The sequence below is a fragment of the Chrysoperla carnea genome, chromosome X (genome assembly GCF_905475395.1).
Source record: "Chrysoperla carnea chromosome X, inChrCarn1.1, whole genome shotgun sequence".
In the NCBI taxonomy this organism is placed as follows: Eukaryota; Metazoa; Arthropoda; class Insecta; order Neuroptera; family Chrysopidae; genus Chrysoperla; species Chrysoperla carnea.
Window position 1 is genome coordinate 15,131,254 of NC_058342.1, and position 72,089 is coordinate 15,203,342.

A 72,089-nucleotide genomic window follows, 5' to 3' on the forward strand; every position below is an offset into this window, starting at 1 on the left:
AAAACAAAATTGCAACTTGTTTCTTATCTAAACATTTTGATTAAAAAGGATTTGGCTCAAAATCTTCTAGGCTTAATATTTTTAAACTAGTCATTATTTAATATATGATAATACATATCATATGATCTTTTAATATTATTAAAACGAGATCTTATTGTTAATAACGGTTATGCAACACCAGATAAATTTAATACTTCCTGTATTGAATTAATAAAAAAATCTAAAAATGAAACGTGTTAAGTGAATCATACATGGAACATAAGTCACATTAGTTCAACTTTTTTTTTTAAATTATTATTTATAATAATCATTGTTTATTTAAAAAAAATTATACTTTACTATAAAATTATCACATTTGTGAGTCATGATCATGTAATTTGGCATTTAAAATTGTAGTAAAATCTCTTTTTAATGGTTGTTACTCTGATTTAGCTACAGGTTCTGTTTAATTTGTATCGACCAGGTAATTCTTATTTTCTCATTAATCTTATTTGAGATCAATTGAATCTATGTATTGTTTAAAAAAGAATGAATAAATTGAATTAAATTGAGGTTCATAACAGGTTGGCTGATAAGTCCCCGGTCTGACACATAAATGGCGTCGCTAGTATTAAATGCATATTATTTTTATATAGTACCAACCTTCAAATGATTCGTGTCAAAATTTGACGTCTGTAAGTCAATTAGTTTGTGAGATAGAGCGTCTTTTGTGAAACTTTTGTTATTGTGAAAAAAATGGAAAAAATGGAATTTCGTGTTTTGATAAAATACTGTTTTCTGAAGGGAAAAAATACAGAGTCCGGAAACTCATTATCAAGCCAAGTTTTTGCTTCCACTGTATTTTTTCCCTTCAAAAAACAGTATTTTATCAAAACACGAAATTCCTTTTTTTCCATTTTTTTCACAATAACAAAAGTTGCTTCACAAAAGACGCTCTATCTCACAAACTAATTGACTTACAGACGTCAAATTTTGACACGAATCATTTGAAGGTTGGTACTATATAAAAATAATATGCATTTAATACTAGCGACGCCATTTATGTGTCAGACCGGGGACTTATCAGCCAACCTATTAAATATAATCTCAAAATTATCCATGTTTTTTTATAAAAGCCAACGTAATTTTAATTTATATGTTATTTTGTTATTTTGATTATGAATAAAATAAAATTTTTTACATTAATTAATATTTGATAGCATTTAATCATTATAAATTTCATAAATGCATTATAATCTAAGGAATTTTTTACAATTCAAATTTTGCCGCGCAATTCCTTTAAGTTCTTACGATTAACAATAGAAACAGAAACCATGAAATTATGACCATAAAAATTAAATTAAATCAAAACTAAATAAATCGTTTAATTTTTTATTCAGTGTGCGTTTGAAACATTGTTCTATCTATTGGAAGTATCAACTGTGCCATTATTTTACGAACCATGTATTTCCGATTTTCGGCGTTATTGAACAGAGATACTCATTGGGGCCCATGTAAATTTGCAAAATTTTAATTAATTATATCTCTTAACCAATTGATTCAGTCAAATTATACATTGAAAAGGGGTGAACCTTGCATCAAATCAGATATTTTTGTTCATTTGAGGTTGTTTGCAAAGTCAATGTTAAATCCAAGTTTTCAACCTCGTCAAACGACCGGATCATTGCCTTATTCATTTTTAAAGCAGGTTAAATTTGCAACAATTTGAGACCGTATTTTATAGGACCGATAGTATCGAAGATGCAGCTTTTCAAAGTTTGTCTATTTTGTCAAGTTACACGATTTAACGCCAAATTTCATCTTATAAACCGTTAGAGGTAGAACAAAAGTTTAAATGAAAAAAATAAACAACTTTGGTTCGGAACCTTTTTTCGTAAACATCACTGGTTTTCGAAAATTTCGAAAAAATATTTTCTAGAATTTTTTTTTCGTTTTGCTAGAATGTGTCACAAGACCACTAGTTGAAGCTACCTGCAAATTTTCAACTCTCTATCTTTTATAGTTTTGGAGAATATTTGGCCCAATTTGCGCCTTCACGGTAAATAGTGATGTTTACGAAAAAATGTTTCAAACAAAAGTAGTTAATTTTTAACTTGAAAAAATAGACAAACTTTGAAAAGCTATCTCTCCGAAAATATCGGTCCTATAAAAACCAGCTTGATCTCAAATTGTAGCAAATTTAATCTTCTTTTTGTTGAAACCAGCCTTTCTAGGTCAAAGTTTTTTTAGTTTTTTTTCGGCATTATTCCGTCGTTTCCCGAGGTCAAAAACTTGGATTTAACATTGCAAACAACATATCAAAAAAACAATAATACCTGATTTGATGCAAGGTCTAATATTAAATTTTATTGAATTATTTGAAAAGGATCAAAAAGTGTCATTCATCCCTGTGAAAGCAATACTTACCGAATTACAACTAATTGATTGTAGATTTTTTTTCCGAAAATAGAAAACGTAGAATAAATTCGGTGAAAATTTTTTTTTTAAATAACTTGTAAATTCTAAGTTTTTTTTTTTGACATTTTGGAGCTTTAAAAAGGTTCTGTATATTCTGACCAGGGGCGTAGTTACCGCCGTATCAATGATACGGGGCCTCCGGGCTACAGAGGCCCCTAACGTGTGTGAGCAAAAATTAGTGAAATTTTATAAACTATTAATTGCTCTATCAAAACATGCTTAAAATCTGATATTCAAAAAATGCATTCCATTAAGGAAGTCATGGAATTATTACTAATAAAATTTAATAGCCATGCATCCGGTTTTCCGGAGGTAATAACAGCATACTTTTTATTCTTGACCCTTCCAGATACAACTACAACAGCTGAAAAAAGTTTTTCAAAATTAAAACTGATAAAAAATTACTTCGATGGGATAGTTAAGGCTATCAGACTTGTCACTATTGTCTATATTGTCTGAAATCATCTTCAGCTATGATTTAATAAATCAATTTGCCGAAAAAAAGATTAAAAAAAAGTATATATTTAATTTGAATTGTTTGGTTAGCTTAAGTGATAACTTATAATCAATAAATATTCAATTTAATTTAATGGCATTTTTGTTTCATTTGTGAGAAATCTTTATCCTTAATTTGGTTCCCCCAACTCATTTTGATACAGGGCCCCTACAAGGCGAGCTACGCCACTGATTCTGACCGAATAATTTTCCGTTTTCCAACATCCAAAGTTTGGTTACCTTAAACCTAAAAAAAGAATTATGAAAGTTAAAAAAAAAAAAAAAAACATTTAAAAATTGTTTGTCAATGATTAGATTTTATTCTGACTTTTTAAAATAGTATAAATTTATAGCACTTAAATTCGAAAAAAAAAATACAATATAATACAGTTTTGATTTATCGCGCTCTCATGTACAAAAAAATTCTCTGGAATGATGATAGTGTTTTATTTTCGTAAAATAAAATTACAAAGGGTTTTTATTTTAGCACCAAAAAAAATCAATTTTGCGAATATTATTGCACAAAAAAAGAACGAATCTTAAAAAATTAATAGTTGTAAAATATTTAGAACTAATCTTTTCTTTTAACTTCGTTTTTCTCACAATTTCCAAACATTATCAAAATTTCTTATTTTTAATTTATTTTTTTAAAGTGAAACTTTTAGTATAGGAGCTCGCAGCGTTTTCGAGAGAGCATTTTATTACGGCTGATTTTATGATAAGTTGTTCTTTTTGCTTTTTCAGTTAGAGCTTGGGCCATTTGACTGGCGGTAGTGGTTGCGTTTAGTACTGCGCACCCTAAATATACAGGTAATAATCGTAAATTTTAAAAGTATTTTAGTATGTCTGTAATTTTAATATTATGTTATTTAAGTATACAAAAACCTAAAATTAATTTGCCAGACGTTAATTCGGTTGCTAAACCTTGAATAAAAGCGAAAAATTTATGAAAAATATTGCAATGCTAATGCTTTTTTTTGAGTGTTAGATGGACGCGATTGTTAAGGCGCCAGTATTTCCTATATTATTTTAGTGACAACTAGTTCCGAGTTCGAATCCAGCAGCAGTCAGCATTTTTTTTTTTCTTATGTAATTCTATGGATTTTTTTTTTAATTTATTTAATTTTAGGTTTTTGTATACTTAAATAACATAATATTAAAATTACAGACATACTTAAATACTTTTAAAATTTAGGATTATTACCTGTACATTTAGGCTGCGCAGTACTAAACGTAACCACTACCGCCAGCCAGATGGCCCAAGCTCTAACTAAAAGACCAAGAAGAACAACATATCATAAAATCACCCATAATAAAATTCTTTTTTTGCCGACGTTGCGAAGTCCTGTACCATTTGTCAGAGGTTATTTTGTAGTCCGTTTTATTTTACCATAAAGAGACAATCGACAAAACAAATAATTTTTCGATGTTTGGTATTAGAAGAACATGATTCAATATTCTCGCATTTCTCGATCACTAGACACAGTTGTTGATATTTTATAAAAAAAAGTTCACTAGTTCCGATAATATCCGAACTATTGCCGAAAGTATGCGACTACTTAAGATGTTAAGAGAATAATAAGTTTGGAATTAAAATAATGCAAAAAAAATTAGCTCTAAAAATTCGTTAAGAAAATTGTCATACAAGGGAAGGAAAATTAAGAAAAATAAAAATATTTAACATAAAATTCTATAAAATTCACAAAAATACAGTAACAAAAATATATTGGAAAAAAATAATAAAAATATTTTTTTTTTTATTTAAAAAAAAAAATTAGCATTTCAGCATTTTTTTTTCATTAAAAATATATTGGTAATTAATATTTATATATAAATATATTATAAAGAGTGATCATAAAAGATTGAAGTTATAAAACAAATACAGTGAAAGTTGCGTTATAAAGACATCGCTTGTAGCAAAGGGTTGCGATAATTTGAAATTTTTATATTATGCCAACAAATTTTCTTTACTTCGTATTCTTGATACAAAAACATTCATTAAGGTAAATCAAACCTATAACAAGCTTCACCAGATATCGTGCTTTTATACTTATCCTTCTGCTTTACCTTTTTTTTTTCGTTAATTCTAAAATTTTCTGACTATTCCCTAATTTTTCCAGAATTTCCAAGTTTTCTAGATTGAACGCCACCCTGATGTCAGATATAACACCCATAATTATACAACCTTTCAATATGTTTTCAATCGATTTTCACTGTTGATTTACACTATTCATAATAAAAAATGTTGTTTTTTTACTTCATTCTATTTGGATCTCTCTGTAATTTATAGCACATAATTTTATATAATGACAGAGTAATTTGAAATTAAAAAAAATCTTATTTTTTTTCTTTTTCGTAATAATAGTACTGTTTATGGCAAAACTTCATTTATGTAAATAAAATTCTGATTTACATATGTAAATCTAATTAAATTATAACTATGTAACACTTCTCTGTTTTTGGGATTTGAACAATTCCATATTTAGGAATCTACTTTCACACACTAGCTTGTCAATTTCGTTGTTTGAGAAGCAAAAATTCTTCGTTTCGCTATCATTTTATTAATCTAAAGTTGAACAAAATCTAAACTAAAGTAGTTAGGTCCTAGGTTACGAACATGAGGAACCCCTTTCATCTTTTCGTATGGCGGTTTCCATTATTTCTAAAAGCTTTATGGAACACAAAAGTTTGACAATTTCGTTATTTGAGAAAAACATTCTTCGTTTCGTGGGAATGTTGAACACTTTTCGTTTTCGTGTGAATTATAATTAAACAAAATTGAAAATAAAGTAGTTAGGTCCTAGACTACATACATCGAGAACGCCTCCCATAATGTCGTATGGAGATTTCTGTCTTTAGGGGACACCAAATTTTGACAATTTCGTTGTTTTTTAAAAGTTAAACTAAATTGAAAATTGGGTAGTTAGGTCCTAGATTACAGACATGGAGAACGTATCCCATACTGTCGTATGGAGGTTTCTTCCATTCCCAGAAAGTATTTCCACTAAGCTTTAAAGATCATACTGTCCTTACTAAATAACTACTTTTATCATATTTAATTCTTGTTCAACTATTATCCATTTTACAGATATGTGATAGCGACCCCAAAAGGATTTCCTTCGAATGTTGTCAAGTTATAATTTACTAGATGTAAAATTTGATTTTAAATAATTTAAATATCTATTTAATAGATATTTCAATTAAAGGGGAGCTTTTAACACAACCACTTTTCCAAAAAATTCTAACAAATCAAATTTTTTTAAATTTTGATTTGGATTTATGTGGCTGTAAAAAACGCCTTTTAAAAATTAAATATTGCATATTATTAATATTAATTTAAAAAATTGGTAAACGTGCACAAATAATTATTTAAAACTGTAATTAATATTTTATTTAAATATTTTAGGGAAAAAATATTTTGGTAATTTTTTTTTTCGTAATTCGAAAAATCTAGAGTTTTTCGATTTTGATCAAGTTTTACATTCACCATTATCTGGCTATTTCAAATAATCCCACTTGTGAGGTCTGTATGGATAACGATGAAATCTTCATACATGTTATTTGCATCGATAGAAGTTTACGGAGAGTTTGATGTAAAATGTTTGGGTTCGGAACCATGGATCTATCAATCCTGGTGGAGAAGTCGTGAGCTTTCTGCGCATATAGGCTGTGAGCTATAGCTTCATCTATCTAAAATAGCCCCTTTTACTCGGAGACGATTCTGCTCCGAATGAAAGGTTGGGTTCGGAACCATGAATCCATCAATCCTGGTGGATAAGTCGTGAGCTTTCTTCGCATATAGGCTGTGAGCTATAGCTTCATCTATGTAAAATAGCAGATCTTACTCGGAGACGATTCTGCTCCGAATTAAAGGTTGTAAGTATTGCCCAATTTTATATTTTAAAGAGATATCCACAGAACTATTTATATATCCTTCAAATGAATTAGATTTAGTGTTTTTATGGGGCTTTCCAAAATTTGATCGAAATCGAAAAACGCTATATTACGAAAATTTTTTTATGAAGCAGTATTTTTTTTTACGTAATAATTAATTGTGTAACCCTGCACATTAAAAAGTTTTTGAATTTTTTCTATTGAAATTCCATTAATTTAATTATTCCCTAAATATTAATTTTGTAGTATAAAAGTTGTAAAAAAGTTGTCTATAAAAAAAATTATTTCAAATTATTTTTTTTTCTTGTATCGAATATCTCGATTCAAGTTTTTTCTTATACATTTTCTTCTCACAAACATTTAATATTAAGTATTGACATAATTTTTTTAACTTTTGTCATTCGTTTCTTTAATTAGGATTATATAATTACTATATGGTATTCCATTTTCGATGTTACTTTTAAATGTCCCGCCATTTTTATATTTTATTGATAATATAAATTTTTCCAAAGCAAAAAGTCAACAAGCGTGAAATCGCAAGTTCCAGGCGATCAATTAAGGTAGTACCTACACGAAAGTGATATTCCAAGAATTTCTCAAAACTCAGAATATAAAATATTTAATTCATAATACACTTGCTGTTAAAATTAGAAGATGATTTACCATGCCATACATGAGATATTAGCAATTAAAAGTGACGCAATTTGTACGTGTACATGGGAGAAGTGTATAAAAATACACAAATTTACAAATATTATATTTATTTACCAATGAATGACGTCCACCATCTCTATGAAAAACTAATATAATGTAGAATACTATATTTAGAAAATATATAAATAAAAATAAAAATTATTTACCATATAGTTTCGATAAAAAACTTAAATAAATAACTCGTTTTAGCGATATTTTTTTATGGAGAGGATATAATAACTAATGGTAAAGTTATATATCATAGTATGTGTGTGTATACGTATAGAAGATTTGTTAGTGAGGAACTACAGTCTTGTGAAAATAATATATGGTATATGTATAATAGTCATAGCACAGTTAATGCACTGAATGATAGTATTAGTCCAAAACTTTTTGACTGGACGGTCGCGGAGGAACTACCTTAACGTCTGCATTACGATATATTATTCGATTTTCAAATTGTTCCAATAATAAATATTTAGTTATCATCAAAATTCAATAACATGGAAAATGGAACACCTAAATGTCACATGTGTCATTACGCATGCGTAGCCATTTATTAATTTTTTAATTTATTGAATTGATCAGACTAGATTATTAATAAATACAAAGTTTATCACAATCGTGAATATTTAGAGCAACTTAGAATACAAGAAATTGGAAGTTTGATAGCCAAGTCAATGGGTTGCTATCCGTATTTTATTTCTGAAATGCCTGTTTCCTGTTTTCCCATTTCCGCGATTGGAAAAAATTATTACTTCTCGTTTTCTTTCTTCCTTGGTTACGTCAAGGTTTTCTTATTTAGAGTTCGATAAGCGCCATATCTTATTTGAATAAATTCTTTTTTCCGTTTAATAAGCAAATAGTACCCAATAGAAAATTCCTTTTCATATTTGTTTTCACCGAATAAAAAAAGTGAAAAATCGGTTGAATAAAAAGGAAACAGGTCGATCTATACGATTCTGGCTTGATATAACTTACATAAAAAAATATTATGCATTAAAAAAGGGGGAAAAAATTTGCACCTTAACTTACTTAAGCTAAGAACCTTAATTTTAAACTTTTAATAAGTACCACCGTCTCCTACACATAAGTCTGATCAATCCATTTCCCTGCTGTATACATAGTGTACCTTGAAAAATGTTTCATATAAAAAAAATTAAATTTTATGAATTTGAATTGGGGCTTTGGACGGAGAATCAGAGGTACCAGTTTGAATAAATAAAGCTTGCAATAACTATCGTACAAATCAAATCTGGAACCGTATGTTCCCATCATATATAGTCTCCCCATTTTCATATTAAGCCGTTCACGTAAAATTTTACTGGACCACTGAAGTAATTGAATTTGGTTATGTTTTCAAATGACATAATAGTACCCAGGGTATCTTAAATGAGTGACTGTTATATAATCGATCTGTCCTTTATATAGGGTGGTCTATTATTGATAGCAGAAAATTATACTAGTAAATTAAGCTTATCAAGACAAATGGAGATGCTCTTTATCAAATTTCGATCTGAGGCCTAATTCGGGAGTTTTAGGAAACTACGAGAATGCAAAAATCTTTCTATTTTTCCCATAGTCCCATATCCCGAATTTGGTCACGGGTCGAAATTTGGAAAAGAGCTTTTCCATTTGTCTTGAAAAGCTTAATTTATTGGTATAACTTTCTGCTATCAATTAAATAACAGCCTGTATATTTTAAGCCATTAAATTGATTCCCTTCCTCAAAAATCGATTCGAACTCAACCGAAAAAACAATTTTAAATGAGACTTTTCCGCACTAAATTTAACGGATTCAAGACAGAATTTTTGGTGAAAAAATTGATTTTTGTATTTTACTTCATGAAGTGTCAAATTATCGTATTTTATGTAAACACGATTGCAGAGTATTTTCTATGATATCATTCGAAATCCTATATGATTTTCCTACAAAAAAATTGTGTTCCAACTCAAATCTCAAGGATCTAACGTTTGAAAGAGAAATGCTTGAACATATTTTTACATTTCTTCTATTTCCTATTCAAATTATTGAAAAAGCTCATAACAGGTTATGGGCCAAGTTATTCTTAATATATAATTGAAACCATAATCTAAAATAGGAATACATCATGCGATCATTTTTTTTCTTTCTGATGACATAACAGTCAATCATTTCAGAGTGTCCTAGCATGCAGAATCACTTTATAAATAAATAAAAATAAATTTTTCTTAAAAAATTACGATTTTCATATGATACACTTTTTTTTTTCTTACCCAGCCGTTATATTTATTCTATTTTTTTATGAGCAATCAATTTTTATATTCGTGTTTTGTTGATTAATTTATTATATTTAATTAAATGCAAAATCAGTTTCTAACCTAAAAAATCTTTGTGGATTTTTATTTTTCTTGCTAATAATTATTTATTATTTCAAATGCTAAATATACATTTATTTTATTTTATTTTTTTTTTTGGAATGTGTTAAGATTATTTTTGTTAAATATAGAATGATAAATACACAGCACGTTGTTTTTTTTTCATTTGTTTAAATTAATTGGAAAAATTATTAAATAATTAATTAGTTTATTAAAAAAACAAAAAAATAAGAATTATATATATTTTTTTTACTTAATCAGTAAATCATTTAAGTACATTTTTGATTAAAAAAATTAATTTTAGAATAAATATTAATAAATTAAAAGTTTATTTTATCATTTTTAATCAATTGCCCTCCTCTCTTTTTCTTAGACAACACCATTTAAGATTTAGGAAAGTAAGTGACAGTTTAACAGTGACGCCATTTTTATTTTCAGTCATCTGCAATTATCTCCTATCCTTTTTGTCTCAAGGTAGTATGGGTAAAATATAAAAATTGGGAAAACTAAATTACACATTTGTAAAATATTTGATAATATACGCAATTATTTTATTTGCATTGACTTGCATTGCTTTTTTTATTCGGCTGTGGGCACACAGGCAAGAATTACATGATGTTAACCCGTCTTCATTATTGCCGGGTAACTAATACTTGACGATTTTTAAAACCCTAAAACTTAAAAAATACGCGCGTTAGCTGCGGTTGTGAACCTCTTTGAGTGCATTAGATATTCTATTTATAGTCGCTGCGGCTATGGTGGAGTTTGCACGTCTGTGAAAAAAGCCCGGGTAAGTGATACTCCACGGGTAAGCCCGGGTAAGTGATAAGTCATAATGTCCACGTACCGTATTGATGAATTTTATATCATTTTTCACAGTTTTAAGAACGTATTAGCTTATTTTATTTTGTTTCCCCGCGGCTGTTGTGGAGTTGGTACGTCTCACGTCTATGAAGAGCTTGTGGGTAATTTAAATCCGCTCACAATTGCCACGTAACATTTATATGCACGGTGTTCTGTAAGTACCGTACGCTTTTGTTGCATCAGGTAGACAATAAAATTCTAAGACGAAAAGTCCTCATCCATTTTTTGATCCGGTTCACGGAAAGTTAGCTATTAATTAAAATAGGCAGCCAATTAGAAGCATTGTAAGTAAAAATTTAAACCACGCAACTCTGACTGAGACTGGCTGATTAATGATTTTTGATAAATTCAAAATAAAAAAATTTAATTAATTTTGTTTTAATGACAATAATGATTATTTAATAATTTATTTTTAATCTAAAAAAAAATCATTAATTGGTCAAAAGTAATCAGTCAGATTCGCGTGGTTTTAATTTTTAGTTACAATGCTTTTGATTGGCTTTTTGATTATTTTAATAAATAGCTAACTATCAGTGCATCGGATCAAAAAAATGGAAGAGGACTTTTCGTCTTAGAATTTTATTTTCTACCTGATACAACAAAAAAGTGCGATTCTTATGGGACACCCTGTATACAGTTTAGTTATTTCAATTTTTAATGATTATATGGTATATTTTAATATTTTATAATGTTTATTTTTATAAAAAATACGCGGCCATAACTGCCATTTTCTGTTTGGTCGGCATAATGGAACCGGATTAAATGAAATTCGAAGATTTGACACATCGTGTGCCCTCAGCCTTATGAAAAATATAGTAAAATTTAAAATACCCATTATTTAATTGTAAAAAAAGAACTAATTATATAATAAAAAAAATTTTAATAGCACGAAAAATAATCAAATATTCACTTGTAATTTACGGAAAATACTTTTTTTACATCGTAATAAGAAATAAAAAAATCATCTAGAGGGAGGGGAAAAAAGTAAGTTTTGTATTTTTTTAAAGAAAAAATTTTCTAAAATCAATTTTTACGTAAAATGTACTTTGGTAAAAACTTATTTCGTTGTATACATTTTTTTTTTCTGTACATTTTCATTTGAAATTTTATTCTCTCAAGAAAATTATGTAGATTTTCTTTTAAGGGCCCCATTCTAACCCGCTTTTTTAAATAAATATACAAAAAAATTTTACTTAAATTCTTACGAAGAATATTAAAAGAAAAAAAAAAACTTTAAAATATTGCATACTAAATGAACAGTGAAAATTTTTAGATCCATCAGATCTTCATAGTACGTGACAGTTTCAAACTGCTTTGATATGTTTTTTTTTTTAATATTTCAAAAATAAAACTCAAAATTCACTTTGTGAATCAATTTTCTGATGGAATTGAAATTTTCGAAAATAATTATCTATCGCTAAAATTTGGTAAAATTTACGACTTAAAATGTATGTGTATATTGGGTGGCCCCTCCCCCCTTTATATCGCACATAAAGGGCGTTTGGCTGCTTAACTTTCTTTACTATCCATATTTGGAATGTAATCCATAGCCATTAGGCATGCGAATAAAGTCATCACCATTTTTGGTTTGACCTCGGTGATATCTTCAGGTAATGCATAAACACGAGCACCCGTTTTACGTGCCATGGAAATAGCATATTTAGCATTTGCTAAACGATCCTCTGGATCCTCACTATCGATAACTAAATCATAATTAATTGTACCTGGTTTAATTGCATCGATTAAGTCTAAAACTACTTTAGCATCAGCAATTGAGGAATCTTGGAAACTTTTTAGCGATGTTTTCTTGCCAGCCGATTGTAACTTCTTATTTACCCATGTAACGATTTCTTTCTCCACCATTGGACTACCGGTATTTGCTAATTGTGTTAAAATTGATAGGGTATATGCACGCATTAATTGCCAAATTAACGCTAACGTAAGTGTTGCGTTACCATCGTTTATATCTTGACCGGCAATACCGACTAAAGAAAATTTAATTTGTTTACCTAATTCAACAGCATAATTACAATTTTCTAATTTTTCCATGAATTTTCGAAGTTTGGAGAATTTTTTATGTACACGATTCCAGTTCACTATGCCAGGTTTTATGATGTCGTATAATTGGAAAATTACTAGGCCATCGGTTAAATCGGAGTATAACCAATTCACATGTGGTGCCACACCCATGGAATTCATCCAGTTACGGTATGCTGAAACCAAAAAATATACAAATTAGAAAAAAAATTATACTTCGAGTCATAAGGATGTCATTTTCTAGAATTTTTGTGGTTTATTGATTATTTAACAAGATCAAAGAATAGATCTATACGAGATGTCTAGTTTCCAACCGGGTGCGCCTTGTTAGGTGACTGATAAGGAATCGAATCAGAAATATGAGTGATATTAGTCTAGTCCAGCATTCAGCCGCACTAGCTTCTGCATTACTATGAAAACTGAGAAAATTAGGGTAGTTCTCCCCTCCCCAAAGCACTCCAAATAGTAACAGTGAAAAAAATTTAAAAAAATCAGAATTTTACCTCCAACATCTTTACCCGATAGTTTCCGAGGTCATGATCATGAATTCAAGGTTAAAAAGGAACTGAATAAGGTTGCAACCTCATTTAAACTATCCTTAGAAGTGACAGAGGTGAACAATTAATTAAATTCAAAATTTTGCCTCAGAAATCGATTTACCTCTTGAGGAGTTTTTGGGATCGTTGTTCACGAAGCCGAATCCAAAAATCAACTGGAGATGATTGCAACCCCATTAAAACTACCCCTACAAGTATCATTGATAAAAAAATTTTGAAAATTCTGAATTTCACCTCAGAAATTGTCTCTCGGTGGTTTTCGGAGTCGCTGATCATGAATTTTAGCCCCAGAATAGACTAAAAAAAATATAAAATTTCACCTTCGATATCGTATCTTGACGGTAGTTGATCACGAATCCGAGGTCAAAAAGTAACTAAGGATGGTTACAACCCCATTAAAACCACCCATAGAAGTATTAGTAATAAATAATTTTTGAAAATTTTAAATTTTGTCTTGGAAATCGTCTCTTGACGTTTTCGGGATCGCTTTGAATTCATGATCAGCGAAATCAAAAACCTTCGGGAATTGATTACTGAGGTATTTTCACTGTTATCATTTGGAGTGCTTTGGGGATGGGAGAATTACCTAGTAATACAGAGGTTAGTGCGGCTGAATGTTCCTGATGGTCTCAGGAACACATAGAAAAACAATATTTGAAATCGGAGTTGTTCCACCACTTTTCTACATTTTCCGGCTATTTAAATGTACTAAACTGGGAACAGGAAAAAAAAACGAATACTTACTTTTTTCTTCACGAGTCTCTTCAATTGCATCATAATCTTCGATAACACCTTCAGGTTTATCCAAACCAGGATGGTTATTAAACAAATTCGCCACAAAAGCTAAATTCAATTTATAAACACCTTGTACAACATCTTGTGGTGTTACAAAACTTCGACAATTCAATTTAGCCGCTTGTTGTAACATAATTTCCGCACGCGATATCAAATCACGTTCTTGCAACGCTTCCAAAGTAACATTATCATCTTGTGACGCAAGTTGTTTCAATAAATACGAGTATACTTCTGAATCGGCAATATCCGATTGGAAATTATTGCATCTTCGTGCAACACCAGCCTTCTCCAAATGATAGTTAACCCATCGTAAAAGTATCTGTTCAGGGGACAGTTTCATTAAATCTTCGATCTTTTCTTGATCGTAAAGCAGTGTTGTCAGACCAGGACAATTCTCCAATGTAATTTGATTGAACAAACCAATTCGAATAATCTGCCATAATAATCCGAGCACCAAATGCGGTTTACCTTTCGCTAAATCGTGTGCATCAATATTCACGATATTACATCCAATCGATTGGGATGAAATAAGCGCCAACGTTAAATTTTCATGTTTCGTATAAACCGTTAAATTCTTTTTATTAATCGCACGCTCATCGATTGTATCCGGACACGAATGGTTTATAATCTTACACAACATAATGCCATCTTTAAGTTTATCGTACAATTGTTTTCCCTCGTTATCGATTGGTAACAAATGCTTTAAATCTTGATCGCCACTTAAATTTGTGTTAATCCAATCAGAGAACGCTAGCTGTTCCTCTAATCGTACGGAATGTGTTGTTCCCTCACTGGACGCATCTGACATACCACCCAATGTTTCTAAATTTTCCTTTTTCGATACGACCTGTTTGAATGTGTTGCCAACTTCATTGGCTTTTAATTGTGTACAAAGGGTTTCGAATTCATTGTAAGATAATTTGCCATTTTGTGATTGTTTTTTACCATTTAAATCTTCGATCATTTGTCGTACTTGCCATCCAGGAAGTTTGAAGCCACATGTGTCCAATGCTTCTTTTAATTCTTTTAGTTCAATGTAGCCGTCGCCGTTTGAATCGATCTGGAATTAAAAAAGAATAATTGGATTACCGATTTGTCATTGTTTTATTTTAATTTAATTTTGTAAATATTTATCGAGTTTAACTGAATCGAGGTTTCTTTTTGTATTAATTCAATTAAAATGAATAGATAGATTTAAAGTAATTTGGCCGTAACTCCACCTATCTTATGAAATTAAAATATATTGTTAAGGTATTATGTCCATAAACTCATTTTTTTTACAGAATCAAATAAAATTTTGAGTAGACAACCGTCAATTAATAAATGATATTCGCTATCAACAGGTCCGTCTCAGTAATCATCCAAGTGGGAGGGAGAAAAGATACTGGGTTAAAACTTTTGGTCATCATGTCAGGTTATAAAGTAAATAAAAACAAGTGAAAACAAACAATTGACTGAGTTAATTGTTGAAATACCATGCATAGTCAGTGTTGATTTCTTTAACACATTACACATACAAACATGTGACACATACATAACTGATAATCAAGTATAGTACATATTATAAAATTTCCGCCTAATTAGCGCCCTCACGGGTAAACAGTGATGTTTACGAAAAAATGTTTCAAACAAAAGTTGTTAATAAGGAACATTTTTTACATTTAAACTTTTGTTCTATCTCTAACGGTTTACAAGATGGGTCCTACGGACCCAAGACCCAATTGACCTATGATGCTCATTTACGAACTTGACCTCACTTTTTACGTCCTGAGTACGCTGTAAAAATTTCAGCTCGATATCTTTTTTCGTTTTTGAGTTATCGTGTCCTCAGACGGACGGACGGACGGACAACCGGAAATGGACTAATTAGGTGATTTTATGAACACCTATGACAAAATTTTTTTCCTAGCATCATTATTTTTAAGCGTTAAAAACTTGGGACTAAACTTAATATACTATGTATATTTCATATACATGGTATAACAAGAGAAAGCAAACAATTGACTGAGCTACACAAATAAGTTTTTTTTGATGTGATTTTCGTTTTTCAAGAATCTTTCGAAGCACTAGTTGAAATTACCTGCAAATTTTCAAATGCCTCTCTTTTATAGTTTTGTAGAAGATGTACACAAAAATGTTGCCCTAATTTGCACTCTCACGGGTAAATAGTAATGTTTACGAAAATATGTTTCAAACAAAAGTTGTTTATTTTTTTAATAAAGAACATTTTTAACATTTTAACTTTTGTTCTAACGGTTTACAAGATGGGCCCTATGGAAAGATACTGGTTCAAATTTTATACCAAATCTGCCTGACAATATAGGGGGGGGGGCATACAGAAATTTTTTCGAAATTTCTAAAGAGCGGTCGGAATGTCATCATTTTAACCTATACCTATTTTGGCTCTCGAGTTTCTTATTTTTTTCGGCGCATTGTTTTCCTTAGAAAATTGAAAAATATTTTTTAAACAAGTGGAAACAAACAATTGATATTGAGTAAATTGTTGAAATACCATGTATAGACAGTGTTGATTACTCTGTCATATTACACATACATACATGCCACACATATGTAAATGATATTCCCATATAATACATACTATACAATTTGCGCTCTAACGGGTAAACAGTGATGCTTCCGAATGTTTCAAACAAAAATTTTTTACATTTAAATTTTTACATTCTAACGGTTTACAAGATGGGTCCTGATTCAAGGCCCAATGGACCTATGTTGTTCATTTACGATCTCGATCTTACTTTTTACGTCCTGAGTAAGCTGTAAAAATTTCAACTCGATATATTTCGTTTTTGAGTTATCGTGTTCATAGACAGGCGAACGGACAACCGGAAATGGACTAATTAGGTTATTTTAAGAACACCTATACCAAAATTTTGCTGGTAGCATTAATATTTCTAAGCGTTACAAACGTGGGATTAAACTTTAAATTTTGACGTTTTATCTCCTATATTTTTACTTTTAGTTCAAAGTAAACAGCTGGGTATAATATATTCATAGATATTAAATATTTATATTTATTATAATTAGTTGTCTATGGATATATCTGTCAAACTTATTTGTGTTATTTCTTATTATGATACCGATATTGAGTCATCAAATTGGATGCCCGCGTTTTTGACAGTTTAAAAAAAGGTTTAAAATTTAAAGGTTTAAGTTTTTGGCAAGAAAGCGTGTGTATTTTTCCGAAATAAATTTTCGATGGCTTTTTATTAGCAAAATCAACATTTTGAAGTACTTTTTCAAAAATAGTGGAATACCTTATTCCGTCCGTGATATGCCCATGTTAGCGGGTTCGATTCCCGCAGTCGAAACAAAAATCAATTTAATTAGTAATTGTGAGGGCTGGTGTAGTGCATGGTATATGCATGAAGGAGGTGCACTCAGCCTCTGCAATTGAGGAGCTGATAAATTATCAGTGGAAAAGGTGATAAAACACATATATGGTATCACAATGGGGTCTATAGCCTAAGTGTGTCCTTCGTGGACAGCCAATATAACCTAACCTAACCAATTTTTGCTGCTGAAAACTAGTGATGTATTTCGAGTGAGTATTTCTAACTCGGTTTTATTTTAGTAACCAAGACAACTTGATTTTCGTTTACCGAGTTATACCAAGTCATCTCGGTTTTACTCGAGTTACCGACTCAACTGGACTTTTCTAGAGTTATCGAGTCAACTAGGTGCGGCCAAATAGATTTGATGATACAATTAATTCAATTTTTTTGGATCTTAATTTATATTAATTTACAATTAATATTCCTAATTAAATTTTATTTAAATTAATTGTAATTTTAGTTTTTGGCAAAGAGCGTGTGTATTTTTCCAAAATAAATTTTTTGTGGCTTTTTGAAGTTATACTTCTTTTGGCGCGTTTGAATGAGAGTGAATTTGTGAGCTGCGCGCGCACGAACGACATGATGAAGTTAGCCACAGAATTGAAATAATAAAAAAATATATTTTCAACACTGAATATAGTTACAGTACTGAGTGTTCATACTATACACTACATAGTACTTATATCCCTGAGCCAGTTCAAGTCGATGGTTGTGAAATATAGTATTCATATGAATAATTAATTTTGAATGAAAGAAGTATAACTTCTAACGCGTGTACATAAGTACACACACTCTTTTTTTATTAGCAAAATCAACATTTTGAAGTACTTTTTCAAAAATAGTAGAATACCCTATTCATAATTTTCCCATTCTTCATTCTTGTTAGCGTGTAAATACCGCACAATGCAAATATTTTAAATACAAAATAAAATATTTTACACGCATTCATAATCTTATAAAATTTATTGCAGGTAATCTCTATCAATATCCAATTAACATATTAACATTATGTGTTTTGTTTTTAATTCCCTTGGTCATGGCTGGTCTACTAGCAAATGGAACAAGTAAACGGCTCTTTGCGTGTTCTTGTGTGATTTACTGTTTTTTTTATTTATTTTTATTTTAAATGTTCAACATTTAACAAGTTCATTAAGAATTTTTTTATTATTATTATTAATAATAATTATGAAAATATCTTAAATCTAAAAATCTGTTCACACTATAATTAATCTAATTTTAGTAAAAAAAATTAATAACCACACTACCACATTACGTGATTGTGTTGTTAAGTTACAGTCAAAATTACTTTTAACTGGCAAAATCAGTCAAAACTACTTTTGAGCAGCTTCATTGGGCAAAACGTTCACGTTTGCGGAATGAAGCTGGTCAAAAGTGGTTTTGACTAACTAATTCCAAAACTTTCAAGTTAAGTTAAGGGATCTATAAAAATAATCTTTAAGCAAGAGCGAACCAAAAACCGATTAGTTCAAATGTGAACTCCTATTTTTTATTGCGGATTTGGAAAGTTCCATTCCAAACAATTTGATATAAGAGCTAGCAACGCTAAGAAAAAGTTAATTTCAAGACGGCTGGATTTTGGATATTTATTAAGTGTTTAAAAATAGGTAAGGTTTAAATATGTCTGACAACTGAGAGGGGTTGGGTTTATTGCGTTTAATAGTGTGCATTCTTTTGTCATTTTAGCAATGTAAGTTTCTAGAGTGATACCCACCCGCTTCGCTGGGTTTAAAAGTAAAGATTGATAAAGATTGCTCTCGCTTATCCCCTTTCTATAACACTTGAAATAATGGTAAGGATTGTTTTACACAGGTAAAATATATGTATGGTTTTCTATTTTTTTAAATGTATAATTGTCGTAATTATTCATTGAGTATATCAAAAAAGATGGCCGTGAAATATTTTATGATGACTATTTTTACAGAAATCTGTAATTTATGGTAATGTCCAATGACTACTTTTACAGAAGTCTGTAATTTATGGTAATGTAAAATTAAATTAAATTTTAATTTTTTTTTTTTTTTTTGTTAAAATATCATTATAAATTATATCTCATGTGTTATTCTGATTTATGAGCTATATTGCTGCACAGTTTCATTAAAAATCATTCGCTAGTTTTAGCGTGAAAGCGTAACAAACAAACAAACATGCTTACTTTCGCATTTATTATATATAGAGATATAGGTAATAATTATTAAAATATCTTAAATCTAAAAATCTGTTCACACTATAATTAATCTAATTTTAGTAAAAAAATTAATAACCACACGTGATCGAGTTATATGTTGCAGTCAAAACTAAAAATTTTAACTATCAAAATCGGTTAAAAGTACTTTAAGGTAGTATGGGTCGTCGTCAACAGACCATCTGTTTTTTTTTTTTTTTTTTTTTAAATTTTAAATAGCTTACAAAATTTAATACACACATTACCATAATTTATCATAATAATTAAACTGATTACATAACAATTAATAATACATAAAATTCTATTTCAAAAAAAATAAATAGTATTTTGACCATTCATTTGATTAGTTATTGTAGTTAAAATTCCTATTATTCCTATATAAGTTATCGACATACTCGTATTATACTCTAGAAATCTTCTTTATCATAATGAAAATAATAGATTTGGCAACGTTACAACGGTTTAAAGCGTCGAGTTATGGTTCTTTAAAATTTTTTAGGAATCGACTGTCTATTTTATAAAAACAATTTTTTATGACATATTAATTAAACTTGTCAACCGATGTCAACGACATCTGTTAATGATTTTTAAAGTTATTATAATGTGAATTATGATTAATATTTTTTGATAATGATCGATAACATGTATTTTTATATATATAGAAATTTTATAAACTTTAAGCTTTTTTTGATGCATTATTGTGTGAACACAGTTTTTTGGAAAATTTCAGAATTTTGGTCTTGTATAAAGAATAACGCACGGGTCCCATTGAGTCAATGTAAAAACTACGATTTTTAATTTTCAATATTTCATTAAAAAAGGCATCCTCAAATTTGAATAAAACATTATTTAGATGCTTATCTTTAATATAATAAAAGGCTTACTGTTCTAAGATAATATTTATATTTATATCATACTACCTTAATTAACTATCTTATTCAATGATTTTTTATCTAAATCAAAAACATTTGTTAATAATTTTCTCGATTTTACCAAGTCGTAGATTTTTAGATTTTATCGATTCTTCTATTTTTGGAATATACAGATTAGAGAAGACCCAAAAATATACAACTAAAGAAGTAGTTCATTCTTTGAAAAAAAATTTTTAAGAGGTAAAATTTTCCAGGTGTATTATTGAATTAATTTCAACGTTTACTAATGAGCAAAATATTTTAAATGATGAATTCAATTATTATGTTTAACAAGTACAGAGGAATTAGACAAGAATGATTCTATACTGCAAATACACACTAAGAAAATTTTATTGAAATATTTCGAGGTTTATAGTAGGCATAAAATGACTAACCCATCACTGAAAATGTGAATGTGACTAAACTTTACTTTTCGTAAAGCTTGGGCCCAAAGTAATTAATTGTATTGTTATATTAAGAGAAAAACGGACAAAATAAAACACTTTTTACTCTTGCAATTTAAAAAAAATGCGTTTTAAAAAAGCTTACAACCATTTTAATGCCAAAAATCGAATTCAAAGAAATTTACGACAAAATATTACTAAGATCTTAAGCTTTAATTAAGTACTTTTTTGAATAAGAAAATATACATTTTTCTCATCGAAAAATCTATGTGTACATGTAGCGTTTTTTTCCGAGTTAAGATACTCGTTCAAAGTGCGCACAAAATCGGTTCCTATATGTATTTTGGGTCGGTTTTTCACAATATTAACGTAGCAACCGGAAAATCGTTTAATATGTTTTTTTTTTTTTTTTTTGCTGATAACGAATTTTAACTTAAAAAAGACTTTTTGAAAAAACGTGATTATTTTCGGAAAAATGTGATTGCTTGATCGTGCGATGTATCGTTTTTGAGTATTTTTCGGTCTTTAAAGAATTTGATAAGTAAAACAAACAAAAATTTTTGTTTCCGGAAAATCTGTGAAAAATACTTGTCCGCTCAAATTACGTTTTTTAATCTGAAAATGGATTTCAAAATGTTTTTCTATGATTTCAAAATAATTAATTTTACCTCTCAAATTTCTTTATTTTAAATAAAACTGATAAATTTATATAAAAAATCAATACATAGTATAAAACAAAGTCGCTTCCCGCTGCCAGTCCTTATGTATGCTTAGATCTTTAAAACTACGCGACGGATTTTGATGCGGTTTTTTTAATAGAATAAAATTTATATGCATATTATAGCAGAGAAACACTGATAATTTTAGATGTTTCTAATTTGATGTCGTAAATAAACACATTTAACATTCTGTAGTATATTTAGTATCAGCATTGCACACGTGAGAAGCAGAGGCGGGTTTCTAGTTAATCTATAAGCTGCAACCCAAGTCAAAATAAATAATTTTGCCATTTTTATACTTTTCTTAATAATATTGTTTGTCTAGAATGTTTCACAAAATCAATGTTTGAAGTTAACCTGAAAATTTTCAACACACTTTTTTTATAGTTTTGGAGAAAATGGACACCAAAGTTTTTTCTTAAGTTGCGCTCTCAATATTAAACATTGATGTTTACGAAAGAATGATTCCAATAAAAGTTATTTTTTTATAAGGAATAACTTTAACATTTAAACTTTTGTTCTATCTCTAACGGTTGGTTTACAAGATAGATATTTTTCATTTGATTGAATCAGCAAAAAAAATTCATTTTAAAATTGGCAAATCTGGGTCAATTTTGAAGATAGAAATTCGAAAAAAAAAGCGAAAATGTGCACAAAGACTTCAGCTAGAACTTCCATCAACTACTCCCCAATAAAGGGGGTTAGGCACGCCCCTGAGAGTTCAACTTTTTTTTAAGAAGTTTTAACAACCTAATAAACATCTGTGGAAAATTTCAAAGATGCATTAATTAATTCCTTTGAGATATTTAGTTTCATTGTACTATTATTGTATTAATACTAAAATTTTAAGATTAAACAATTTTTCAATATTCGTAGATCCTTAAGGATGTATGAGCATGGTAGTGGGGGCACAAATTTAAAAATAGATATTTTCAATTTTGATGATAAATTTATATTATTACTTGACGATATAAGACGAAAAGTAAGAATAAAATTTTTCGATATCTGGCTTAATTTTCAAAATATCGAAAATTTTGTTTAATTATTTAGCTTTCGATATTTCGAAAACCAAGACACATATCGAAAAATTTTATTCTTATTTTTCGTCTACATTCATGAAGTTATAACAAAATTCATCATCAAAGTTGAAAATAAGATAAAAATAATTTCAACCCTTAATCTACCCTGCTCTTACATCCCTTATATGGACGGTGACACTTAGTTTTTTTCTTTTCTAATTCATTGCTAATATGTTTACTTTCTATTAAAAAGTTTTTTTTAAAATATGTTTTCATTCATTCCAAATGAAAATTATCAAAAACTTCCAAAATATGTCGTTTTTTGAGATTCCTCCATAAGAGCCAATGTATTTTATATCGATTTTTAATGACTTTTTTCTTAAAAATTTGCACGGATATCTAAGCTGAAATTTTAACCACATATTCTTTGAGTAAAAGACTACCTACAAACAAATTTTGAGCCTTTAAATCAAACATTGTTGTCATGCTCATACATCCTTAAATAAAGAGGGTTTATTATTAACATACTACCTAACATCATATCTTTAATATCACTCGGTACGTTTGAGTGTATATATATATAATCTATAAATATATGTCCTCTACAATGAATGAGAATATACCTAGAATAAATTGTTCATACATCGAAAAACATTTTAATATGAAGTATGTACTACAAAGATAAAATAAACCTCGTTAGATTCATTCCTCTCATCAAATAAAAAAAAAGATAACTATCATGATACGAGTGAGTAGTCTACATGCCATAAGAATTCAAATCATATTCAAGAATGATTCTTCAGATTCTTATCAAATTTATTAATTATGAAAAAAAAAATTGAATTAATTAGTAATGGTTGGCCTACTGTCTGCACGAGATTCATATATAATTCCCAGCTCTGTATGAAAGAGATTCACCCAAATTTTCAGTTAAATTGGTTTTTTAAGCCAGTCACCTAATAGAGCAGGCGCTGGCATTTTGTCAATTGATTCTTGTTTAGAAAAGCTTATAGATTAATATTGTGAATCTTGCCAGAAACCTTATTGGTCCAACTTTTGCATACCTCACCCTCCCCCCAACGAAATTAGATTTTTGAGCTTATCAAAATTCTAAAATACCATTAAATTTGAATATCATTAAATAAAGTTCTGAAGAGTAATACAGGTTACTTCATTCTAGAGGCTCAATTTTCTTAAAAAGATGTTTAATTCCCATTATATCACCTAATTTAAAGCCCCGTTTTCAGCTTTTAAAATGGCCTTTTTGGAGTTTTTGCAAGCATTAAACTACTGTTAACATCTCGACGGAGAACTTTACGAAAAAATCACAAAGAGCCTTTTTGACGTTAAATGACCTAAAGAACCTAGAGTTACATTTACTTGGTTCAAAAAAATTTCATTTAACTGTTTCTGTGGAGGGGGGGGGGTATGCAAAAATTTCACCAATAGGGTTTCTGGCAAGATTCAAAATATTAATATGTAAGTTTTCCAAACAAAAATCAATTGTTAAAATGCTTTACTCATATTTTGTACACTCAACTCCATTCAGCGCCTGATCTATAATAGTAAAAATCGAACTCTTTCCAAAAAAATTGCGAATGATTGAAAATACTTTTCTAAGGAGTAATTTTATTCGCCTGATCATTAATTTTTTGGGTTATTTTGCTCCTCAAAGTGAAGAAAAAAATATGTGGCCCTTTTTAAGAGCGAAATTTGAATTGAACATGGAAATATTGGTTTTCTTGAGTCTACCTTTGAACAGAGGGGTCAAATCAAAAAAGTTTTCAGACAAAAGTTGCAGCTAGATTACAAACGCACAATTAAAGGTCATGGAGCACAGATATGATCATTTTTTCCGTTTTTGTAATGATTTTTTTCGAGTAGGAGGTTATCTCTAAAAATAAAATGTATGCCGGGAAAGATTATGGTTTTTATGCTGTTTCATCTCATTTTTGATTTTTTTTAATCGCACCACTTCACCGGCGCCAAAATAAATAATTTCCTAAAAATCGTAAAATTGAATTTTTAGGCCAAAAAATGCAGTTATTAAAAAAAAAAAATCAAAATAGGACTTGTAGATTTAAGTCAGTATAACCTAAACATACTATCCATTTTAAGTATGGTCAATACCCCGACTTCTTAGCTAATTTGGACCTCGAAATAGTGGTAAGTTTTCGAGAATTATTTTAGATTAGCCAAATTTAGGTAGCAATTTAGTGAAGTTCGGGTACTTTTCTTGATCTTCAAAGTGCTGTATAATATTTTTATTATTTAGGAGGTAGCATATTTTGATTTAAATTAAAGGTGCCCAAATCGATCACTTATATTTATTAGCAGTACATAATTAAAGGGACTTATTAGTTGCGAAATTAATGTTTAAAGACTTCGGTTGTATTGAGTGGTGTAGTCAATAACATAAACTATACAGTGTGTCTCCTAAAGTTAAACCAAAGACACAATAATAAATCTTAAGTACCTACCAGGATTTTCATTAACAATGGAATGTTTTGCAGACTTTCATTTCAGACGAATTACGCATGTATGTCAAGTTAGCGAAGCAACTTTTCCCTATTAAATTAGAAATAGTCCAGTAATTAGCCGCTATTTAACCGTGAAAAAAAAATGTCAACAGTCAACTTAGCAAAACAACATTTTATCTTAAGTCCAAATTAATTTTTGATAGGGCCAGAATTAGCCGCTATTTAACCGTAAATTAACCGTGAAAAAAAATTTTATTCCGCTCTTTCCATAACGGAGAAAAGTGACGTTTTGCTAACTTGACATTCAACTTAGCAAAACAACATTTTATCTTAAGTCCAAATTAATTTTTGAAAGGGCCAGAATTAACCGCTATTTAATCGTAAATTAACCGAGAAAATAAAATTTTACGCTCTTTCCATAACGCAGAAAAATGATGTTTGCTTACGTGACAATCAACTTAGCAAAACAATTTTTTTATCTTAAGTCCAAAGCAATTTTCGATTTGCTTAAAATTAACCGCTTTTCAATCGTTAATTAACAGGGAAAAAACAATTTTCCGCTCTCTTCATTACGAAGAAAAGTGATGCTTTGCTAACTTGAAAGTCAAGTTAGCGAAGCAATTTTTTCAATTAAATTGAATAGGGTCATAATAACTGAATTTTACGGTCAATTTCAAAGAAATTTTCTAACAATAAGAATATTCCATAATATTTTTTTAAATTTTTAAATTTTGTTAATGAAATTAGCGAAATATCAGCATCTTTTTTAGTGATGTAGGCAGGGTGGGGGCCACTCTGTATATTTGTTATGATTTTGTAAACAATGAATTTATAAAAATGTTTACATAGTAAGTACTAAAAAAAATAGAATATGTTATATTGTATACATATTCTTTTTTATTAAACTTCTTTCTGGGTAATTTATTTACTTGAAAGTGGTTTAATAATCACTCTGCTTCCTTTGATAACAAACAAAAATTACAATCATCATATTATTTAAATATCAAACCAAAATAATATACCATATGTTTTACGTAAACTTAGTTGCCGTGTTAGCTCAGTTGGTTAAGGCGTAACCAATTCTGTCCGAGGTATGTTTTGGGTAGCGGGTTCGATTCCCACCGTCGCAACAAAATTACTTTAGTTAATAGTTGTGATGGGCTGGTGTAGTGCATGGTATATGCATGAAGGAGGTGCACTCAGCCTCTGAAATTGAGGAGCTGATAAATGAAATTATCAGCGGAAAGGTAGTGGGCTCTATAGCCTAAGTGTGTCCTTCGTGGATAGCCAATATATCCTAAACAAACTTACGTAAAATTAGCCGATACAAATTTATGAGTGCAATAAATGTTGCTTATGCTTAAAAAATAATCTGATTGAAAAGTTCGGATACTCAAACCCAATTTCTTGATATTCCAGATTGAGGTTTTAAGGTCGGCTTATAAAAATAATAATTAATTAAACTTGCTGCATAAAAATTATGACAATAAAAGAAAAAATTGCATAAATATTATTTTCAATTGTAAATTAACATATAATCCCGGCAAAATCCGTCAATGAGTATTCCTAATTTTCACTTGAAAAATTTATGCAGGATCCTGTTTAAAACAAGCTTCTGAACCTAAAAGTGCAGGTTGCCGGTGGGTAATCCAGTAGGATATTGCTAAGATTTTTCCAAATCGCTATTTTATGATATAATTAGGACCAAAATTAACAAAAAATGTTTTAAGAAATTTTGCTCTAAACCCTCCAGTTTTCGAGTAAAAAATTCGTAAAATTTGAAAATTCGCGTTTTTTACGATTTTTATTCCTCAAAAAGTCTATGTAAAAATCCGATTTTTAATATGTATGAAATTTCAATTTTTAGTGTCAAGCTTACTCAACAAAATCCCAAAAAATTTTGTGACCTAATTGCATTTTATGTGCTTGATTGTTAATTGTTAAGGGAGAGTGTGAAAAAACATCCAACAGTAACGATTTTCAATCGATTCAAAATAAGGTCAAATTAACAGAAAATTCATTTTCCACAACGCAACCTCCCGGAAAATTGAAAATACGGTTTTTGCGTTTTTTCGGGGAGTTGTATTGCGGAAAATGAAATTCGAATTTTTTGTTAATTTGACCTAATTTCGAATTGATTGGTGAAAATCTTATCTTTCTAGCATGTATAGCATAGAAAATCGTTATTGTTGGATGGTTTTTCACGCCCTCATTTAACAATTAACAATCAAGCACTTAACATGCAATTAGGCCAATAAATTTTGCAGGATTTTGTTGAGTAAACTTTACACTATAAATAAAAATTTTATATAACTCAAAAATCTGATTTTTTCATAGTTTTTGAAGCCGGGATTAAATATACAATCGAGTATCGTGGTATTTATAGCAATGAATTTACTAGTTATGGTATTTTATCTACCTCGTGTCAAATAGATAATACATTTTTAATCGATTACATAATGATTAATCAATTTTTTTTCAATTGAGCGAATAATCAATAAAAAACAAAACACAATATAGATGATTGATTACCCAACAATTTATTAATTCTGTTTATCAATAATGACCCACACATTTCATTTTAATAGGTATTAACTTGTAAAATTTTCAAAGTATCATGTTTCTATTCAACAATATAATGTCGCGCTGTTTTAAGAACGTTCAATTTCATCACCTAAGATGATGAAATTATTAAGTCTGCAATTATTTGAGACCTTTAAGAATAGAAATTTAAATTCAGGGTAGATGAAAATTAAGGAAAAAATTTTTCTATATATATCATAGTTTACGAAATTTCGATGCACAAAGAAAGATTTATTGAAAATCACTTTTAAAAGAAATAACACAAAAATATCATTTATTTCATCACTTTAAATGTATTTTATGGAAAAACGACCGTCAAAAACGAAATTTTGTTTTCCAAATTAATACTAAGAAAGTTGCCCTTGTGACATAATAAAACACGCCTTTAAAACACTCTCATATACAACCTCATTCCGAAGTTTACTTTCAACCAATTTCCTAATGATTGGAACAAGTACAGCTAAATATTAAATTCATTGAAATATGAATTCATTGATACAAAATCACTGAAGTTAAATAAAGTAAATCATTACTTCTATGAAAGAGATTGATTTTAGTTTAAATTCATGCATTTTATTGATGGAAAACAAAATTGTACTTAGTTGGAATATATAAGCGTGTAAATAAAGCGAATAGACGAATTAAAAGAATATTTTTTTGCGTTTGCTTTAAATATAGGATTTGGTTACTACGAACATATTATAATGCATATATAACAACCATCGGTAGCCAACAATTGGTACAGAGGTGGACTTAAGACAATAAAATCAATAGTAATCTATAGGTCGCTGGTTTAAGTCCGACTCATAGAAATTTATTTTTTTTTTTAAATAAACCTGATTATGCGATTGTGTCAATCACATAAGTATTTTGTTATAATATTTATAAGTGGTAGAACCAATAAAAAAAAGACTGTTCAAAACTTTGTTGCATTTCAAAAGAACAATGTTTGAAATTTGTTAGAAAATATATTACTTTCAAACAAACAACTCATGTGGTTGTGTCAACTTCACCACTCAACCCTGTACGATCGTTGTATCACATTCGTGGCCCCATTTGCCATATTTGCTCTCGTGTAGATTTAGACAAAATTGTCCAAAGTGATTTTTAACGAAAAGTTTCCATAAAAATTGTAGAAGAATTGACTGTGTCTGTTAGCTCATTACATTTGAACAGTTTCATCAAATTGTGAATAAAATTCCGACTTTAATAAAATCTTAGATTCATTCAAAATCACTCAACATCCTGAAGTACTCATACTTATTTTTAGAGACAAAATTCCCATTTTAAATCGTTATCTAAACATTCACAAAACATCCGCCATATAAATATTTAATAAAAATTATAGTATTAGGTCAATGTTTCTCTCATAATATTTAAATACTAAATACAGTACAACCTGATTATATAATCATAATTTATTTATATCATTGTTATTTATTGTAATATTTTTTTATATAAAAATTTCTCTTCAATTTTCACTAATTAATAAAACCATTTTGTAATATTTTATTATAGACTCGGAGCTGAACATCATTTTTATGTAAAACTTCTTGCTGCCTCATAGTGGTTCCTCGCCAATATTAAGGTATAATGTACTGTATAGTCAAGTTCATAAAAACAAGACAAAACGGAATGGTCTTTATTCAGTATATTTTCAATGCTATATTAAGACTGGGCTATTTTCCGTGTCTTTGGATAATATCTCAAATTATACTAATTCCTAAACCTGGTAAACCGGTCAACGAAGTTAAATCTTACCGATCTATCAGTTTATTGCCAACATTGTCTAAGCTGTTCGAAACATTATTTTTAAGTAAACTAAAAGTAATATTGAAAGAGTCGCAAATCATTCCTGAGCATCAATTTGGGTTCCGTGAGAAACATTCCACAATAGAACAAGTGCACCGTATAGTAAATACGATTACGAAAAGTTTTCAAGAAAAAAAATATTGTACAGCAGCATTCCTTGACGTCAGCAAAGCCTTTGATAAAGTATGGCATCCGGGCCTGTTGTACAAATTAAAACATCAAATCCCAAGTTCTTATTTCTGTGTTTTAAAATCATACTTAGAAGACAGATACTTCCAAGTCAAAATTCAAGAAGAACTTTCTGACTTGTTTCCTATCCAATCTGGTGTACCTCAGGGCAGTGTTCTGGGCCCAGCTCTTTATACCGCGGATCTACCGGTCGATGACACAAACGTAACAGCTACATTTGCGGATGATACTGCGATTCTATCGATTGATGTAGATCCAAATTCAGCTACTCAAAAACTGCAGACAAGTATAGATAAAATACAAGATTGGTTGAATAAGTGGCGTATTCAAGTTAATGAAATGAAATCCGTTCAAGTAACATTCACGAAACGTGTCCAGCTGTTATAATGAACGGTGTCAGTTTTCCACAGTTAAATGAAGTCAAATATCTAGGTATACACCTTGATAGAAGACTTACCTGGCGTAAACACATCTGGTCGAAAAGAAAACAGCTAAACTCGAAATTTTCTAATTTATACTGGCTCTTGGGTCAAAATTCTAAGCTATCATTGAACAATAAAGTGTTAGTGTATAAAACAATACTTAAACCTGTGTGGACCTATGGCATTCAGCTATGGGGATGTGCTAGCAATAGTAATATCGAAATCCTGCAAAGATTTCAATCAAAAGTGTTCCGAACAATTAGTGATTCCCCGTGGTATGTACGTAATGACGATATTCACCGTGTAAGTCTCGAAGTGACCACAGTGCGTGAAGAAATTGCGCGTTTCAGTGATAGATACCTGACACGCATTGAGCAGCATCCAAACTCTGAAGTGATCAAACTCTTGGACAAGTGTGACAGTGTAAACAGACTAAAGAGACAAAACGTGCTAGATTTAAAATTTAGGTTTTAACAGTCATTGTGAACAGACTAAACAGACAAAATGTGCTAGATTTAAAATTTAGTTTTATTTAACATTATCACTAGATTAAGGCTATTCATATACTTAGTTTAAGCATATTAAGGTGATCACCAGTGGGTAGATTACCGTTCAAGTTAACCTTTTAGTCACTTGATCTATTTATAGTTCTTTTAAGAACTGATAAAAGAAAATTAGGAATTAAAAAAATAAAAAATAAAAACATGGTGCCATATTTACAGGATGTTCTGTTATTGACTGCAAAACGCCTCACTCTCGTAACAAGCTGATCAAGACGAACGAAAAATCTCTTCACCAAATTTCGATCTGAGACGTAATTTGCAAGATATGGCTATGGTACAAATCAAAAAAATGAAAGTAATCAAAAAATTGAACCATCCACAATGTCTGTAAACCTGGTAGGCATACAGTATCTTATATGGACGGGACAATTAAAAACTATAAAATTTAATTGAACAATAAAAATCCAATACATTAGCAATTTGTTAAAAAATTTTCTTTTTAAATACATTTCAGCAATTTTTTACATTATCCATTTTATCACAAAGAGAGTTAAAATTGAAATATTTTTTTTGTGCTGTATTATCAGCTCAGAGTAGAGCAAACAAAAATTTCAATCATGCCACCAACTAGCATACGGTAAGAATTTTTACATAAAAATAACTAGCAGCTTCTAGACTATTATTTAAATATATGTAATAATTTCTTTTATCACAATAACATATCATAACTATAATGACATTTAATAAATGAATTATGAAATACGGAGGTTTAACGAATCATGAAGAAGGAAGGTTATGCAAAAAGATATATAAATTTTAACCCATATGGAGGGTAATAGTTTTCGAATGCAAGTTGTCGTAATTTCAGAAACCTATCTTCGCGAAAAAAGATCCGGCAATTTTTTTGATCATTTTATTCAGACACCCTAGTAGCTAGTTGCGGACAATCCGCTAGAAGCCGAGCTTGTTAAGGCGTCTTAACTTGATATGCAGCGGCAGTATGAACAAAAAAATTTACTGGGGCGGTAAATTAATCAAATTGTCGTTGATTTGATAAGAACGAAGTAACCGACTTCATCCACATCATAAAATTAATTGTACATTAGGATGCAGTTTAAGAAATAAATAAAGATTAACAAGTGAAAACAAACAATTGACTGTATTAATTGTTGAAATACCATGTAGAGACAGTGTATGTAGATCACGCAATCGTTTGTTTTTTCACGTCATATAATTAAAGAAAGACAGCCAAACATACATACATACACACTTAGCTAATATTCCCATATAATACAAACTATATATGTAATTTGCAACTAATTTGGACTCACGGGCAAACAGTGATTTTTACGAAAAAAATTTTCAAACTTAAGTTGTTTATTTTTTATAAGGAATATTTTCTATATTTAAACTTTTGTTTTATCTATGACGGTTTACAAGACCCAATTGACCTATGTTGCTCATTTACGAACTTGACCTCACTTTTAATGTCCTGAGCACGCTATAAATTTCAGCTTGATATCTTTTTTCGCTTTTGGATTATCGTCTTGCAAGACAGACGGACAAAAAAACGAAAATAAGCGTTACAAACTTGGGACCAAACTTTGTATACCTTGATATATTTCATATACATGGTATAAAAATAATGATGCGAATGGCCTCTGCTATAGACATGGTCTGAGAAACGGAGATTAAACCCCATTTTTATTATTATTATTTTTGCACCTCATTCAAGCTTAAAAGAGTGCGCACAGCTTTTCACGGCACCCTGTTTTCCCTCTAGATTATGATAAATAAATATTTTATAATCACAATTTTATTAAAAATATTTATTTTATTTTTTTTAAATTAAATCATTAAATTCAAACAGAGAAATGGAAGAAAGGGACTTATTATGGCTGCAATATATTGATTTTTGGCTATTTTACTATTACTGTTTCTATATTGGTATTAAAACTTATTTTCAATCGGAAAAATTTAATGTTAAATTCATAAAACTTTTATTATTTAGGTTATTTAATCAATTATTTTTAGTTTATTTTTTTTTTTTTTTTTTTTTTTTTTACAACTACTGATACAAAAAATGTATAATAAATTAAAATAGCACAATATAATCCATATTTTTATTGGTCAATTTTAATATGTATTTAATAATAATTAAAAGTCATAAAAACATTTTTTTAAATTGAGTTGACTAAAATTTAAATGTCAAATTCCAGTATCAGCTATTGTTTAAATTCAAAAATATATGCTTAAAAATTAAATTATGATAATAAAAAGTACCATGGGGGCTGCAAAGTTCGCAGGCTGAAAGGCAAAAGAAGAGGCAAAATTCGATTTTATTGTTCAACATAGTCCGGTTTATTCGGATTGTTCAACTCAAACAGTTTCCTTCGAGGGCGATACAGCAATTATAGCGGTCATACAATCTTTCGATAATATTTTTTTATAGTACGCTTTGTCTTGCCTCAAAATTTTTCTGGCTTCAGTTTCAGCGCTTACCTCTTCATCGGCGCTATATCTCTTTCCAGCGAGCATTATCTTGAGGTCTGAGAAGAGGAAAAATTTGCTGGAGGCGAGAGCTGGAGAATACGGTTAATGGGGAAGCAATTCATGCTATTTTGGCATTGTTTTCATTGATTTGTGACACGGTGCATTGTCTTGATTTTCTTGAGAGCAAGTTGCTTCATTCAAAAATTGTCTTTTGAAGGTTAGGGTTAGCTAAAAATCATATGGAGTTAAGACTAGTAGCGCCAAGCCTACGAACTTATCAGTCCACTTAACATATTCAATCCAAATCGTTCAAAAGTATTTTCAGTGTTCGTATGAGGCATCGTTCTCTTTCTATCTGATTTTTTATACCATGTATATGAAATAAACCAACGTTGATTTTCGATTGTCTGTCTGTCGTATGTCTGTCCGTCTGTCATCACGATTACTCAAAAACGAAAAAAGAGAGATAGAACAAAAGTTTAAAAGTAAAAAACGTTTCTTATAAAAAATAAACAACTTTTGTTTGAAACATTTTTTCGTAAACATCACTATTTACCCGTACGAGCATATATGTATGTGCAATGTGACAGAATAATCAACACTGTCTATACATGGTATTTCAACAATTAACTTAATCAATTGTTTGTTTTCACTTCTTTAATTTTAACTAACATTTAAAAAATGTAGTAGTTAGTTACTACTATACTAGCTTAAGTTTGCTATACTACCTTAGCTTCGTTAATATTAGAAGCTACTAACTTATTCGGTTCGCCCATAGGGCTTGTTTTTCGGTTTCGGTTCGTCCATAGGGTTTGGGACGTTTAATATCTCGAAGTCCCGGGAATTTTCGTAATTTTAGTTGTTTCGAGTTCCAGGTCTTTCAGGTCGAGACTCGAGACACTTTGCATTCTCAGTGTAAAACGTCCGGGGAGGATAATAACTTTTGAGGTATATTTTCAAAAAGTTGAAAGTGTATGGTAAGTCGTTGAGTCTATTTTTAAATATTATAAATATTTTTCATTACATTTAAAAAAATTTATAATTTTACTAGCTGTTAAACCCGCTTCGCTGGGTTGTTTTTGCACATTTAAATATCAAAATTGTTAAATGAAAGACTTTTTTTTTAATTCTCTCTGTGTGTACGGAACAGTAAGATTTTTTTGGCCGATCCCAATATTATGTCTACACTCTCTGTGTGTACGGAAAAGTAAGGGAAAGATCGATAGAAACCAGAATATTCGAGAAAGTTCTAGAAAATTCGATAGAAATCCATAGAACATTCCAGAATATTCGAGAAAATTCTAGAAAATTCGATAGAAATCCATAGAACATTCCAGAATGTTCGAGAAAATTCTAGAAAATTCGTCAGAAACCCATGGAACATTCCAGATTGTTCGAGAAAGTTTGATAAAATTCAATAAAAATCCATACAACATTCGAGAATATTCGAGAAAGTTCTAGAAAATTCGATAGAAATCCATAGAACATTCCAGAATGTTCGAGAAAATTCTAGAAAATTCGATAGAAATCCATGGAACATTCCAGAATTTTCGAGAAAAATCGAAAGACATTTGCGCCAGTAGCGCCATCTAGTGAAAATTGTACTATTGACAGTGGGGCCTATTGTACTATTAGAACTATTTTTTTAATCTATTTTCTATGAATTCCTAGATCATTTTTAATTCCACCCCCACCAAACTCCCTTATTCACAATGGGAGCCTAAGGGCTACCCAATGACATAATCCCCTACCGAAGGTCAATGGTTAGTTTTAGGGAAAATCGGGGACATACAAACAAACACTCTCTTTTTATATATATATCTAGATTTAATTGAAATGTACCAACTCTCCTGTGTTTGTGTGTATGTGCTCTTAAAAGTAAATATTAAAATTTTATTTACAAAAACATAAAAAGTAAAAAAAAAATTTATTAACCTTGCAATAAAAGTAATTTGATAACAACAATACATCAAATAAAATTACATTTGTGTGCCAAGTACTGCAAACTTTTAATTTAGAATAATGCAGCAAAAACAAAACTAAGACAGAGTGTTTCAAAAGAATTGACACGAAAATTTGATCCTCCAGTAAGACTTGACTCTTTTTCCTAGCTAAACTCGACTGTTACTGGACTTTTCAGCAAAGGTTGATTAAAACTAAAAAGTGTTGAAATTTTTTCAACATGTACTAGTTATAGTTAACCATAGCTAGATAAAGTATACTATTCCTGTCTTGAGAAAGGAAAAGTTATTTTTTTTTTTTTTTTGGAGACATCGCACGTATTTCTTTGTTAGTTTTTATTAATATTTACCCTCATTGTGGAGTGTGAAATGCAAAAAAATGCCACGGAAAGTCGCAAATCCCAAATTAAACAAATGTTAAAACAAATTAGCTATTGTGTTTAAACAATTGCAAAATACATATTACCAAAACAAAATATTCATACGACTTTACGTTCAGCAGAAAAAAAAATAGAAATAAAAGTACAAAATTTTGATTTTTTTCAAAATAAAAGATATTTTTGTTATTTTTGACCAGTTTTAAGCAAAAAAGTACTCTTGTGATTTTTTCTCTATAAGCTTAGTTTTCGAAATAAGCATTCTTGGAAAATTAAAAATGCAATATTCGATTTTAAGAAAAATGTGTTATTTTTTCAATCGCGCTGAGTAAATTTGCTCAGCTAACGCAGCTCCTGCGTTAAGACTTTTTAGCAATGAAATTTAAATTTTATTAATTTTTTGCTACCATTCTATTTGGCGTAATGTTTGTTACAAAAATAGTCAATAAAATTTCCTTTTCAATTTTCTGGAAAAACAAGTGAAAACAAACAATTGACTGGGTTAATTGTTGAAATATCATGCAAAGGCATTGTTGATTACTCCATAACATTACACATACATAATATACTCCCATATAATACATACTATACAATTTGCGCTCTCTCGGGTAAACAGTGATGTTTACGAAAAAATGTTTCAAACAAAAGTTGTATTTTTTTTATATAGGACATTTTTTACATTTAAACTTTTGTTCTATCTCTAACGGTTTACAAGATGGATCCTACGGACCCTAGACCTAATCGATCTATGTTGGTCATTTACGAACTCGACCTCACTTTTTACGTCAATTTCAGCTTGATATCTCTTTTCGTGATGACAGACACACAGACGACAGACGGACGGACAACCGAAAATGGATTTTATGAACACCTATACCAAAATTTTATTCCATAGTATCAATATTTTTAAGCGTTACAAACTTTAGACTAAACTTAATATACCTTGGTAAATTTCATATACATGGTATAAAAAGTTAGTCGGCTCGTCTAAATATTTGACAAATGGCTAGTTTCACATTATTTTAGATTTTGAAATTTTTTCGTAATATTAACGTGTTTCAAGGCTATAAAAAGTGTAAACATTTTTTTTGGAGCATTCTGTATTATATGACTTACAGAATAAATTAGTTTCAGATGACAGTATAAAAAAAAAATAAACACTCTCTTAAATTTTGCATGTTGTTGTCTGGTGAATGATGTCACCTTCTTATCCGTATATATATGAGGTTTTTGTACATCCGGTCACAGGAAAGATATTAGAAATTCTGGGATATTATTTCTTATTATACCATGTATATATGAAATATACAGAGTATATTAAGTTTAGTCCCAAGTTTGTAACAAAATTTTGGTATAGGTGTTCATAAAATCACTTCATTTGTCCATTTCCGGTTGTCGGTCCGTCTTGCCCGTCTGTCTGTCAACACGATAACTCAAAAACGAAAGAAGATATCAAGTTGAAATATACAGCGTACTTAGGACGTAAAAAGTGAGGTCAAGTTTGTAAATGAGCAATATTGGTCAATTGGGTCTGGGGTCCTTAGGACCCATCTTGTTAACCGTTAGAGAGAGAACAAAAGTTTAAATATAAAAAATGTTCCTAATAAAAAAATAAACAACTTTTGTTTGAAACATTTTTTTGTAAACATCACTGTTTACCCGTGATGCGTATTGCAGTTATGTATGTGTGACATGTATGTATGTGTAATGTGATAATCATCAACACTGTCTATACATGGTATTTCAACAATTAACTCAATCAATTGTTTGTTTTCACATATTTTTATGTATAATTAGTTAGCTAAGCCACCAAAACTTTTACTCACGAATTTTGGACTTTTAAAATGTTAGAATGACAAAAAAATTTTACTCTAGATTTTTATACTCTGTACATATGAAATGTATCAAGGTATGCTAATTTTAATCATAAGATTGTAACGCTTAGAAATACTGATTATACTAACAAAAATATGGTATAGGTGTTCTTACAATCACTTAATTAGTCCATTTCCGTTTGTCCCTCCGTCAACACGATAATTCAAAAATGATGAGAGATATCAAGCTGAAATTTTTATAACGTACGTTAAAACAGAACGAAAAAAGTGAGTTCCAGTTCGTAAATGTGCAACAGAGGTTAATTGGGTCAGTAGGATCCATCTTGTATACCATTAAAGATAAAAGAAAAGTTTTAAAAATAAATAAAATAAACAACTTTTGTTAGAAACATTTTTTCGTAAATAATACTGTTTTCCCGTGAGCAAATTAGGGAAAATTTTCGGTGTCCATGTTCCCCAAAGTTATAAAAGATAGAGTTGAAAAGGACCCCGCACAAAATACTTGATTTTTGGTTTCGGTTAAAATATTTTGAAAACAGGATTCATGCTGATCAAAAGTTTTTATAGGCTTAACCCTCAAAAACATAGCCTTTGAAGGGCCGTAGATCGGAAGGGGAAGATTTTTGAGGGTTAGGTACATAAGAACTTTCTATCAACATGATCTTAACTGCCATAGTTAATCCAAAAATTTCCGTTACCGTAACGTTATCGTAACCAAAAATCAATGGATTGTATGCGGGGCTCTTTGTAAGTAGCTTCAACTACGGAGTCTTGTGTGATTTTCGAAAAATAAAAATAAAAGTTTTCTAGAAAATACTATTTTCAAAACTAAGGTCGCCATTATTATGTTTGTTTTTTCTTTATTAAAAACTAGATTCGATATCAAAAATACAAAAGAAAAACCTTTTTTAAAACCTAAAAGAGGATTTAATAGCAAAAAATGGTGATTTCATGGCATTTTAAAAGCTATTTATTCTTTGCAGCCCTACCCCCCCCCAATAGCACGGGGATAAAAATGAAAATATCTGCTTTAAACTATTTATACCTTTTTTTAAAATAAATTTTTGAAGCAAAAGCAAAAACTGTCAATCAATGCACCCAGCAAACAATTATTTTCAAAAAATGATAAATTTTCCGTTTTTTGCAAAAATATGAGTCAAAGAGTCATTTAAGGGATATGAAACTTATTTTGAATCGAAAGATAATAGAAAATGCTACAATTTAAAAAAAATTCAACTCCGTAGGACAAAATGGCAGCCAATTTATAAAATTTACTAAATTTGAAATTTTGGCTGTACTATTTGGCGGATTTGGCTAAAATGTTAACAGAAAGTTGTAAGTATTAAAACCTACTTTTTTTATCAGTTTCATTAAAATCAGTCAAATATTTTAGTAACAGTCAAATGAACAGTTTTACCATATGTATGGATACATATATCTATAACTTGGGGAGAACGGGGCGAACCACCCTCCCCCTCAAAATATGAGCTGTAGTTTTGAACATTTACAACAAACCCACCAAATTTGGATATGCACCGATTTCTCCTCTTGCGAATAAAAAATAAAAATGATAAAATTTCTGAAAAAAAGGCCATTTTTGACGCCATTTTGTTGGTTAGACATGTTGCACCACTCCGGGCAAGTAAAAAATTTCAAAAAATACTTATTTTTATGTGAAAAGAAAAACCCCAAGGTTTCGCTGCCCCAACTTTTAATCCACACACATGTCGTAATTTTATTCAACTATATATAAACCACATGAAGTTAAAAAAAAAACTATAGTAACAGGAAAAACATGCAAACTTTGATCAACATTTGTCTATAAAATTATTAACATGGGCTTTCCATATACAAAATTCACATCCCCTTTTTACCCCCTTAGGGGTTGAATTTTGGAAAATCCTTCCTTATCGGATGTACACGTCATACAAAGAACACACTCTCCAAGTTTCAGGTCTTTACGATCAGCGGTTTAGGCTGTGCAATGATCCGTCAGTCATTCAGGACAAAGCATTTTATATGTCTAGATAATGTAAGCACTGATATTCAACATTGTCTATTATTTCAACAATTAACTCAGTCAATTGTTTAATTTCACTTGTTTATTTCGTATTGAGGAACCACTGAGAGATGTGTCGACTATTATGTATTTACTAGAGTGATACCCACCCACTTCGCTGAGTTTAAAAGTAAAGATTAATAAAGATTTCTCCCGCTTATCCCTTTTCAATAACACTCGAAATAATGGTGGGGATTGTTTTACACAGGTAAAATATATAATTTTTTTTATAATGTATAATAGTAATTATTCATTGAGTATATCAGAGAAGATGGCCTTGAAATATTTTATATTGACTATTTTTACAGAAATCTGTAATTTATGGTAATTTCAAATGTCAAATTAAATTTAATTTTTTTAAAATATATCTTTATAAATTGTAGTTCATGTGTTATTCTGATATATCAGCTATATTGCTGTACAGTTTCATGAAAGACCATTCGCTACTTTTAGAGTAACAAACGTTTAACAAACAAACAAACATGCTTACTTTCACATTTATAATATATAGAGATAGGGAAAATGTAAAATGAATGTTAATGTCAAAAAAAATAAAATAAAATGCATATTAATGATTAATTTAAGTTTTATTCAATTTAATCAGTTAGGTATTATTCGATTCAAAGAATTGTTATTTTATCAAAATTTGTGTGTTTTTTTTTGTTGCTAGATATGAAAAATAGACGAACAAAAATTATTACTACACTAGCTTGATACCCGCCCGTTTCACTGGGCTTAAAAGTACCACCGGGTTATAGCTCACTTATCCCCCTTCCATAACAGTTGAAGCGATTATTTTACGCGGCTGAAAGGTATGCATTGTTTTCAATTTTTTAAATTGTAAAAAAGTCATTATTCTTTGAGTATATCAGAAAGGTGGCCATGAATTGTGACATTTACTGCTTTAAAATTTTAATATTTAATTTAAAATAGTAAATGTCAGATTAAATTTAATTTTTTTTTTTAATATTTATATCTTTATAATTTATAGCTCATGTGCTATTCTGATATATCAGCTATATTGCTGTACAGTTTCATTAAAAACCATTCGCTAGTTTAAGCGCGAAAGCGTAACAAATAAACAAACATGCTTACTTTCGCATTCATAATATATAGAGAACAGATAGAGATGATCTCTAGACAATTCTCTAGTGATATTTATTCTCGAAGTAAAAAGTTAGAATTGTCTCACTATAAAATAAATAAACAATACTGTGAATGTTATAATAAGTAATAAAAATTAATAATAAAAAAACATTTTCTAGGTTAGAACACTATTAATAATGCAATTTAAATGAGTTGATAATGATAATATAATACATCAACATCAACTAACATATACTTGTATAGTTAAAGAAGAATGGAGTTCAAGGCAAAATTATTTTAAATACAATTCTCACCAAACCAACCGCATACGAGTATTATCAAGATTATACCATACCATACGTGTACGCTACGACGATACGAGTACGAACTCTGTGCGATCGCGATCATCATGGGTCGCGATTCTTTCTTTTCTCTGTACTCTGTTCGGGCAAATCTATACAGACACACTCAAAAAAAGCACTATTAAACAGCAGAGCTCTATCAATTAAGTCATATTTCTCCCTCGTTAAATCTTTTCTTAGTGTTTTTTTCCCGATGGGTAACCCGGTAGGATATTGTTTAAGGTAGTATGGGTCAATAGTTCATTATTTTTTTCAAAATTTTAAATAGCGTACAAAATTTAATACACACATTACCATAATTTATCATAATAATTAATAATACATAAAATTATATTACAAAAAAAAAAAAATAATAATAATAATATTTTGACATTCATTTGATTAGTTATTGTAGGTATAATTCCAATATAATCGACATATTACACTCTAGAAATCTGCTGTATCATAATGAAAATAATAGATTTGGCAACGTTACAACGGTTTAAAGCGACGAGTTATGACGAGTTAAAAACAATTTTTTGTGACATTTTGTGTCAACGACATCTGTTAATGATTTTAAAAGTTATCATACTCATAATGAAACATACGAAAATTACAATGTGAATTATGAAATATGTAAAGATTTAGATTTTCAAAATCGACCCCATTACATTAACTTCCTCTGGGAAGTTAATTAATAGAAAAGTACGAAAAACCTGATTTATAATACAACCCACCTTCTCGCCGTTTACCTATGATACAGTGCACAAGTCTATATTTTCGGAGAATATATTACTAAAATAAACTATTTTCAAACAATTCATTTGATGAGAAATATACTTTTTTTTGTTTTAATAACAGAACTGTAATTAGTGCAAATTAATAAATTTTGTTATAATTCACAGTTTGGACTCATGAAACAAGATTTAATATTACATTGTATAATTGTGTACATTATCGCTAGTTTGAGATATTTAATTTAAACAAGTTAAAACAAACAATTGACTGAGTTAATTGTTGAAACATCTTGTATAGAAAGTGTTGAATATCAGTGCTTGCATTATTTTTTTATAAATTAGAAGATTTTAAAAACCCAATACAATTATTAAGAAGCCAAAAGACCTCGCACAAATTAGATGTATACTACATTTCAGTCAAAATTTTTTAAATTTTGGGAAATGATAGTTTCATTCTGAATAAAAGTTCCCAAGGTCACAAGTCATGAAAATGACAGGATTTCAAGTTATTATTTCACTGAACATTTAACACTGCTTCTTTTTTGAATTTCGTAACATATTCTTCAAAAAAACAAGAATTAAAAAACAACACCCTTACATTAAAAAACATACGTATATATGTAGTTTTACATATATGTATAGGTATTTGCCTATACACATATAGGCAAATATTATTCAAATAGGTATATTTTGATTTTCCAACTTTAATTTTGCTATAACATGAAATCCTGTCATTTTCGTGACTGGTTACTATAGGAACTTTTCTTTAGAATGACTTAAACTATCATTTCCCAAAATTTGAAAAAGTTTGACCGAAATGCAAATTACATCTAATTTGTGTAAATATTTCAAAAAACCTAATTGAAGCTACTTGCAAATTTTCAACTACTGATCTTTAACAGTTTTGGTGAAAATGGACACTAAAGGTTTGTCTTAATTTGCGCCTTCACGGATAAACAGTGACATTTACGAAAAAATGTTTCAAACAAAAATTATTTTTATATAAGGCACATTTTGTACATCTAAATTTTTGTTCTATCCCGAAGATTTTTACAAGATCTAATTGGCCCAATAAAATTAGCTATTTATTTGTTTTCAGGACCCAATTGACCTTTGTTGCTTATTTACGAACTTAGCCTCACTTTTTATGTTCTTAGCACGATATAAAACTTTCAACTTCATATCTTTTTTCGTTTCTGAGTTATCGTGCTTACGGACAGACAGACGGACAGACAACTGGAAATGGACAAATTGAGTGATTCTATGAACAAATATACCAAAATTTTTTTCTTAACATCAATATTTTGAAGCGTTAAAAACTTGGGACTAAACTTAATATACTATAATAACATATTTCATATTTACATATTATAAAAATTAAAAATCAAACTTATTCGCGGCTTTTAAAAATTTTACAACTCCAAAGTTCACTGGCTCTTAGTCTATTCAAAAACAATGATTAAATTAATCCAGGAATGGATAACTACGTTAAACCTAAAAATCATTTAAAAAAAACTGATAACCTTTATTTTTTAGAAAAATTGCCAAAAACGATAAATTTTATCATAAAAACACAAATTATCAAAAAATAATTGTTTTTCTAAAAAAAGATTTTTTTAAATTTTCAAGATTAAAATTATGTTATCATTAGTTTAAGGTAAGGCTTTCCGGAGTTTATGAATCTAAAATTTAAAAATTCCCAAAACATGTTGACTGTTTATTTCTTTTAAAATACCTTGTGACGTAAATTTTAATTCTTTGAATTAAGGAAAGAGTAACTTTCTAAAAATTTAAAAATTTATCATGGATATTAAGTGACAAAAAATACTATTTTTCCTTAGAAAATACAAAATGATATCAATTCAATATACCGTTCAAAAATTTTGTGGTCGTGAGAGCTTTTGATCGGACTGATTCGAAAAACATTTTGAGTACGCTTTGAAAAAAATTTACAGAGAGCCATTTTCCTAGTCATGTGTGTCGCTTTGATCCTTTTCTCGAAAACTACTCTTTAAAGAACATTTGATGGTGAGTTAGAAAAAATTTCACAGAAAGTAATTTTCTTATCTAATAGTGCGGGGTCCTTTTGAAAGCAAGCTTATAGCCCAAGAACTATAATTAATTTAAAAAGCATTAAGATACGAATTCGTACTCAATAAAAAACTTTTATTTACGAAACTCATATCTAAAAACATTAGCGTAGCGTTAAAATTTGGGAAGGGGAACAGTTTACTTAGAAGATTCAATCCAATTTATTCATTCTTTTTTTTTTTTAACAATACAATATTGTACAGAACGTGTTATTAAAGCTACGTGCTAGTTTTAGCGTGAACGCGTAACAAACAAACAAACAAACATCCTTACTTTGACATTTATAACATATATAGGGATAGGGATGAGGATTAGGACAATATGGGAAAAAAACGATAAATTTCGGATCTAAGCTATATGAAGGTTTTTAATCCAACACCAATGAATTTAGATATGAATTTTCGTACACAATAACAAAAAAATTACGATTTTCATCCCAGAAAAATATCAAAAAATAATAAATTTTAGTTTAACGATGTTCCAGCATGGTATTTGCAGTTTCTATGTTAAAGCAATGGTACAATTTTTTTTTCGACAGAATTTAACGAAAAATTAAATTTAAGAATTTAATAATGCTTACTATTAATTCCCAAAGTTTCAGAAATTTTGACCGTTTAAAATGGGAAATAATTATGCCAACGTCCCAATTTCGATCAATTTACGTCAAAATTAATATCTCGAAAGTGAAAATTAATTTCTAATTTTTTTTTTAGAATTTTATTGTATAAACCTTTTTTTCTACTTTTTCTTCAATATATAATAATATCATAAAAAATAGTTGGAGAGACCGGACATTTTACATGCTTTAAATGGGACATGACCCTCGAAATCGCGAACTTTGTCTTTAAATATCTCGCGATCTAAACGGTCAAAAATTATGAAATTTTAGGAATTCATAAATAAAGCTATTATAAACCCGAGAAAAAAAATTCGGCCAAATCTGTCGAAAAGTGATTTCATGCTGGTACTACCTTAAAAGTGGCATTTCTTATAATGCAGAAAATTTTAAGACGAAATTTTTTTGTATTTTCTTATGCGGCCAATAAAAATTCAAGACACCTATATTGGCAAGTTAAAAATTGTTCAATTTAACTCCAACCACTTTTGGGGGGAAGGTAGGGCGAAAGTACAATCTGTGTCGATTTAAACAAAAATTAATATGCATCATCTCTGGTACTTAAGGTGAATGTCCGTATAGTACAGGCAAAAGAGTTTAAAATTCAAAATGAAAAAAATTCGATTTTTCAGCGGGATACCTAATTAAGAGAAAAATAGTAAGTTTTAACTCATACTTTGGAAAATCCTCGTTTTTCATTGCGGTTTTCATAATGCAGGGAAACTCTTAACGAAGAAAATGCTTGTTCTTAAATTGATGTAGAATCACCTATTTTTGCATTTTCGAAAACCTATTTGCAGCGAAAATTTTTGTACAAAATGATACCGTTAAAAGCTTGATAAAACCGTGTTTTCAAGATTTGAAAGAATTTAACTTTAGCTAGTCTCAGTTTTTTCGTTTTTTTTATCTCTACAATCGTCTATTTTTTGTTTTTATCAAAATACTTTTTCCTTTTTTTTTTTTTTGTTACAAAAACCGGTTTTTCGAACCTTTCTGATTTTTTTAACAACTTCCTACACTCTGATTTTTTAAAATTATGTTTCCTGAAAAACGACTATTTTTCTCCTAATTATCCCGTTGAAAAACCGGGCGGGTTAATTTTTTTTTAAACTGATGTATTTTCTGTAGACTTTTGTTCAAATAAAATTCTATTTATGACGAATTTTTTGTCAAGTAAAGTTACTGAGAAAACAGTTTTGCCCGTCTTGGTAAAAAAATAAACACAAAAAACCTATTCGCACCGTGTGTGAGTTTTATTGGAGGTGTTTCCATGGTAACGATACACTACTTTAATTATAGAATTGTATGGATGCATATATAATTGTATGGATTGCATTTATGACTTACAATGAAAATTTAATATTCTTGTCTCGCAAATTTAAATAAATAATTATGATAATTTACATTTGAAAAATAATATTTGTGCAATTTGATTTCTTATTTTCACAATTTTTAATGCATTAAGTTTAATTATTTTGTGTTTTTCAATAATTTTAATTTGACATTTTCTATAACATTAACATGTAAAGAACTGCAAATGAAAAACAGCCTGCTTTATCGCCAAAATTTTTCACTGGAAGCGCTGGCATCGATTTTATTGCCCCTACCATGACCACGCACACAACGAGTAGCTGTATGTATATAATTTGTATATGTACACATACAATGGCTAAATATTACATACAATAACACGTCCAAATAGTAAACACATATACATATATGAGCATGTTGTTATTAACACAACTACAACGGCCATTCTATCTTAATAAGGGCCAAAGAAAAAATTTCATTCTAAAATTATCCGTGCGCCATTTCGATCTACACTTAAGTCAATATTCCAATCTAATCAATATTAATTAATCACCCATGTGCGTCATATCATGATTGTTTTTTTCCCCACTAAAAATTTCCAGAACCTAACTATTATTTCCTAGAAAAATTAATCATTTTAATCATTCATAATTTTTTTATTTTTAGATTTAATTGAATCTCAGAATAAGTGTAACAGTAGACGGATGACAATGCATTTAATAGGTCTAGTGTCAATCGTAATATTTGACAATCTTTTTAAAACAGTTAGAAAAACTTTTAATTGCAATTGAAAATTAACATATAATTGATGAATATTCATTCAACTTCAAATACCAAGAAAAGTTATACTCCCATCAAATTAGACGAAAGGACCTCGCACACAATATATTGATTTTTGGTTTCGATTAAAATTTTGTTAAAACTATAGATGAAGGTAGTTTTGATCATGCTGATCAAAACTTCTTATGGGCTCAACCTTCAAAAACCTCCTCTTCCGAGCTACGACCCTTCAAAAGTTATGCCTACATGGGAACGTAGCTTGGAAGAGAAGGGTTTTTGAGGGTTGAGTTTATAAGAACTTTTGATCAGCATGATCAAAACTACCTTAATCCACAGTTTTCAAAAAATCTTAACCGAAACCAAAAATCAATGTATTGTGTGCGAGGTCCTTTCATAACATTAATATCAATTTTTCAGAAAATACAAAAGATTGGGAACAATCAAAGTAATTTTTCAGAAAATTTGAAAGACAGACATGGTTTCTGTTATAGAAAATGGGATGGATGCGCTGGTAAGTTAACTCAATTTAAAACAGCTTTTTCAGATGTGCATGGCCATAAAACTGACGAAAAACCCGGCTTTTCTCTGTGAATCCCTCCTAAATTGCTGAAATAAGCCCCGCTTAGAAGCTCAACAAAGCAAGATGCCCACCGGACATCTTGAAAATTGCAATTTTTCTACATCCTCTCAAATTTTCAACCATTCTAAAATGACACTCAAATACCAGAAACACTCAAATTCTTGAAATCGGCAGAAAATAAAATTTACCGGCTTTTAAAGTACTTTCCTACCTAACAAGAATAAAATAATTCAAATTTTGATTTAAGGTTATAAAGGCACTACTGTCACTTTTTTCTTAAATCGTATTTAGAATTTTTAAGGTTGTATGATACCTTTCGAGTAATTAGGTTAAAAGCATTGGATTTTTATATTTCTAAAATAAATAAGCGAATATAACAATACTTAATTATATTTATACCAAAATAAATTTAAAAAATTCACGACAAAATACTTTGAATTTTTCTAAAATTTACGATAATTCACACAAAAATATAAAGCTGTTCTAAATTGTACTTTTTATTGAATTTGTTTGATGAGAATTAAACGTTTCACGAGATTGTTGTGGAAAGGTAATTTACGAATTATTATTAATAGTTAACCAGCGCCGATAATCTAAAGACAGTTCTGAATTCGCCATCAATATTATAACATATTAGAAAAACGCCGGTTTCCGTAGTTATAAACTATTCATTGCAATTAAATCATCAATATTGATTTTTCAAAACAAAAATAGTTTTAACGAAATTATGCAAATAAAAAAGGTTTAGAAAATTTTGTTTAAATAACAAAACACGACTTAAAACAATTATTAATAAGAAACAAATGCATATAAATTTTAATTTAAAAAAATATATGCATTAATAAAAAATAGCCGTCTTACTTTTGCTTACAAGGGCAAAATTAAAAATCAAGTTACTTTGAAATCAATTCATTTATTCATTTCGCTTTTTTTTTTGAGGGGGCGAATAACACACAGCATAAAGTGAGGTTAATGTAAAATTGATTTCACTATACATCGAAATTATCTTATCAATAATTACACAAAAAACACTTTTCGGCTTAAGTTTTATGTTGCGTGCGTAAGCAAGATTAATAGTCGTATGATTTACAAAAAATTGTTGACAAATTTTGAACTGTCACAAAAGGGCGGAGACGTTGCCTGATGTGGACACTTATATGTGAAAATTTGAGACAAACACTCACCATCGTAAATTGTTCCTTAATTTCGGCTTTTTCATCGTTTGTTAAATAATTCGCCATAACTAATTTTGGAATGTCCGCGGTCGTATTGTTTATAAGATAATAAACTCAATATAAAAAAACAACAGAAATTTAAAAAAATAATAAATATAAAAACACTCTTTTTTACAAAAAAAAAATAATTAAAAAAAAACTTCACTACTATTAAATTATACACTGCTCAGTTCACAATCAGCCACAATACTGAATACTGTGAGTTGAGTAAGAGTTCGTGTTTTTACTTGTGTTTTTCATGTATGTTTACTTACTCATCGATATACCGAAGTTTGGAATATGACGACACGATCTATTCCGATCCTGTTCTATGAATGTACGATTTACGTAATCATAGACTAACAAAAATGTTGTTACATAACTTTTATAAGTACTTTTTAAATAATGTCATTAATAAAATGAAATAATTGTTTTATTTTGCAAGGACATGCAACTTTTTTTTTCTTTCATGTTTTAATTCTGTTAATTGCTTAAGTTCCTCAATTATTACACTATATATTATAAATTCGAAAGAAAGCATGTTTGTTTGTTTGTTTGTTACGCTTTCACGCTAAAACTAGCGAATGGTTTTAATGAACAGTAATATAGCTCATACTTCAGAATAACACATGAGATATAATTTATAAAGATATATTAATAAAAAATTTAAAAATTAATTCAATTTGACATTACCATAAATTACAGATTTCTGTAAAAATTAAATATTTCACGGCCATCTTTTCTGGTACACTCAATAAATAATTACGAGAATTATACATTTAAAAAAATTGAAAACCATACATATATTTTACCGGTGTAAAACAAGCCTTACCATTATTTCGAGTGTTATAGGAAGGGGATAAGCGAGAGAAATCTTTATCAATCTTTACTTTTAAACCCAGTGAAGCGGGTGAGTATCACTCTGGTAGTAGCATAAATATCACCAAAATACCTTCTCTGCAGGTTCTAAAACGAACATAACACATAGAGATATAATCATAGAGCTGTACACAAATAGGAAACTCAATAAATGAATTCTTGACCGCAGTGAAAGAGGTAGAAACAGAAATTTTAAACGTCTAAAACAAACATATAGGAGAAACGGAAACCACTATATGCGCCTATTTAATCTGCCTCTCTCGCAATCAACCATTCATCTCTATGGCATAACCATTGGTTATCATTTGAGGCCAAGCAAATCGCTTAGATTTTCTCGTTTCTGAGCCTTATCAAAGTCCTTTTTTTAATTTATTTCATCTTTTATTATTTACTAGTTGTTGGGCTGGGTGTTGTTCGAAAAAAATATGGATATATCATTGATGTTGTAGAAAATTATATAACTTTTCGGAATATTCTAGATAATTATTGAAAATTTCAAATCCTTCTTGGAGAATTGGGAACATAATAGAACATTATTGAAAATTCTAAATAATCCAGGAATGTTGTAGAACATTTGATAATCAATTTTAAAATTCGGAAATATTCTGAATCATTCTCAAACATTTTAAATCATTCTTTTCGTATTAAAATGAAACGACGGTAAGCACACTAATTTAAGGTTTATAACTCAAGCCTCAAGACAAAAAAAGGCTATGAATTGTTTAACATTTACTATTTTAAATTTTTTAAGAAATCTATAATTCATGGCTCAAAATGATGATCATAGATGGAGCAGAAAAATATCAGATTAAATTTAATTTGTTTTACATATAAATTATAGCTGATGTGTTTTTCTGATGATTCTATGAGGTATATTATTGTCCAGTTGTATTCAAATCCATTCGGTAGTTTTTGCGTGAAAGCGTAACAAACAAACATCCTAACTTTTACATTTATAATATATAGGGACAAGGGTAATTGTCGTAAGATTAATTTGGAAAACTAAAGCATGACAAATATATTCCTATAAAGAAAATTATAACAAAATACTCGCGAAAATTTCAAAATTTTCGAAAAGTATTTTCTAGAATTTTTTGCTCATTAAATCAAATGAAAAAAACAAAAACCATTTTGTAAACCGTTAGAGATAGAACAAAAGTTTAAATGTAAAAGTTATTTCTTATAAAAAAATAAACAACTTTTGTTTGAAATATTTTTTTCTAGACATCTCTTTTTACCCGTGAGGGCGTCTCCAAAATATTTTCAAAAATTTTGAAAATTTCGAAGTTTTTGCAAGTAGTTTCTAGAATTAATTTTTGTTTTTCTAGAATGTTTCACAAAACCAACTAGATAAAGCCACCGAAGTTTTTTCCTAAATTGAGCTTTCGCGGGTAAATAGTAATGTTTACGAGAGAATGATTCAAATTAAAGTTGTAAATTTTTTTTATAAGAAATAACTTTAACGTTTAAGCATTTGTTTTATCTCTAACAGTTTATAAGATGGATACTTTTTCATTAGATTGAATGAGCAAAAAATTCCATTTTAAAATTGGCATATCTCGGTCAATTTTGAAGCTAACAAGTCGAAAAACAAAACGAAAATGTGCACAAATACTATAACTTTTAATAGAACTTTTTTTTATTTGATGCATAATTTTTTTGTAATTTGTAAAATACTGATTAAAAACCCCCCTCCCAAAAAAGGTTAGGTACGCCCTTGAGAGTTCGATTTTTTTTTTACGAAGTTTTTACAACCTAATAAACAATTGTGGAAAATTTCAAAGATGCAGTAATTTTTTCCTTTTAGGTATTTAGTGTAATTTTACTATATAGTTTCTATGATTACATACTTGGTTTATTCGAATTGGCTCAAGTATGCGTGTGATAGACAAGAATTTTTTAGGTTTTGGTGACTTCATCAAGTACAAACAAGTACAAAAAATTTTTTTAAATAATTAAATGTTAAGTCATTGAAAAGCAATCTGTTTGTGATTTTGAACTATCAGCAGTATAATATTGTATGAATGGAATGTATTTTTATCTTATCTTAATAAATATTTTGTAAGTTTATGGAATTGCTTCACCATAAAATATTATTACAAAGTAGTAGAAAATAATGTACTGAGATTGCGTTTCATCGTATTCTCAACATACACAAAATACCAAACTCCACAATATTTTTTGAAGCAATGACGCATCATAAGCACTAAACAGCATGCTTGGCTTTTTAGGTACCTATCAGCACTGAGGACTGAGCACGCTTGGTACTAAAAACTTATTAGACGAATCATTTTAGCATTCCAAAGAGAAGTTTTTTGTACCTCGACTTATCGGGCCAATTTTTTTTTAAATGTTCAGGAAGGCCCATATATTAAAATGTACATCTAACTTGTTACCAATAGAAAGTTTGACCATTGCTGTTGGCCAAATAGACCAATTATTAGAATCTATTTCTAAGGTGATTTTTGAAAATTTTAAAGCTTTGAAAATATTTAACAAATTGGGCTATACTCGAAACGTATACTCGAGATTTTGCGGGGTCGCTGATCACTATTTCGAAGTTAGAATTTCGGTACACTACCCCTCTGTTAAGGTTATTCGCCCCGCTTGTCCAAAATAGCAATATTCTGTAAATATTCAACAAAATGAACCAAAAAAGTATACTGGGGGGTTTAGGGGTCACTGATCATGATTTTGTAGCTAGAATGTGAATATACTCCGCTAATCCTGGAGTAATTCAACCCCCGCTGGTCCAACACAGCAATATGCTGTAAATATTCAACAAATGGATAAAAAAAGTATACTCGGGGGTTTTTGGAGTCGCAAAACTCCTCCATACCCCAAAAACCCCCGAGTATACTTTTTTGGCCCATTTGTTGAATATTTACAGCATATTGCTGTGTTGGGGGGCGAATGACTATAAGAGTAGAGGATTATATCCACATTCTATATTGCTTTTTTGGACCAGTGGGGCGAGTTACCCCAAGAGGGCGGATTATATCGAAATTCTGATTCGGAAAAGTGATCAGCGATCGGGAAAATCCCCGTGTATACGTTTCTAGCCCATTTTGTTAAATAATTTCAAATTTTTAAAATTTTCATAAATCACCTCATAAATGAATTCAAATAATTGGCCTATTTAGCCCATAGAAGCCCAACTTTCTAGCGGCATCAAGTTAGACCTAGATTTTGATATATGAACCTTCTTGAACATTTTTTTAAAAAAATTGGCCCCATAGGTAGAGGTCTCTAAGAACCAAACATACCTACATAGGCTGAAAATGAAAGTCGACAAACTACGGTAAGTGGGGTATCGTTAAATAAGTATTTAAAAATCCTACTAAAAGTAAAAAAAGTAGAATTAAAAAAATTATTTAAAAACAGCCGACTGAGTTAAATATAAACTGAAAAGAAAAAAACAAGTCCAGCAGTTTACATAGCGTTTTTAACGGTCGGGACCCATTAAATTCTGCATCGGTTCAAATTTTCCCAGTAATGGATCCCGACTGTTTAAGTCGATATGTAAACTACTGAACTTATTTTTTTCTTTTCAGTTTATATTTAAATCAGTCGGGTTTTTTAATTTTTTTTAATATTTTTTTTTTCTCGTTGTACTACACTAAATCAAAAAGAACAAACTTTTTATAAAAAATGTGGTGTTTATCACCTTGAATTTATCAATTGTAGAAAATTTTTCACATAATACATTATTATTATTAATAATATTAAAAATAAAATTTATAATTTTTGTGTTAATCAGTTTTTCTTTTGTTTTACGTTTTATGAAAGTTTATGTCGATGTCTGCAATAACAACATTCTGTTTTTAATATTTTTCTTCACATACAAAGGTATTACCAAAATATTATTTTAATTTTCTTTTTTTCCTAATTTTCCTTATCACACCATGCTGGTATTATTAAGTATATTGGCTGGTTTATTTTCATAGTACATTTAGAGTAATAAAGTATTTCTGGCATTTATTGGGTAAAAAAATACGTATTTGGGAAACTTAAATGAATATATTTGTCAATAATTATTTGAAAAATATTTTTAAAATTACTAAACTAAAAACAAATAATGAGGTTTTCCTAATTCTGAAAATTGAGTCAATTTGGTCATAAATTCGAGATCAGCGACAATAAAAACTCCTTTACATGCCTTAAAAAAGGTTTAAATTTTCAAAACAATGGTATTTTTTTACTTTGGGGATCCACTTATGTTGGCTTAAAGAGGAAGGGGTAACAAATTTAACATTTTGACAAAAAATTCGAAATCAGCGACCCCAAAAACCTCTTTAAACGTCATTAAAAGTCTTAATTTGAAAAAAAATGGTCTTTTCATTTTGAGAGTCTTTCAGACACCCGAAAGAGAGGGGGAGAGTGGAAAATATGTTAAATTTCTCGTTACTTTAGCATTTCGACCATTTTTAAATTCTTTTCTAAGTTACCTGATTTAATTTACGATATAAACCCCGTTCATCTCAATGGGCGTGGAGGTTGAAACTAAAAAGCTCCGCTTTAAACCATATAGATTTTTTTTAGGATAATTTTCTGAAACCAATGCAAAAAATACAGCCAGTACACTCAGTAAGTTAGGTTATATTGGCTGTCCACGAAGGACACACTTAGGCTATAGAGCCCATTGTGATACCATATTTAGTGTTTTACCACCTTTCCGCTGATAATTTCATTTATCAGCTCCTCAATTTCAGAAACTGAGTGCACCTCCTTCATGCATATACCATGCACTACACCAACCCATCACAACTATTAATTAATTTAATTCTGATGCGGCGGCGGGAATCGAACCCGCTACCCTAAACATACCGCGAATGGAATAGGGTATTCTACTATATTTGAAAAGGTACTTCAAAATGTTGATTTAGCTAATAAAAAGCCACCAAAAATTTATTTCGGAAAAATACACACGCTTTCTTGCCAAAAATTTTAAACCTTTTTAACTGTCAAAAACGCGGGCATCCAATTTGGTGACGTAATATCGGTATCATTCTACGAAATAACACAGATAAGTTTGACAGATATATTCATAGACAGCTAATTATAATAAATATAAAAACTTATTATCTAGGGATATATTATACCCAGCTGTCTACACTGAACTAATTGATGGTCAATGGCTCATACCGATATGACATCACATTAGGGCTTGCCCGTGTTTAAGGTCACGTGATATACAGTTTAAAAATTACGATTTTTAATTTTAATATTATAAAAGAAAAATGTGCTTTTATGACTCGAAATCAGAATATTTAAGTATATTTTTACATAAATTTTAACTTTTTCAAATTTCATAATTTATTTTTCACTACCGAAAGTACCCTATTGGTTTTAACTTAACCAACTGAGCTACTAGGGCAGCTATAAAGGTTCGTTTACTATACTATATAAATAAATGCAATAATATACGATAAACTCTTAACCAAAATATGAAGGTAGTGCGTTTTGATCACTTCCCGTTGCATTTGAACAATATGAACTACATAATGATGAGTGTAATGCTAATGTGATTTAATTAGTCACCCTATAGTTAGTTAGACTGTTAGTTGATCAATTATTTAATGATATGATGACTCAAGTGAAACTCAAGTATTCCACTGATTATTGCATCACAAAAAAATTTATCATTCTGCTATTTGTATTATTATAAAATAATATAAAGTTTTCAAGTTAAAGTCGAATTATGAATATCAATTTTGAAATGGTTTTTTTTTTTACTTTGATTTAGAGATTGAAGTCTTTGTGATATCTTTGTGTTTGGTTAACCTAATTCTTTGTTATTAGATTATTTGCATTGTTTTAAATATTGACTTGACACTCTTGTTAGTCTTGTTTAAAAAATAGTTGTAGTTCTTCATGGTCACTTCGTGATTGAGTATCACAAGTTGTGGGCGTTTATTATTTCCATGGTTTTCTTATTTAAACTCCTCATTCACATTCTAGCAAAGTATCATCGTCAAGTATATTCACTAAAGTAAGCCGAAGTGAAGACTAAAGAGACGTACTCACTCAGGCCCGTGTGCAGGAATTATCCAAGGGAGGAGTTCAAATTTTTGTTCATCATGTTTAGTCATAAAGTCAATAAAACAAGAAACTCTTTTAATGAGGTCAAAATGTGACATTCAGCCAATATTTTCAATATTGCAAGTTAATTCTGCGAGCTGCACAGAAAATTTTGTTCCCAAAACCCTGTGCGCATTGATCTCTACACTGCGATGTACTTTGACCGAGGTTAAATCATTATGTCGATATTCAGACATTGTCGGCTAAGGTATGTTTTGAGACGACGAAAATATGAAAAGAAGTTTTTAATGGTCGCTGTTGTCGACAAGAATTCCTCATCAAAATTTTTCATTTTATTGAGAAAGCGACAAAAAAAATTTGATGAAATATTGCGATGATTCAAAATCGAATTATAATCTTCAACTGAATCAGTCTATATACTTAAGCGTTGAGTCTGTTATGGCGCAAGCGTTGGCTTTCGCAATTCGATATAATAATAATAATAATAATGGGGTTTAACCTCCGTTTCTCTGACATATACGTCTATAACAGAAGCCACCCACATCATTATTTGTTAATCTTTATTTATTTAACTTACATACATAATTAAAATTACATTTTTGATGTGGATGGAGTCGGTTACTTCGTTCTTATCCAAGCGACGACAATGTGATCAATTCTACCGCCCCCATTAATTATAATTGTTTACACTGCCGCTGCCTAGATTTGAACCCGCAACCTAAGTCTAAATAGACAAGCGGTCAAATTCTAATGCCTTAGACCGCTCGGCCATTTGGGCTCTTCGCAATTCGATATCGCTCATGATTTTGAAAATTTTTCTGATCTCTCTCCTCTTCTTTTAATCAAAAATGTTTCGCAACGTCTGCAGTTCAATATCCTGGCCAAGATACAAATTTTCTATTTGAAGTAGTTGACTCAAAGACGAAAGTCAAAGAATATACCGAGTTGAAAATATGCACGGATATCTGATTAGTCAGTGGAAATGCGTTTCATAAGACTATATTGTTAATTGAAATTTATGAGGAGAGAATCCCAATGGGAGGGGTTTTGACCACCAAAACCCCTCTCGTGCTCACGGGTCTGTACTCACTACCATACTCTTGCCTTCGCAGAAATCTCACTGCTTTAGTAGCTTTCTGTGCTTATTAGCTAATATAATAAGCTTTTGTCCACTAAGAATAAATCGGTTTAATAAAAGTTTCTAATGATTAATAACATATAAAAAACAAAACATAAAATTAATTTTTATAAAATGTAAGGATTATTATTATTTTTATAAAGTAATTTAAATAAAATTAGGCATTCAGTCACGTGACAGAAAACACCAATGTTGATGTGCCATGATGAACGCTATGTATACCACATTAGAATTTAACAGAACGAAGCAGATTGTTTAATTAAAACTGCTTAAGCTTGCATACACAAAAATGCTTGTATGCCAAGCTACGATGTCATTCAAGATGCCATTACAATCTACATTGTTTTCGTAGTAAATTTGAATTCGTTTTCGAAAATGTAAAATACATAAGATAATAGTGTTTTTGCTTTTAAAATATTACTCTTTTGGTGTAAATCAACGTTACTGATGTAAAGGTCTATTATCTTCATCTTTATTACAATAAACAAGTGAAAACCAACAATTGACTAATTTAATTGCTAAAACACCATGTATCAGTTACTTAGTTTGGCCAACAAATTCAAATTGGTGAAATATAGAAGTACTGGTCGTAAAAATACGTACGGTAGTAGTTCGTTGGATTCGAAATTGTGTCTAGAAAAATGTGCCAGAAGGTTTTTTTAAAAACAGGTACGTCACACTAGAAAATTTTTTTTAAGGAATTAAATATTAATTTTATATTTTGAACAAATTATGGTGTATTCTGAACACTATAAAGAATTTATTGTTCTTAGTAATTTATCTTAAAGTTAATTTTTCAATTATTTAGAAATAAATCGAAAAAACAGACCGAAAATTTTGTAGGCTCGGACTATTGTTGTAAATATGGGTTGACTTTGTCGACTATAAAGAAGTTGGTTGGGTTCTGAAGTTTTTACCCCTTGCGTTCAAAAATGGGACACTATTACAAAATTTTTTTCGGGTCTATTTTTTTCGGTATTTTCTAAATTCCTACTGGAACTATGATTTTTCAGTTAATTTAAAAAAAAAAAAATTGTAACTAACTATGAACCTCGTCATTGTCATCATGGACGTCGCCAAGGGAGGGGGCAGGTAGGAGGCAGGGAAGGCCAGGTGCCCCGCTCTAGAGATTCCCCGAAATTGGTTCAAAGCACTCACTTGCTTTAAAAAAGTAAAATTCTACTGAATTCAAAATTTCAGTTATCGGATGAGTTTTGCATGAAATTAGAATCAATCAAGCTAACTAAAATTTTTCAACTAACCTACTTTTATAGTTTTTGAGAAAAAGGGAACTAAATTTTTACCCTCATTTAGACTCTCACGGGAAAACAAAGGTATTTACGAAAAAAAATTTCAAACAAAAGTTGTTTACTTTTTTATGTCAAACAATTTTACATTTAAACTTTTCTTCTTTCTCTTGCGGTTTACAAGACCTAATGAACCTATGTTGCCAATTTACGAACTCAAACTCACTTTTTGCTTTCGGAGCACTATATTAAAAAAAATTAGCGCGATATCTCTTTTCGTTTTTGAGTTATCGTGTTAACGGACAAATAAACGGAAATGGACTAATAAGGTTAATTTTATGATTACCTATACCAAAATTTTGTTCGTAGAATCGATATTTCTAAGCGTTACAAACTTGGGATTAAACTTAATATATTTCGATATAATTCATAAACAGGGTGTTCTATTATTAAATGCAGAACTTTCGCTTCCTGAATAAGCTAAAAAAAATAAATAAATAAATATTCTTTACCATATTTGGATCTGAGGCCTTATTTACGAGATAATTATCCTACTCTTATAATAATCAATTCATAAAAAATACATTTCTCCAAATCAAATTCATCCAATAAACACATTATCTGTTTAATTTGTATTTAATTGGATGAATTTGATTTGGAGGAATGTATTTTTTATTAATTGATTATTATAAGAGTAGAATAATTATCTCGTAAATAAGGCCTCAGATTCAAATGTGGTAAGGAACATTTTCTTCTTTTTTTCTCAGCTTATTCAGTAAGCGAAATTTTTGCAGTCAATAACAGAACACTCTGTATACGGTACAAAAACTAAATAAAATCATATTTGACAACAAGTTTTTAAGAAAAGAGAGCTCAAACGTAGAAAGGGGTAAAAAAGAATAGTAGAAAAAGAAATTTGGGGGCGTCCATAAATTACGTGAGGTGTTTTTTTAAATTTTCTGTCCCTCCCTCTCCCCTTGGTGAGATGTCGTGAGGTTTTAGTCAACCCCCTCCCCCGTCCCCCAATCTCACGTGAGATTTTTCAGAATGTGGGTTTATTACGTAAACGCGTTAGATTGTTTATTGTAAAAAGAAAAAAACAATTTGGTTTGTGCTTTTATTTACGACTAGTTAAGACTACCAATCAATATTGCTGAGAGTTATAAATGTAATAAAAAGTTAAGAATAGAATACTTAAATTATGTCTACTGTGATTAAAAAAAACGCTTAAGATTAAATTTTAAACATGTACATACAATTTGGATTAAATTCAACAAAATAGTATAATATTTTCTTGTTTCAATCAGAAAAAAAAATTGCGTGATATTTGTCGAGACCCCCCCTCTCCCCAACGTGAGATTAGATGATATTTGACTCGACCCCCTCCCCCCCTTAATCATCTCACGTAATTTATGGACGCCCCCTTTTAGGTGTGTCCTCTGTCTGTGGCCCTTCAAAATTGAACTCTAGATCCATGCTTGTTTTCAGGTAAATTAATGGTTAAATAAGTTTAATTTTAAAATTAAAAGAAATTTTCGCGCTGGATTATAACGCTAAGATATAGCGCCACGAGTAAAAAATATGTAAAACCAGTCTCGTTACAATCAGCTGATTATTTCAATGATTAAAGAGAGAGGAGATATATGCTTTATTATACATTTTAATGTGCTGTGCTACATTTGCTCCCCGAATCTTTAATAATTAGGATAATTAATTATATTATTTTATAATTTTTTGTTTTTGATTTACATTTTAAACTTTTAAATTTGTATACTTCTTGACTTTTAGATTCATAGTTGTGTGTTTTCAAATGCATTTTTTATAATTATTATGTTTTATTATATTATTATGTATTAATGCATTTTTTATGTTTTATATAATAGACCTTTTTCATGAAAAACAGAAATGCTTTTTGATAATTTTTTATGAAAATATAGGTCGAGTAGAGACTGTAACTAAAAAATTACGCATTTTTAACAATAAAAACACTATGAAAAAAATTGTTAAAAAGTCACAGTATTTGAAATAATTTAAAACGATTTTTTTTTGGCTCCAACGCACACGTGATCTGTGTACTCAATCCGACAAGCAATGAAAATAAAAATAGTGTCAACAGTTGTATTAATATATCACTATTATCAACTTTAAATGACGTCAAACCAACCTTCGTGTGTTTCCGGATCATTTTCGCCAATTTGAATTTTAATGATTTTCATTGTCTGTTTTCTCAGTCATATGGCTTCAAAAAAATCGGGGAAAAAATTAGCCCATTTATCAAGACATTTACTTTCATTTAAAAAAAAAAAAAAAAAAAAAAAAAAAAAAAAAACAAAACAAAAAGAAAAAAAACTTTTAACATAAAGAAAACCGACTTCAAAAGAAAAACTTTTCCAAATAAATTAAAATGCACTAAAAAGTAAAAAAATAACGACAATATAATGTAGTTAAAATTATTGTTATTTTTGGAGTCGGTGTCAGCCAAGTTAATATAGAAAAAAACTGATCTGTCAGAGTTGTTTCCTTGGCTGACACCGACTCTAAAAATAACAATAATTTTAACTACATTATATTGTCGTTATTTTTTTACTTTTTAGTGCATTTTAATTTATTTTGGAAAAGTTTTTCTTTTGAATTCGGTTTTCTTTTTGTTAAAAGTTTTTTTTATTTTGTGATTTTTAGTGAATCTGAAGTACACTAACTAATTTGTCACTAAAAAAGAATCATCAAAGTGATATTGAGTTATTCGTCCTATGGTCGTGCATACTTAACGCAAATTTAAGACTTTTATGGTTTTCTCATGTATGCCGTTTTCAGAACTGGACCAAAATGAAATTGGACCAAACGGGAAGCATCACAGATAGTTTCAAACAGATAAAGAATCATCAAAATCGGTTCACCCAGTCAAAAGTTCTGAGGTAACAAACATAAAAAAAAAAAAAACAGTCGAATTGATAACCTCCTCCGTTAAGTCGGTTAAAAACAAGAGTTCTTTTTTCTATCACTGGATAGAGCCTTTCTTAGCATTAAAATCCTATACTTTTACTTGTACCTACAATTCATACTTTTCCCATTCCCAATGTTAGGTACACTACCTTAAAGCTGAATATTGCAGAGCAAAGCATGATTTATTCAAACAGAATTATGCATGTACAATAATTATTTTTAGAGCATACAGGATGTAGGATGCGCAAAACTGTACAATAAACAAGTGAAAACAAACAATTGACTGAGTTAATTGTTGAAATACCATGCATAGTCAGTGTTGATTTCTTTATCACATAACACATACATAGGTACATGTGAAACATAGATAACTGATATTCAAGTATATTACATACTAGAAAATGTTCGGCTAATTGGCAAACAGTGATGTTTACGAAAAAATTGTTTCAAACAAAAGTTGTTTATAAGGACTATTTTTTACATTTAAACTTTTGTTCTATCTCTAACGGTTTACAAGATAGGTCCTAGGGACCCAAGACCCAATTGACCTATTATGCTCATTTACGAACTCGACCTCACTTTCTGAGTACGCTGTAAAAATTTCAGCTCGATATTTTATTTCGTTTTTGAGTTATCGTGTCCACAGACGGACGGACGGACTAATTAGGTGATTCTGTGAACACCTATAGCAAAATTTTGTGCGTAGCATCAATATTTTTAAGCGTTACAAACTTGGGACTAAACTTAATATACTATGTATATTTCATATATACATGGTATAAAAACTTGGGACTAAACTTAATATACTATGTATATTTCATATATACATGGTATAAAAAAAATTAAAAACAGTTAAATGAAATGAATTCTTTGAATTATATGTTGATTTGATTTATATTTAGACATTTAACGTTATCGAAAACGGACGGAGGACGGACATTCACATTCATATACACATAGGATGAATGCATTTAACAACCATATGCAACATTAAGGAGACTCAACACTACTGAATGTAAAATCTATTTATTATACAAAATCTCTTGAGCACTGTTGTACACGCATTTAGACTGCTGACTTGCAAGGACATCATTGTCAGGGAAACGGAGTGGTCGTGTTTGAAGCGCGTGGTGAGGCAACGTATCTGTGGTGATCCAACAGAGGATATGATAGCCAAATTTCTGTCTGGCTCACTAGAGGATCAACTGGTATGTGACAGCGGAGACTTTTTTAGCCTGTGGACACAAGCTAGAAGCGTGTGCCGCCGTCTTAATAGCAAAATCGGATTGGGTTTTCATTGGTGTGTCGAGACGTGATCTGTCGGTTACTATCAGGCGACCTGAGCGTATAATAGTTCCCGAGAATGGTTTCCATTTTTCTCTATTGTCAACGTTCAAATCTTAAACACCTGAATATATAACCACAAGCAAACCAAAATTATCAATTTTCGACTCGACTCAGCATGAAAACAATAAGACTAAAAAGTGATAGTGCTAAATGTGCGTAGATCACTAATCGTTTTATGAATTTGGAGGGCAACCGATCAATCAAACTTGTAGTGTAGGTGTATTTAAATGAATAAGAAACGAAGCTACTTCGGTAAATGTCGTAATTTGTCGAGTTGCAAAAGACGATGTCTTTTTATGCGTTCGTATGTAAGGCATTTTATCGTATTTATACAAACGCGCAGACGTATAATTAGGAGTTCTCAACAACACACACGTATGATTATTTAGGCAAAAATAGTTCGTGTCTTTGCCTGGAGGCACTCAGCAGCGCTAGTGCAGCGCAATGCGACATTACTTAAAATTCAATGAACGAGCTGGCATAATCTATATGCCGTATAGAATTATAGATGATACCTGTTAAGATTTTGTTTCTATTGATAGTACTCATCAGGCGCGGTTCTATAATTTTTTTTCCGGAGGGGATCACAAGAAAATAATCAAAAATAACAAAAATTACCAAATAAACAAAGCAAACCGAATTTTTTAAATGAATGAATTAAAAACAAAGCCAGAATAACCTTATAAACTCCCCGATTCGGTTCTTGTCGCCCTTGATGCGTGTGATAAAGTAATGTATCCGGCTATTAATACCCTGCTTTGGATTTTGGAGACGCTCCCTGTTACTACATCCACTGCAGAAAGGAGCTTTTCAACTCTACGTCGCCTCAAAACTTGGTTGAGATAAGCTATGGTAGAAGACAGACTTACCGGACTTGCATTGCTACACATCCATCGCAACATCGAATTAGACATCGATGCGATCATTAACAGATTTGAGAAAAAAAAATAGAAGATTGAATTTTGTGTTATAAATGATGCTTTCGCTTGAAACTTGTAAACAGATGTTAGTATATAAAGTATTCGTTGTGTGCGTAGTCATGGTAGGGACAATAAAATCGATGCCAGCGCTTTAAGTGAAAAATTTTGGAGTTAAAGGGGGCTGTTATGACTAATTTGCAATTCTTTACATGTTAATATAATAGAAATGTCAAATTAAAATTATTGAAAAAAACGAATTAATTAAACTTAATGCATTAAAAATTGTGAAAATAAGAAATCAAATTGAACAAATATTATTTTTCAAATGTAAATTATCATAATTATTTATTTAAATTTGTGAAACAAGAATATTAAATTTTAAATGTAAGTCTTAAATGCAATCCATACAACTATATATGCATCCATACAATTCTATAATTAGAGTAGTGTATCGTTACCATGGAAACGAAACTCACGCACGGAGCGAATAGCTACAATCCAAATATAGAGCAAATAATAAAAAAGTCAGTATTGTGTAAGAAAATCAGTGAATTTTGTTGATTCAGTCATTTTTAAATTCCAATTTTTCCAGAAGTGTAAAAAAATTAATTAATTTTGGTCGCTTGGTTAGTTTCCGTTTTTTTAGTTAGCAAAAAGTAGGTTTTGTTTGTTTGGTTTTTTTTTTTTTTTCAGTTTTTATAAAATTGGTTTAGTTTTATTTTTTGAAATGCGGGCTGTTTTTGGGGGGAGGACTCATGACCCCTGTGACCCCCTCCCTTAATCCGCGCCTGGTACTCGCAGATAAATAATATTAGATATCAGAACAAGATTATACATATTTTTTTGAATAATGCATGATGGGCAGTATCTTTCTGTCTATATGTAATGCACGCCACTGTCCATAGCAAACTTAATGCTGAAAAACTTCTACAAATATTTTTTTTTCGAATTTTGCTCGAATTTTTGACCTTTGACCGCATTGTGCGCCTTCACATTTATAACCGTATACAACCAACGGGTATTACACTTGCATTCCGCGCGGTTTATTGGGTAACCACGACCAATACCCAATAATTAATCTTGAAAAAAAAACGCATTTGTTGTATTAAGATACTGTGAATGGTTTACACCAAATTCTTTTAAGTTTGTGTTTATAATAAAATTTATTTAATAATATAAACTAAATTAAAAGACAAAACAAAATATTTTAGCAAAATTTGAAAACAAATATTTGAAGTTTATTAAATGCCACTTTAATTTTATAATCAATCGTAAGTACAGTGAAAAACGTTTATAAGACAATGACAATATTTTGCCTCAATTTTGCAAAAGTATTTCCTTAAAATTTTAAACCAATTCGATAGCGAAACCATGTTTTTGTAACCTGTGGATTACTTTTCTCAGAGATGGTTGTACCGATTGTTCTGAAATTCAAACCACAATATCTCCAGTATGGTCGAAGCTAATGTCGTTCCATCACTTTTCTTTCCACGTATGCTGCAAATTCTAAGTCGATTGACCGTCTCTAACTTGAGATAAATTTAATTAAAGTTCGGATATTTAACAGAGAGAGTTCGTAGAGTGTAGGAGAGGTTGGGTTTTTAACAAGTTTTTTTATTTTAGAAAAAAAACTATATTTAAGATATTTTCAAAAATATAACTGATTATTCATGTATTTGTTCTGAATTAAAAAAAAAAAAAAAACACAAATATTCACCGTTTTATTTTTGAGATATAATTACTCAAGGTTATTAAATGTTATTGTTGAACAGAAACAATTATATTTAGCGTATAAGTAGTTGAAGAGAGATGTCTATTATCATAAAAACTTTAATACGATAATACAGATGATCGACTACGAGAATACCTCTCATTATACCATGTATATATGAAATATACATAGTATTATAAGTTTAGTCCCAAGTTTGTAACGCTTAAAAATAATGATGCTAGGAAATAATTTTGTCATAGGTGTTCATAGAATCACCTAATTAGTCCATTTCCGGTTGTCCGTTCGTCCGTCTGTGGTCACGATAACTCAAAAACGAAAAAAGATATCGAGCTGAAAGCGTACTCAGGACGTAAAAAGTGAGGTCAAGTTCGTAAATGAGCATCATAGATCAATTGGGTCTTAGGACCCATCTTATAAACCGTTAGAGATAGAACAAAAGTTTAAATGTAAAAAATGTTCCTTATCAAAAATTAAACAACTTTTGTTTGAAACATTTTTTCGTAAACATCACTGTTTACCCGCGAGAGCGCCAATTAGGCGGAAATTTTATAATATGTGTACAAACTATACACTAAATGTCGGTCGGTAATGCAGAACACTATAAAGTCATTTACATATGTACTATACTTGATTATCAGTTATGTATGTGTCACATGTTTGTATGTGTAATAAAGAAATCAACACTGACTATGCATGGTATTTCAACAATTAACTCTGTCAATTGTTTGTTTTCACTTGCTTGTATATTAAAGTTAAAAAGAATACTTTATTTGATTATGTATGTATACTCATGTCTCCGGGCTACAGAGACCCCTAACGTGTGTAAGCAAAAAATAGTAAAATGTTACGAACAATTAATTGCTCTAAAAGCATGCTTAAAATCCGAAATTCAAAAAATGCATTCCATTAAGTAAGTCGTGGAATTTTTGCTGATAAAATTCAATAGCCATTCATCCGGTTTTCCGGAGGTAATAACACAGCATGCTTTCTATTCTTGACCCTTCCAAATACAACCGCAACAGCTGAAAGAAGTTTTTCAAAATTAAAACTAATAAAAAATTACGTGAGGACTACGATGGGACAGGAAAGGCTATCAGACTTGTCACTATTGTCTATAGAGGCATAAATTGTAGAAAAACTGAAGTCATCTTCAGCTTTAATAAATCAATTTGCCGAAAAAAGATGAAAAAAAGTATATATTTAATTTGAATTGTTTGGCTAGCTCAATTTCTAGGAGAAAGTGATAACTTATAATCAATAAATATTTAATTTAATTTAACGCAAGCATTTTTGTTTCATTTGTGAGAAAGCTTTATCCTTAATTTGGGCCAACCCAACTAATTTTGATACAGGGCCCCTCCAAGACGAGCTTCGCCACTGTATAGTACACAGCATTTTTACATTATTGCACGGACACAACAGCCTTAACCTCTCCGAAGCTACATCAATCGTACATACAAGTAATTTGAATCATAAAACTTATAATACTCCAAGCATTTAGTTACGGCGTGTCGTTATAAATGATTTTGACTATAGTATAATTGTTAGCATATCATATTGCTTAGTTTACAAAATAATTAATCAAAATAGTATAAATTATTTACTTAATTAATAATAACAAAGTACCTATTAAAACTATAATGTTAAATATTATTATTATTATTATTATTAGTATTCATTTCATTTACTATTTAATAACTTAATTAATTAATTGATTTGATTTACTAATATTATTAATTATTGATAAACATACATCTATTAAACATTATAAATATTTATTATTTATTAAATATGAAACACAATAACTTGTATTGTTTATTTTGTACTTCAATACTTACACTAATCTCTAAGTGTTAAATGAGTTCCAAAAATTATTTATTTAACTAACTCATGTTGTATTAATCATCAATTATATTTTGAAAGTGTGATTGATTGAATTGATTTTAGAATTGAAATGGGGAAATGGATTTACGAAATTTTTTACCTCAAACATAGTTAGACGAATCAATTTAGATAAAAAAAAGGCTAAAATGAAGAATTTTTATGTACCTCAACCAATCGGGCCAGTTTTTTTTAATCCATCTCGGGGCTGATTTTTGCAATTTTTAAAACCTTGAAAATATGCAACAAAATGGGCCAAAAACGCACAGAATTTCCGAATATAGTCCCATCTCTTGGGATAATTTCCCCCGCTGGTCCAAAATTTCAACATTCTGTAAATATTCAATAAAATAGACAAAAAAAGTACACTCGGGGTTTTTTGGGGTCACTGATCACGATTCCGAGTTTAGAATGGGGATATACTCCCCCCTCCTGGGGTTATTTGCCACTCGCTGGTGCAACACAGAAATATTCTATAAATATTTAATAAAATATACCAAAAAAGTATACACGGGGGTTTTTGCGATTGCCGCTCACGATTCTGAAGGTAGAATGTGGATATACCCCCCTGCGGTAATTCGTACTCTCGCTCGTACAACACAGTAATGGGGATTAAAAATCGCATATTTTAAAATATACCCAAGTAGAGTATGAAATAAAAGAGCGTGACGTGTAAATTACAAAACTGTTACCCCGACGCAAGAGGATAGGTGAGGAGGGGTGGAAGTGGGGATGAACGATCGAATATTTTCAAATATATCTAGGTCAGCTATCAAATAAAAGGGCGTGATGTGTACATTAAAAAAATGTAAGTTAGATGAAGTTACATGAAAATTAGTTCAGCCGTTTAAAAGTTTTTTAAACTCCCCTATTCGGGATTTATCAAATTTCATAAAATTTACTAAATGCTTCTCTTATATTTTCTTTGGCCATGAAGGGTCATCAGCGACTCCAAAAATCTCTGAGTTTACTTTTTGGGCCCATTTATTGAATTTTTATAGAATAGTGCAGTGTAGGGCCAACGAAGAGCGACTAATCCCAAGAGAGGGGAGTATAACCTTATACTAACTTCAAAATCGCCATCAGCGACTTTAAAACCCCGAGTATACTTTTTTGGTACATTTTGTTTAATATTTACAGAAAATTGCAGTGTTAGGCCATTGAAGGGTGAAAAATTCTAAGAGGGAGAGAGAATTATATCCCCATTCTTATTTCGAAATCGTGATCCGTGACCCTAAAAATTCTAGGGTATACTTATTTGATCCATTTTGTTGAATATTTACAGAATACTGCAATTTTGGAACAGCGAGGTGAATTACCCCAATAAAGGGCATTATATCGAAATTCTGATTTCAGAATACTGATCAGAGACCTCGAAAGCCCCCGATTATACGTTTCTGGCCCATATTGGCCCATAGCAAATACCAAAACTTTCTAGCGGCTAAAAGTTTGATGTTGATTTTGATATATGGATCTTCATGATCATTTAAAAAAAAAAAAGCCCGATAGGTTGAGGTACAAAAATATTCTCTATGAAATGCTAAAATGACCCGACTATGTTGAAGATGGTCGTTTTAGCATATTCGGTGGTTGTGGAATGTGGAATACCAACAATAATTCTCCCGAGGCAAATGTTTCTATTGGGCTAATTTGATGCCTCTTTTATTAAAAGTCATCCTTTTTCAAGGTCCGAAAAAATTGAAAGTCCGGTCTCAAGAAATTAGTTGGGCACCAAAGGGTTGAAATAAAGCGCTCCAACTTATATTTTAATGAGCGGACTTTTCCTTTTCTCGAAAAGAATAATTTTAGTCAAAGTGATACCAAATGGCCCTCTAGTAAAGGCCCAATTCCACTGACACAATAGTGAACAACATGTGGGTCGATATTTGTTGCCAAGTGTTGTAGGCGTGCGACAATGTGACACAAGCATGCGACTAAAGCGATTCTATCCAAGCAACTTTAGTTTGATACGGTACATCATGTCATTACAAAAAATCGCGGCAACTTGTTTATTTGGTAATCGCTTTGAATCGTAAAAGGAAAAGAATAACGCTACAATATTGTAGAAGAGATCTTCAAGTATGTCGATGATAAAGAAATTCAGTATAATTTGCACAACAAGTTCGTTGCTGACGATGATGCTTTATTTCGAAATTCCACACGTGTGAGTAAAGAAGATTATCAGTACTTATTAAAAAAATATGATACCAACTGAAATTTTTTGCACTCGCGATGAAATGCTAATCGAAAATTCTTAATTTTTTTACCTTCATCGCTGTACAATTTCTATTAAAATAAATTAACTATTAGTAAATAAATTTATTTTTTCCTCTATCACCGTACTATAATTATATTTACCCAATAACTGTTTGATCTTACCGTTTTATTTATTTTATCTTTGTTTTCGGCGATTTTATTATTCCATAATTCGGGAGAATTAGGGTAATCATCTATAAAAGACGTGATTTTATCGCTTTTCTATTCCATGTTATATGCTACAAGCCACACCGCTCCGTTCACTGCTGGATAGACGATGACAATGTTCGACACGTGAATTCATGTCGAGAGATGGCGTAATCGACAGGCAACAACGATCAACTTGTAGAATGAGACAAGGAGACATATTTTTTGTCGCTTTGTGTTCTTTATATTGAAAGACTGTGTAGAGCAATCGACAATGCCGCATACTACATGTTGCCTCAGTTGAATTGCACCTTAATATACTCCTTATTTATTGCTACTGGAATTTCTATCATCCGAAGATAAATATTACTAGAAGCTAATCTTGTGTGTCTCACTAAAAATCATCCTTTTCAAATGAGGATGAAAGCCCGGATGTCAAAAATAAGCTATAGCACCAAAGAGTCGAAGTTATTGTCCAAATTTAATTAAGTTCTTAATATATTGGATCGGTCAAGCAACTTCGTAACAAAAACGTTTCGGGAAGTGGGTCGATGATTAAAGAAAAGGCACATGTTTTTGTGCGAAGACTCGGTATTCATAATTTTTATAGCAGCAATCATATTGAAAATGCGTTAGTTTATTTAATAATCGCACCTCTATAAATAAAAGTCTGACTTTTAACAATGAAACCCTTTGTAAATGAGACACATATTTATTTATACCTGCATATTTGAGTCACTGGGTAAGTGAAATATCTCTATAAGTGAGACAAATTTGCAGGTCCCTTGATGTCTCACTTAATCAGGTTACACTGTATTTGTTAATATTTCTTTGATCGAAATAATAAATGTTATAATTAAACACGATAAGTTCAAAAATTTAAAAGACTTATAAGTCAAATACATTTGTAATCACCAGAAGAGTTAAATTAAAGTGTTAATGTTTTCCACACGTGGTAACACCATATGGAATGATATTTGAAAAAAACAGGTCGTTTAAAAGATTATAGTCACGGTATCACTTCGAAACCATTTAGAAACATTACATCACTGAACAGGCAGATTCAAGACTCGTATACGTAATATATGCCAGCAATTTATACTACAATGTTTATCTATGCTATAAATATAAAAACTTTTACTTTTTATGTTTTCATTATTTTATTATTTTTATACCATGTATATGAAATATACCAAGGTATACTAAGTTTAGTCCCAAGTTTGTAACGCTTAAAAATATTGATGCTAAGAACATAATTTTGGTATATGTGTTCATAAAATCACCTAATTAGTTTATTTCCGGTTGTCTGTCTGTCTGTCATCTGTCGTCTGTCCGTCTGTCATCACGATTACTCAAAAACGAAAAGAAATACATACCAAGCTGAAATTTTTATAGCGTGCTTAGGACGTAAAAAGTGGGGTTGAGCTCGTAAACGAGCAACATAGGTCAATTGGGTCTTGGGTCCGTAGAACCCATTTTGTAAACCGTTAGAAATAGAACAAAAGTTTAAATGTTTAATAAAATGTTTCTTATAAAAAAATAAACAACTTTTGTTTGAAACATTTTTTCGTAAACATCCCTGTTTATCCGTGAGAGCGCAAATTATGCGCAAATTGTAGTATTATATGGGTATATCAGTTATGTGTGTGACATGTATGTATAAGTAATGTGACAGAGTAATTAACACTGTCTATACATAGTATTTCAACAATTAACACAGCCAATTGTTTGTTTTCACTTGTTATACCTTGTATAAATGTAATATACATCAAGGTATACTAAGTTTAGTCCTAGGTTTGTAATACCTACTTAAAAATATTTGAGTTGCCACCTACTCGCCCGGCAGTGATGGGCTTAGAAGATTTTGCTCGGCGGCCGGGTTTTTGAAAATTTTGCCGGACCATCGCGTGGTCAGGGTCGAAAAATTGCTGAATCGCCACTACAATGGACTTCAGCAACTAGAGTAGTGAGAATTGATTTTGTTCATGATTTTAGTGTTTACAAGATTTTTCAGCTTATTTTGTTGGTATCACGATAAGAAGTCAGTTGTAAAACTTTTATATTCATTCTATTTAAGTCACGTTCATGCAGAATTTGCATGTTTGTTCGTTTTGCTCGAGTCATACTTGTATAAATTTTCATGTCTGTGATTAAGTGTTGATAGATACTTAAGTATTAATGCCAAAACAAACTGACTGATAGTTTTCGTACAAAATGATGGACAAAATGTACAAATTTCTAATATATTTATATTGCTTCCTAATAATATTTTAGATGTAGTTGAAATAAATTAAAGATGACGAAATTAGACTTTTTTGAATTTCTCGCTTCTCACTGCAATCTCCCCTCCCCAAACAACTTCACCCTCATAATGTGCCGGATGAGAGACCTGACTGAGGTGGTAACTCTAAGTATTCATAAAATCACCTAATTAGTCCATTCCCGATTATCTGTCTGTTCGTCTGACGCCTGTCCGTCTGCCTCACAAGACGATAACTCAAAAACGAAAAAATATTTCAAGCTGATTGGTGCTAATTGGTGATGAATTTTTACAGAGTGCTCAGGACGTAAAGTGAGGTCTAGTACGTAAATGAGCAACATAGGTCAATTGGGCCTTCTTGTAAACCGTTAGAGATAGAACAAAAGTTTAAAAATACAAAATGTTTCTTATAAAAAATTAAACAACTTTTTTTTGAAACATTTCTTCGTAAACGTCACTGTTTATTCTCGAGGTTCCAAACTATAAATGATAGAGAGTTGAAAATTTGCAAGTAGCTGCAACTAGTGGCCTTGTGAAACATTCTTATCGAAAGGCCGCCATAGTTGTGTTAGTTTTTTATACTCTTCTAATTTATAAAAAAATTATGCAAGCACTGATAATCAAGACTTTCTTTCTATAGATGGTATTTCAACAATTAACTCAGTCAATTTGTTTTTACTTGTTATAACCATATTTAAAGAGTTAGTTAGTGAGACTGACTAAGTAACAGACTCTACTCTACTCTGACATGAACATGATTGACTGACTTTCTTGATAACAATTAATTGACAAACAATATTGAAATCAGCTTTCCATTAATCAATGCAAGTAATACCTAAGTGTTTGTTGCTGCAAACACGGTGTACCTACATACTGTGATGTATCATCGACGTGTATAACTGGGCTTAGAGAAACCTCCATAACTGGAACTCATACTAACACTTTGGCACTGAATTGCCTCTGTTAATGGGACGAAGCAAATCTCTATATCTGGGATTTGAGCTTTCTATTTTATCGTCATAGTTACCTCTATAACTGAGACAGCGAGTGAATTTTATATACATTAAC

The 72,089-nt window shown here is 30.0% G+C and overlaps 1 protein-coding gene across 1 annotated transcript; it reads right to left on the minus strand.

The window, feature by feature from the left end:
* Window positions 1-12,010: 12,010 nt before the first annotated feature.
* LOC123302346 (plastin-2) lies at window positions 12,011-48,423 on the minus strand. Its single transcript, XM_044885239.1, has 3 exons — window positions 48,200-48,423; window positions 14,100-15,210; window positions 12,011-12,974 (listed from the first exon to the last, which is right to left on the minus strand). Exons 1-3 carry the CDS (start codon window positions 48,254-48,256, stop codon window positions 12,271-12,273), a joined length of 1,872 nt encoding a protein of 623 aa, XP_044741174.1. The 5' UTR covers window positions 48,257-48,423; the 3' UTR covers window positions 12,011-12,270.
* Window positions 48,424-72,089: the final 23,666 nt, after the last annotated feature.

Coding starts and splice junctions, on each gene's coding strand:
- LOC123302346 (XM_044885239.1), bottom strand. CDS start 48,256: ATGGCGAATTATTTAACAAACGATGAAAAAGCCGAAATTAAGGAACAA. Junction 15,211..48,199: donor TTAAGGAACAATTTACGATG/GTGAGTGTTTGT, acceptor TTTTAATTCCAG/ATCGATTCAAACGGCGACGG. Junction 12,975..14,099: donor AGAGACTCGTGAAGAAAAAA/GTAAGTATTCGT, acceptor TTTTGGTTTCAG/CATACCGTAACTGGATGAAT.